General features: G+C 36.7%; 4 protein-coding genes and 1 long non-coding RNA gene across 5 annotated transcripts in view; 3 read left to right on the top strand and 2 right to left on the bottom strand.

Annotated features, from left to right (window-relative positions):
• Nucleotides 1-14306: 14306 nt before the first annotated feature.
• On the top strand, nucleotides 14307-16747 carry LOC120007329 (D-3-phosphoglycerate dehydrogenase 2, chloroplastic-like). Its single transcript, XM_038857528.1, has 4 exons — nucleotides 14307-14967; nucleotides 15052-15539; nucleotides 15627-15722; nucleotides 15808-16747. Exons 1-4 carry the CDS (start codon nucleotides 14307-14309, stop codon nucleotides 16477-16479), a joined length of 1917 nt encoding a protein of 638 aa, XP_038713456.1. The 3' UTR covers nucleotides 16480-16747.
• A 286-nt stretch (nucleotides 16748-17033) lies between these two features.
• On the bottom strand, nucleotides 17034-25725 carry LOC120007759 (glutamyl-tRNA reductase-binding protein, chloroplastic). The gene is made up of 5 exons (XM_038858183.1): nucleotides 25369-25725; nucleotides 25170-25250; nucleotides 18772-18876; nucleotides 18507-18656; nucleotides 17034-17619 (listed from the first exon to the last, which is right to left on the bottom strand). Exons 1-5 carry the CDS (start codon nucleotides 25684-25686, stop codon nucleotides 17380-17382), a joined length of 894 nt encoding a protein of 297 aa, XP_038714111.1. The 5' UTR covers nucleotides 25687-25725; the 3' UTR covers nucleotides 17034-17379.
• Nucleotides 25726-28020: 2295 nt separating this feature from the next.
• Nucleotides 28021-29711, top strand: LOC120007856. The gene is made up of 3 exons (XR_005470257.1): nucleotides 28021-28151; nucleotides 28327-29537; nucleotides 29616-29711. It is a non-coding gene; the product is annotated as an uncharacterized LOC120007856 (long non-coding RNA).
• A 17699-nt stretch (nucleotides 29712-47410) lies between these two features.
• Nucleotides 47411-48481, bottom strand: LOC120007330. The gene is made up of 2 exons (XM_038857529.1): nucleotides 47777-48481; nucleotides 47411-47695 (listed from the first exon to the last, which is right to left on the bottom strand). The coding sequence occupies exons 1-2, from the start codon at nucleotides 48479-48481 to the stop codon at nucleotides 47411-47413; spliced, it is 990 nt and encodes a 329-aa protein (XP_038713457.1).
• A 10254-nt stretch (nucleotides 48482-58735) lies between these two features.
• LOC120007453 (exocyst complex component EXO84B-like) overlaps nucleotides 58736-72089 on the top strand; it is a 13587-nt gene continuing 233 nt past the window's right edge. Inside the window, exons 1-7 of the mRNA XM_038857684.1 lie at nucleotides 58736-59108; nucleotides 59236-59333; nucleotides 63554-64610; nucleotides 65628-66143; nucleotides 67483-67671; nucleotides 70790-70926; nucleotides 71837-72089. The exon at nucleotides 71837-72089 is cut by the window's right edge and continues 233 nt beyond it. Coding sequence (XP_038713612.1) covers nucleotides 58962-59108; nucleotides 59236-59333; nucleotides 63554-64610; nucleotides 65628-66143; nucleotides 67483-67671; nucleotides 70790-70926; nucleotides 71837-71996 — 2304 coding nt within the window. The 5' untranslated portion in view covers nucleotides 58736-58961 and the 3' untranslated portion in view covers nucleotides 71997-72089. The remainder of the gene's footprint in view (nucleotides 59109-59235; nucleotides 59334-63553; nucleotides 64611-65627; nucleotides 66144-67482; nucleotides 67672-70789; nucleotides 70927-71836) is intronic.

Here is a 72089-nt window from a genome sequence, read left to right on the forward strand (position 1 = left end):
ATTAGTAGTGTGATTACTAAAAATAAAAATAAAATAAAATTATGCCAGACTTTGTCATGTAATAGGAATACAATTTCCATTAAAAAACAAAGGTAACCAATTGGGCCTTTACAGTAATTTTATTACAAGCCAAAGTCAAATTAAAAGGTACGTGAAGCAAATGGATTGAAGGTCCTAATTAACAAACAATGAAATTAAATATTTACCACTTTAATTCTTGTTTTCTCCCTACTTTATTATTTATTTATGTTGTTTATGTTTTCCATCAATTTTGAAGGCTGCAGAGGAGGAGGTTAGTTTGAGGGATACCAGTCATCAAGTTCCGATGAAGTGTATTTTGCGTTATTGGTTCAAAGAATTGCAATCCCATTCGGATGCGGATTATCAAAATTCACGATTTCATCTGTTGACGATGCATCGCCAAAGAATATTACTAGATTAATTCGCCAAATACATATCATAATCTTCTTTTATTTGTTGTACAAACTACATGTTCTTCGTTCTTTAACTTGTTACGAAAAAGAATCTCACATCAGTTGGGTGTAACTAAACTTATTGTGCGTATTAATTTCAATCACTGTGGTTAAAATTCAAGATCCTATCTCTAATCCAACAATCCAATGCGTGTCATCAAAAAATTACGGAGTACTTACTAATTATGGGCATAGTTAGTTTTTTTTTTTTTCCTTGAACAAATTGGTTTTCACTTATTGTAGGACAATAAAGGGTGCTTAAGCGATTAATACAAATTCAATTACCGAGAAGGGTGACTATAAAGTTTGTTCTTGTTCAAGAACAGTTAGTCAAACTAATGGAACTTGCGGAATAAATAAACAACAATCAAAACACACCAGAATAACGAGGAAAATAAAAAACCTCGAATTTATCAAGCTACCAACCTTGAAAATAATCCACTATGTGAATAAAGATTAAAAAATACCTAACTTAAGATACCTTAGTACATCAACTATTCAGTGTATGTTTTCTAAAACCCAGCAAGTACGATAGCTGGACAAACTCTGGCTGCAACCAAAGTATCAATGTTGAGAAGATATTGTCTAGTACACCACCAACAAGTAACACACTCCACCAAGAGTTACCTCATGTCATCTTCTTCTCCAACGATCACAAACTCATGAAACGAATAAACTCCAAAGCTTTGAAGGAAGTTGCCTTGTATTTTGAGCACGGACTTCGGTAATCTCAAGAGTCTTGGACGGTAAGAATATATATCTTCCCAGGAACTCTAATTGTCTAAGACTTCAAATCTCTCATGATTCTAGTTTCCTAAGTTGGAAATCAATCACCCAACCTAATTAAAAGGAGTTTCCTGAAACCCGAAACTAGAAAGTGTAAAATACAAGTATTCCTTCAAAACAAACCTAGACAGAGAGTTTTTAATAAAAGATAACTCTAAACTAGTCTTCGACAAAAGTTGCAAAAGCCCATGTAGTAAATAATCTAGATCTGTTGAGCTAGAATACTTGACCCGTATGAAATATGATCCAAACCTACATCAAGTTACTTGAAACTGTCTAGTAGAGTAGGCTATCTCAGGATACACCGCCGGACACAGTAAGCACATTCACACAAATATAACAAGCAGTGAATCCTCAACATCTGAGCACTCAACTTGTCACAATAAGAAGGGTTAATGTAATATCCTGATCCGATTATACACCGTTTATGGTATTTTGACACGTTGATCGAGGTGGAGTGAACCTCGGTAATCGTGAATCGGGATTTAGGGAGAATAAAAATTAAATCAAGATAAAACTATGAAAATATTTTTAATAAATGGGGGATTTAAAAAGAAAATTATTGGCTCAATAATTACTCGAATCGAATTTAAAATAAATTTTTGAAGTTAATTTGAACATTTTAGCTAGGGGTGTTTTTGAAAGATGGGTGTTTTTTAAAGTAAAATATTGTATAAAAGAAAAATTCAAGAAAATAAAAAAAATAAAAAAAATTGCGAAAAAACCCTCTTCTCTCACGATTTTCTCTCTCTCCCCTCTTTCTCTCTCTAAAACGGGTTAACCTGCAATTTCATGATTCCGGCGACGGTGACGGTCAAGGCTGGTATCAAAAGAAGCGTATGGACGAGACGAGTATAACCCAACTTGAATCACGTCGATCGAAGCTCCGGTGTGGGAGAAATCTGAGATTGAAGTTCCGGCCACCGTGAACTTTCTTTGGTCGATCCGGTCGATTCCGGCGACGGTTTGGCTTGATTCAGGTACCTATGAGTTCATTTCATCGAGCTATTCAATTTGGTATAAGATTTGGCAGGTTTGGGTGGCCGGATCGCCAGCGGTGACGTTGAATGGGTTTCGGCCGAGTTGACCGAGTCAGGCCGAGTTGACTCGGTTGTCCGGTTCTACCCGGTTTGACCCATTTGACCCGGTTTAACCCGATTTTGACCCATTTGACCCGGTTTAACCCGATTTTGACCCATTTCACCTGGTTTGACCCAGTTTTGACCCGGCTTGACCCGGTTTTGATCCATTTCACCCGGTTTGACCTGTTTTTGACCCATTTGATCCGGTTTACCCGTTGACCGTTGACCATAGTTGACCAAACGTATTTTAACTGTATTTTCGTATAATGTGTTTTTCGATGTAGACGGTGATCCCGGTTGAGATTTGAAGCAGGTTGACTTTCAGAGTTAGGGGTTTATTGGGGACGCGTGCGTGGTATTCGGTTTCCGATTTTCAGGTAGGAGTTTTCTATGTATCTTGCGTGTGATTCTAGAGTTCCGGTTTCACGAACTCTTATTATATTATGGTTCTGTTGGTTTCCGGGGGTGGAAATACGACCTGTTTGTATGATTTATACGTATTTTATGTTGATTATCATTGTTGGTACGTCTTTGGGAGTGGGATGATTAAAGGTGGTTGAGGTACACTGTGGGGCCCATATAGGAGCCCAATATATTGGATTATGATGGATTATACAATAAACTGGGTACGTACCTGTAGACCGTATGTGGTGAGGTGCATCACAGGGGACGCTCTCTGGTGTAGGCTATGCTGTCGGGATATCCGATCCTCATCCAGTTTCGGTGTGGACCTGGACTGGGAGACACCCTACGGGGATTAGGGTGGGTCTAGGGGTGGATTATGGATTACCGGAGACTGGTGTTTGTGGTTACGGTGCTGTATAGCCTTATCGGCTTCCATATTACTTGGTTGAATTGCCAATGATTGTATATTTATTGTGCTGCATATTATGCGTCATATTCCTGGATTTCTTATTTTTTTTGATATCGGTGTTCCCTTTCTATGCCCTACTGAGCTTCTTGGCTCACCCCTCTTCTTGTTTCCCTTTAAGGTGAGTTGGATTTAGGTGATGCTGGTCAGCAGCGGGACGCATGAGCTGGTGTGTAGCCTCGAGCTGTTTCTTCTGCAAGTTTTGAGGATTTTGGGTTTTGTATTTGTATATATGTTACTTATTTACTCAGTCTGTTCTCGGGTAGATAAGTCTTCTTATTTCCGCTGTTGTATAGATACTCCGATGTTTTCGATAGGTGTATATATGTGGTATTCTAGAGAGACTATGCCCATGTTATATTTCAGGAGTTGTTACTATTTTATATATTGATTTAGGTATATTGGATTAAGGGTTGGTTCGGGGGATGGGGTCCCCTGCCGGTCACGTTCTTATGGGTTTAGGTACACTTCGGTATACCTTAGGAGAGAGGGGCGTGACAGTTAAAAACCCCAACAGTGACATTTAGCATTTGTCTCATGTTGTGAACTTAGAATTGAAGTACTCAACTAGAGTTTTTGAGCCTAGCCATTTGTGAGTTATTATATATTTTCAACCTAAATGCAAAATTTCTTGAAATCATTTGCAAACCTTGTGTGAGTCACTTTTCTAAAAATATTTTCACCTTTTGCGTAAGGTTGAGTAAGAGCTTAAAATATTTTTTGTTGTCGTTACTTTTCTATGATATGAAAAAGGACTAAGGTAAGATGTATTTGTGTGAAAATTGAAAAAAAAATGAATCAGTAGAAAAAAGAAAAAAAATGAAAAGAAAAGGAAAATACAATAATTCTAGTCCTAGTGTTTTTAGAGTTGGAGAAGTGACATGTATATGTGGGATGCATTGAAGAGTGGTAACGAAATGATATTGTAGTTCACGTTTGAACTTAACCTTGCAACTTGTTATCTTGATCTAAATCTTTTTACCTTGTCGCTACGCCACGTTACAATATATTTGCCTAGTGATGAATTTGATTTGATGGTAAGCATGTGAGTTGATGAATGTTTAAGTTTCTCTTGTATGTGATTTCCTCCCACAAAGCTATGTCCATCCTAAATTGTCTTTCATGAACTTTGTTTTGAAATCAATTGTGTAAGTCATTCACTTAGCACAATCATTTCATGTTTATGTTGCAATATGGAGTTGTGATTTATGAACACTAAAATGGTTCATAACAAGGTTGTGCTTGGGCGAATTTGCTAAATAGGCTTATTTGATTGCACTTATATTTTTCATAGTATTAAAATATTTTTGATTATCTGTAAGGGGGTTAGGATTAGTCATCCAATGATTTTGCATGTGTTGACTAGTGAAGAATTGGGCGATTAAATTTAGGCCAATTGTCACATAGACCCTCTGTGGTTAGGGCGTTTTGACATGTACCCCCTCATTTTGAATTCGTAAGATTTGGACCCCCTGTGGTTTCATTATGTGTCATGCTAAGTCCCTCCATCCAATTGACTGTTAAGGACTAATGGCAATCAAAACGGTGTCGTTTTGATTTTTTTTTTTAATATTGGAGGACAAAACGACGTCATTTTGTAAAAAGGGGAAAAAAAAACCGACACCGTTTTCAAACTTAACAAAATCCTCCCTTAGACTTCGCGATGGTGTCTGTCTGTAAAACCTAATTTGTCTCCCAAAATCTCTTCAAGCCTCGCAAGCTCTTCCCTTGCAAACTCATTTACCTAGGTTGAGTTTTTCTCGTGTGGTTCTTGTTCGTTAAGGTTCTTCAATGGAGGTTAGTAAATGGTCAATCCCTTTTTGCTATTACTTTTCTGCGTAGTTGTTTTGTATCTGTATTGTGTTAGAACTTTGTGCTTGAGAATTTGTGATTTCTTGTCAGGTCTCATGATAATCATAGCATATGAATTATTGGTTGTCAATGCTTGGATTAGATGTAGCCAGTTTGGGTTTTGATTACATGAACTTTGAGTTCTCGATCTTTATTCCAACGAAAGTACCTGTTTGGCTTTTATAGGGGATTACTTTGTGGATAGAGATACTTGGCCTATATATTAGCCCTAATTGAGAACTCTTGTGTATCTCTGTTATGAATTATTTATTTTTACCATAACTACAATGCACGAGCAGCTTGATTATTAATTTGATCCACACTGGCTTGATTATTAATTTATTCATGAAAATTGTAGATGGAGAATGATGATCCAAATCTCATGGATGAGAGTGCAGATGATGACACTTCCAAATTTGAGGATGGTTTAGAGGAGGATGGGCCTGACTTGTTTATAGATGAGGTTAGTGAGGGTGAAGGTGACAGAACGAAATAGAAGGAGAAGGAGAATGATGATTGGATAAGAGATTTCATTGTGGGTACTGGTGATGGGAATGAGTCTGAGTATGCGGACTCGGACTATCTTGTCACTCTAGAGAATTCAAGTGATGAAGCTCCAAAGAAGCCCAAGTTTCCTCAATTCAATGCCAATGTGGATCTTCAGGGAGAAATTACATTGATGGTTGGACAAATTTTTGCTGATCATGTGCTGTTTAGAAAAGCACTAAAAGAATTCTCAATCCAACATGGTTTTGATTACATTTTCGTGAAGAATGATAAATGGAGGGTAACGACAATATGTGCTAGGCATTGTGGGTGGAGGATTCATGCATCACCAACTCAAGACAAAGCTACCTTCCAAATCAAGAGTTTTAATGCAGTACATAACTGTGGTAAGCATGGTGTTAGCTCTAGGGTTGATGCTAAGTGGTTGGCACATAAGTATTTGGACCATTTGAGGGATGCACCTGATTGGGATGTAGTTGCATTTAAGAAGCAAGTCCATAGAGACCACAACGTTGATGTTTCGAAAGGGATAGTGTTATAGGGCTAAGAGAATTGCCTATAATATCCTACAAGGCACACATGTTGAACAATATAGACAGCTCTGGGATTATTGTGTTGCTGTGTTGAAATGTAATTCAGGATCCACATTGGCACTCTCATGCCCTAACTCTATTTTTGAGAATTTGTTTGTGTGCTTGGAAGCATGCAAGAAGGGATTCAAGGCTGGTTGTAGACCTGTGATTTGTTTAGATGGCTGCCATCTAAAAACTAAGTATGGCAGGCATATGTTAGCTGTAGTGGGAAAGGATGCAAATGACAATATGTATCCAATTGCATATGCTGTGGTTCAGAGTGAGTGCAGAGCCTCTTGGACATGGTTCCTAACTCTTCTACAGGACGACATTGGCAGTGCACATGATAATGGTTGGATATTCATGTCTGATAGACAAAAGGTAACAACATCTTTCCTTTTATTTTGGTAGTGTACAGCTTATATTTACTATTTTGATCATTAATAGAAGGTATATGAACTGTCAGGGGTTGATTGAGACTTTTGAGCATGAATTCCCTGGTGTACATCACAGATTTTATGTGAGGCACATGTATGCCAATTTCAAAAGAAGAGATGGAATTTGAAGACATTGAAGGATTATTTTTTTACGGCTGCTAGTGCAACAACTCGGAGAAGATTCAGTTATTGGATGGAGGAGATCAAAAAGATTGACATCCAAGCTTTCCATTGGATAAACCAGATGATCCTATTCTATGGTCCAAGCATGCTTTTAATCCAAATGTCAAGTGTGACATCATAGTAAACAACATTGCTGAAACATTCAACAGCTGGATCCTGGAAGCTAGGGACAAACCCATCTTGACAATGATGGAGATGATTAGGAGGAAGCTAATGAAAAGGTTCCAGACTAAGAGAGATGGAATGAGTGAAAGCCAAATTCAAATCTGTCCAAGGATCCAGTTGAAGTTAGAGAAGGCCAAAAATTATGCATACAATTGTTGTGTTCAGTGGCCAATGATGGTAGGTTGGTTGTTGATATTGGGATGAGAAGATGTGGGTGTGGTAAATGGGACTTGATTGGTGTTCCATGCTCACATGCATGTGCTGTAATTTTTCACAAACAACACTATCCTGAAGACTATGTGCATGAGTACTTCAAAAGAAGAGCTTTTATGGCTGCCTATGAGCCAATGATATATCCTGTTCCTGGACCAGCAGAGTGGGATAGAACTACAAGAGATCCTATCCAACCACCAGTATTTAGACAACAACCAGGTAGGCCAAAGAAGGCAAGAAGGAGAGATGTTGATGAAGGACCAGCATCACAAGCTTATAAGGTTACTAGAAGAGGTGGGAAATTGAGATGTACCTGATAAGTGCCAAAAATGTACACTTTTAATAATGAATTATTAAGGCATTTGTTAGATAACTAAGGCTTAAAGTGAGTATTACACCATTAAAATGCAAATATCATTCTCACTCACTTTATATTTGTTTTTATATTTTCAGGCCCAATTCATACCAACCCATGTTCAACATTTGCTGGCACATTTCGTGAAGAGCCCATTTGCTTGTGTCCACTACCATCTTGACCCATTTCTTTGATTATCATTTGAAAGCCCATCACATGATTTGTCAAAACCATTACCATTTCCACCTATACATATATACACATATATGTATATCTCTCTTGACATCATTCCCTGCATCACCATCATTTTTATAGTACAAATTGGTCATGTGCAACACTATTTTTCAATGGTGGTGACATCCCTTCCTTTGACATATTTGGCCATTCAACATTTTTGGTTTGAAAATTCTCAATGGATGGATAGCTCCTAATTTCCTATAAATAGAGAGCTAGAGAAAGGAGGGAGAGGGGGGCAAGGAGAGGAAGGAATACAAAACAACATTAAAGGAGGGGAGAAAGAGGCAAGAGGAGGACAAAAACCAAGGAGTGAGTTCTTGAGTTTTATTTTCTCTTTTACAACAATTTTCTCACATATTCTTTCTAGAATTTTATGAGATCAATTGTTGGTTGTGTAAATCTAGTATGAGGAACTAATCCTCTTACTAGGGTGATGATGGATCCACTCTATTGTATCTAAATAAATTTGGTTTGATTAATTATTAGTTTATTTATGCTATGTCAAGTGTTAATTAGCTATTCTTTATTGATAATTAAATCTTGATGCTTAGCTACCATCTAGGTTTGATTACCATGATGCAAATTGAGGCAAATGCCCATGTCCAATTTGAGACCAGCTTCTTGCAATTAATACCGGAGTTACCTAGACATAAATGCCATATGCTAGGATCTTTGTGATCGCTACATAAGTTACCATAAATCCTAATGCATTCTTGATTGTCCTAGCCAATCCAAATGCCCATGGATGGTTGAAATTGGGAATAGACGTGGTAAGTCAAATGCCCATGACTATTACATAAATTAGGGGACTTGATCTTTGACATGCATGAATGAAATGATAATTGTCGGCTAAATAATTTAAATACAATAGAGTTGGTGAATTCGGATCCCTAGTGTTTGTTTATTTGCGTTAATCCTTATTTATTTTGTTTCCATTGATAATTACAAGAGTTGGAATTGCAGATATTTAATAGTCAGTCCCTGTGGGTACGACACTCGTATTTGCCACTTCTATACAACAATTGATTCGTGCACTTGCGAGTATAATTTGGGTTTGAAATCGCTATACTTTTAGCGGGTACTAAACTCCACATCAGTACCAATTGCAAGCAATTAGGTCATAATTCTAGGGGACGCAGGACACACATGAGAGCTGAACAACAAAGGAAAAGAACAGAAAGTGGTACTTCAACCACTACTACAACTACATCTAGAAGGAACAATAATGGAGCATCCACATCCTCTTCTAGGCTGCCTGTTACAGTGGACAGGCTACCTGTAAGTTGGATAACTCAAAAAACTTGTTTTCATTAATATCTGTATGGCCTATCTGTATATAGTGTTTAACATATTAACTTACATGTTTTAGGTGAGGAGAAGATCAAGAAGGAGAGCTTCCACATCTGTTGTACCAACCCAAGCATCACAATCATCTTCACAGGCATCAACAGTACCTCCAACAGCAACCCCACCAAGATCTTCAACAAGACCTCCAGTTGCAGGTTTTCAGCCCCCTAGACCTTGAACAACAGCTACAAAGACAGGTTTTAATCCACCAAAGGCTTCAAGAATATCCAAGAAGCAGTAGATTCAAATATATTTTAATTGCTTGATAGAGCAATATTAGCTACCTTGGATATGCTTTAGCACTTTTTGGTACAATATTTTGTATTATATTGGATGATGTTGGCACCCTAGGTGACAGAATCTTTTGTGGCACATGATCTGTTCTGGAAATGATGCTCTGTTTTTGAGACATATTTGATTATGATATGTTGTCTTCTTCTGCTTAACATGGTTTTGATTCTATTGCATGAAATTTTGTTTTTCCTTGGTACAAAACGACGTCGTTTTGTCCTCCAATATTAAAAAAAAAATTCAAAACGACACCGTTTTGATTGTCGTTAGTCCTTAACAGTCAATTGGATGGAGGGACTTGTCATGACACATAATGAAACCACAGGGGGTCCAAATCTTACGAATTCAAAATGAGGGGGTGCATGTCAAAACGGCCCTAACCACAACCACAGGGGGTCTGTGTAACAATTGGCCTTAACTTTATCTCTTACTTATGAGAACTCAAGAATCTTTAGTCGTGCTTTCAAAGTAAATGTGGATCCATTGGCAAGTGTTTGCGGGTATCGTTCTGATAAACCCTCACGAGATTAGAACTCATCCACCAGGATGACCTAGGGGTTTAAAGGCTTGTTGCTTGCACTAAATGCAACCATGATGCCTACGAAAGTGAGTTAGGTTTATTATCTTAGGTTTGATTTGTTTTAGTTATGTTTACATTGATAGGGACTAGCAATGTTGAAGTTGGGAGATGTGATTAGACCTTTAAATTGAGGTCTCAATCTCCCTTAATTAGGGTGTTCTAGTATCTAGTAATGTGTTTTAATTTTACTTTTCACTTACAAGTGTTTTCCATTAGTTTTGTAGGTAATTGGAGCAAAACAGAGTTATTCAAGCTTCACTAGTCAAACATCAGAGTGGTTGTCGGGACACCCCAATTTGGCCATCGAGATAGCAGCAAGCCGTCCGAACACTTGAGCCCGTTTGAGAATTTAAGACAAATTCAAATATGTCAAGACACCATTCCTAGGTGTTCAGATGCTTGCCCGACTCTGCACATCCGAGAACATATTTTTAATGATTTTTTGAGTTGTAATGGGGATGACTTTATAAGGGTAGATAGGTAGTTTAACATTAAAAAAAAGGTTAAAACCCTATTCTAAGGGTTGCATCTCATACATTCTCTTAGCCACCATAGTTGTAGGAATACTGTAGAGGTACTTTCTCTCTCTATATTTCTTTGATCTCTCTTGCTTTTGTCACTGATTTTGTGTAAACAATGGATTAAATGACAATAAATTTGATGTTTATCTCGAAGATCATGAGTGGGTGGTTCTATTTTCTAGTCTCTAATCCAAAAATGTATGTGATGTTCGATTGTTCAAGGTATGTTCATAGATCCGTAATTTCGGTTTCTCTCTTGTGATTTTGTGATAGTTATGCTTTGGGTATATGTAAACGAGTATGCTATGATTGTGATTTCTAAACTTGTAGTGTGAATTTAGTTCAATAACAAAGCTAAGCCTCAAGGGAAACCATTAAATCATAATATATGGTGTGTTATGTTCTAAACATTCATCGATAGTTTAAGAGTTTAATTTGGCATACTTGTATGGAGTCTCAAACACCCCATGCATGATTTCCTAAGTACTTGAGCTAATTCCATAATCATCAATTGAGTGACTTGATTATTGGTTATTGTGAAAATTATGGAATCAATATGGTAGAGTTATGTTAAATTGATCTTTGAGCGTGGAATTAGAGTGTTAGCGAAGGCAAGCTATGCTAGGAACATTATGCATATGATTAGGAGACTACCCTAAGCTTTCATCGTAGAATTGAATCCCGATGGCCTACATATTTGTATTGAAGTCTTTATGTTCAATCTCCACTGCACTTGAATGATGTTACGTGAGAATTGAGCATTCACCTGGAAGGATTAGATGCTAAAGTTGTTAATTCATTGTTTTCTCAAAATCACTTTTAGTTTGATCCTTATTCTCATGCTCACCGAGCTCTCAATCGCTTTTATTCTTCCGTATTTTATTTGTTATTCTTTTTGTTGTGCTCTTTAGTAAGTTTTGTTTGCATTCATTCACAAAAAAATTGTATTTGTTTTCCTGTGAATTCAACTCCGGACTCCCGAAATTACTACTTACCGACTACTTTACACTTGACGTAACTAGACATATTTTTTCTTAATTTGGTGTCGGTTAGTTACAAATATTCTATGGAAAGAAGTTGCAAGAAACTGGTCCTTCAAGAACAATCAAGGTTTTAATGTTGAGCCATTTCTCTCTCTTATAATTGGAGGAGTGCCAAGGAGAAAGTCAAGTGGTTACAAAAGAAAAAGAAAAGAAAACACAGGAGATTCATTAATTGGAGGAGTATCATTAATTCATTATCATAGATATGTACAATGCATGTTTTGCCGTCCAAATCCCAAAACACATGTATTAAATCACTGGTGGAGCAGTCACAAGGACAAAGTGAAGTGGTTACAAAAGAAAAAGAAAAAGAAAAAGAAAACACAGGAGATTCGGGTCGCACATGCTATAATTTCCTCGTTATATTTAATAATTAAGGAGGTAGCAATACTATCATGGTTTTTCAACTAGTTTTTAGGTATATTATTCAATCTTTATGTACAAATTATTGTGAGTTTCGTTAATTTGAAACTCTTTTTTTTTGGTTGTCTTTTTATCCCTCAATAATTGTGTGTTGTACCAACTCTATATTTGTTTTTAACAAACTTGTAATAGAAAAAGAGAGAGAAAGGACTACTAGTTGAAAAGTCCAGTTCATGATTTGGATGTCTTCGTGCTCTGTTTTTTTTTTTTTTTTTAATTCCAATGAGAATCTGTTAATCCACCTTGAAAATCGCGAGCCCTATACACATCACCTACACACATCATAGATATTATTCGTTTTGAGTTATGTAGGGCTGTTATTGGTACGGTTACCGTTACCAAACACTGAATACCGTTACCATACCAATTCTTTCGGTAACTCAAAAAATGTTACCGTTACCGTTACCGGAAGAGTCGGTATACCGATGGTCGGTATACCGATCGATCGGTAATTGTAAGTCGGTAATTGGTAAATTTACCAATTCTTAAACTTATTTAAAAAAGAGAAAGAAAAAAATGTATCAAGTAGCATTGTGCTTAATAGTCATTGTATGAAACTACAACACTTTCATCTTGCCTACAATACCAATAATAAAAATGATAGATTAATGAGAAGGATCATTGTGCTACATGTGAATAAGAGAAAATACCTATCAATCGGAGAAAAAAAGAAAGGAGAATTCACATAATATTATTCCAACAATCTATAACAAAAAATCTTTCATTTCATTAATTTCTAATATTTTTAGTATCCGAAGTGTTTTAAACTCCATAGCATGAAAGCTAGAAGAAACAAGATAAATAAAGATGAAAGACCATAATGGAAATGGAGAAGAAAAGCATATAATCAATACCAACAAAAGCATTTTGTTATGTAGCAAACGCTGCTTTAAAGTTAATGAAATTGCTACGAGTGATATATAAATGATAACCCTAAAAATAATCAATGGTCTAGATTAAATTAGATCAATCTAATGGTCATAATTAAATAAAACTAAAACTAAAAATAATATTAATATATATTTAATATATATGTCGGTAATCGGGAAATTTACCGGTTTTGAACTTTGCTTACCGTTACCGTTACCGAAATCATCGGTAAATTTACCGTACCGAACAATTGGTAACGGTATACCAATTTTCTGCTATTTTCGGTAACCAATTGATCGGTAATGGTATACCAATGGATAGTTTACCATACCAGTAGCAGCCCTAGAGTTATATGATTTCCGAAGATACATCGAACTCACACGGCTTTGTTTCTCCCTAACTAACAAGTGGATCAAAATCCAACTCACTTAATTAGAGAAAATGTCTCTTATGTGTGATGGGGACTTAGACAAACTTATATACCACATGGTTAGATATCACTCAACCGATATGGTATTTTAACAAGGTTTGAGTAAAAATGGTGATGCATTAGAACCTGTTATAGATCTGTAAAATAGAGTCCACGATTTTCTCCATTTAGAGAATGGAAAAGCGATTAGAGTCACAATAATAGAACAAAAACTCAAATAAACACACCAGGTGCGCAGGGAGCTTTTAGGCTGACATTAATTTGTTATTGGCTGATAACTAAATGAGTCCTATAAGTATGACAAACAATAAGCCAGCTGGATTGCAATCAATGCTGTACGGATGTAATAATATGCGAGATGATTATTTAACCATTCGAAAGCTTTTCATAAAAAAGAGAGAAATTTTGATATGGTGTCGAAATTATTTTATTAACAAATTACGTATAAAAAATACGGGGAATAATTTGATATATTACAACAATTTACATGGATTTGAATTAACGAGTTTCATAATTACAGGGGATAAATTGACCCTCAAAAGTTTTTTTGACATATTATCACAGGTCATGTAACTAATGAAAAAATATGACATCATCTAAAATAGACGGAAATGTAACGAAAAAGCTAACGGACTATATTTTAGAAGTTGAGGGGCTAAATTGATCTTAAACGAAGTTCATGAGGTAAATTGATCCATTCACGAAAGTTCAGAGCATTTCAAAATTTCTACTAATTAAAGACCAAAACCATTCAAAAGCATCCGTTAATGGAATTGACCCAGTTCACCTATATGAAGTAATTAATCTTGTATATATGTATTTACTGGGGGGACTAGAGAGTGATTTTTAATTATTGGTAGAGAAGTTCTTGGAGACTTTTGATCATACACCATCAATTTTATGTCCTCATTTGACCAAAACATGCACCTCAATTTTATCCTACAGTCATCCCTATTCTTAGATGGAACATATTTACAGCGCCCAATTCCACTATAAGACATTAGACATCCACCATTTTTTCAGAGACGATCACTCCCACAACACAAATCAATCAAAAAATTCCAAAAACATGGCCTCTTCTTCCTCTGCAAAAACCACCTTCACCACCACCACCACCACCACCACCACCACCACCAGAAGATCACCATCATCATCAACTGCAAGACCCTCTCTTCTTTCCTTCCTCCACAACACTACCCCTTCACTACCCATCACCTTAAAACTCTCCCATTCCCCTTCAAATCCACTACATTACAATTCTCCATATCACCATTCCTTAACCATGACCAATGCTGTCAAAACCATCGAATCGGCTTCAATATGTGCTCCAGATTCTGATAACCTCCCCTCCTTGAGACCCAATATCTTGGTCTCAGAGAAACTTGGAGAAGCAGGACTCCAAGTTCTGCGGAGATTTGGCAATGTAGACTGCTGTTATGATCTTTCACCTGAGCAACTCTGCGCTAAGATTGCATCGTGTGACGCGTTGATCGTGAGGAGTGGCACCAAGGTGACTAGGGAGGTGTTTGAGGCTGCTAAAGGAAGGCTAAAGGTTGTTGGAAGGGCTGGTGTTGGGATTGACAATGTGGATCTGCCTGCTGCTACTGAATTTGGTTGCCTTGTTGTTAATGCACCTACTGCTAATACTGTCGCAGCTGCGGAGCATGGGATCGCTCTGCTTACTGCCATGACACGAAATGTAGCGCAATCAGACGCATCCATGAAAGCAGGTATACATATACATTGTGTTAAGAGCAATATATAAAAGATTAAGATTCACCCTCCTAACAGCTTGAGCTTTTAATACCTTGCAGGAAAATGGGAAAGAAGCAAGTACGTTGGAGTTTCATTGGTAGGAAAGAAATTAGCAGTAATGGGATTCGGAAAAGTTGGATCGGAGGTGGCGAGGCGTGCGAAAGGCCTTGGTATGCAAGTAATAGCACATGATCCATATGCTCCAGTTGACAGAGCTCGCGCTGTCGGTGTGGATTTGGTCTCTTTCGATCAGGCCATTGGGACTGCTGATTTCATTTCTCTCCATATGCCTCTCACTCCTACCACTAACAAGATTTTCAATGACGAAACGTTTGCGAAGATGAAGAAGGGAGTTGGATTAATTAATGTTGCAAGAGGTGGAGTCATTGATGAGGATGCACTGGTAAGAGCTCTTGATGGTGGAGTAGTTGCTCAGGCAGCACTTGATGTGTTCACAGAGGAGCCTCCATCAAAGGATAGCAAATTAGTACAGCATAAGAATGTCACCGTCACTCCGCATCTGGGTGCAAGCACAAAGGAAGCACAGGCATGAATGACCATGGATTTGATTAATTTTCTTAATTTGATTATTAGTTCTTCTGCATCTCTTAATTTCGATCTGAATCATACCCAGGAAGGAGTAGCTATTGAAATTGCAGAGGCAGTGGTTGGAGCACTCCAAGGGGAACTTTCTGCAACTGCTGTCAATGCTCCCATGGTCCCTGCTGAGGTAAATTGACCACATCAAATTTTACGCACACATTGTGTTCGAAAAAATGTCTAAATTAAAAATTGTATGTTTTTTCTACAACCAGGTTCTGTCAGAATTGGCTCCTTATGTTGTACTAGCCGAGAAGCTCGGTAGGCTAGCTGTACAACTAGCGAGTGGAGGGAGTGGGATCAAATCCGTCAGAGTGGTTTACAAATCTGCTCGAGACCCAGATGACTTAGACACGAGAATTCTCCGAGCAATGATAACAAAAGGCATCATAGAACCAATATCTTCCTCATTCGTAAACATAGTAAATGCAGATTTCACAGCAAAACAGAAAGGACTCCGCATTGCAGAGGAACGTATAGTTGTCGACACATCCCCTGAGTTTCCCATTGATTCAATCCAAGTCCAAATATCGAACGTGGACTCCAAATTTGCATCCGCGGTGTCAGAGGACGGGTGGATAGCCATTGAAGGGGGAGTGAGATATGGGATACCACACTTGACTTGTGTAGGAAGCTTTAGTGTTGATGTGAGCTTGGAAGGTAACTTGATTTTGTGTAGGCAGGTCGATCAGCCTGGCATGATTGGTCAAGTTGGGAACATACTTGGAAAACATAACGTGAATGTGAGCTTTATGAGTGTTGGAAGAACTGTGCAAAGAAAACAGGCAATCATGGCAATTGGTGTGGATGAAGAACCAAACAAGGATACACTTAGTTGTATAGGCCATGTTCCTGCCATTGAAGAGTTTGTGTTTCTGAAGTTATAGACATTATTCACTGAGTGTGAAAGTGGGGAATAAATGTATAGCTGGATCTTTTATTTGTATGTATCTTCCAGCTATGTCCATAGGTATAGTGGGATTTTCTACAATTCCATGATTTTTTTTCTTTCTTGTTTTGGTTTTTCTTGTTATCATTGTTTTGGTAACTCTTTACTGTTGTAAGGAATTAAGGATTGATTCCTTTGGCCTTGTATATGGAATCAAGTACTTACAAGTTGTGTTTTCTTTTGTTGATAATAAGGGCGTTTGAGCTTTTGTGACTGGTTACTAGAGACCCTAGGAGTTAGGACCCAAAAGGACCCTGTTTGAGCTTTTTCATCCAAATGAGTTGTACAAATATACATAACTAACCAAACTCAAAAGAGAACCACTCGACCGAGTTGGATGGGGATGGGGATGAATCCTTACCGCTAGGGGACCTAAAGACAACTCTACTGTCTCCACATCAACACGACTTATCATGCACTTTTTTTTTTTTTTTTGAAAGAGACTTATCATGCACTTGAGGAGGGGGGCAATCCAAGTATCCGTGATTAACATGGACAAAGGTCATGCTTCCTCATTAAAATAAAAAAATAAAAACTGGAAAAGGGGTTACAACTTACAAGATAGTCGATATAGAAGAGTAAAATCATGTCAGATTCTATATAGTTGCAGAGACGAGGGAACTTGGCATCTAGGAGCATTTCCTCTATTATTCCCAAACCCTTTCCCTATCTCATAACCCGAACCCGTTTATTTTCCTCAAAAGTAAGAGTCCAAAGTAACTAGCATCATACTTCACGAGGACAGAGCTCAACCAGCACTACTTACCAGCCAGCCAAACACATGGAAAGAAAGCTCACTAAGAAATTCATGTCAAAAACCATCAAAATATCAGTTGCATTAGAGAACCCCTTGTGCGATGGGCTTCAATTGCTTGATCTTTTCAAAATCTGGGAAGTCATAGTGTTTTTCCCTCTCCCAAGCAAGTTGGGACATACAATTGAACGTAGACTTCACACCCTTTTCGTCTGTTACTTCTCCTGGGAAAGGAATCCGAACCTCGAAAACACCTTTCTGTGGAAAGCAGAGACGCATGTCAAAGCCTAACCGATCGACCCAGATCATCTTTGCTTCTGACACCTATCCAGAAAATAGAATTTTATGTGAACAATGAAAACATATTTCAAGATCTTTTTGTATGAATGACTAGTAGCTCGAAATTAGCATATATCTTCCAATAATATAGCAAAATACACAGTGTATTCCGCAATAATATCAGCATGTATACCATGATCTAAATGCAAGAGTGAGCATACGAAGGCATTAGCATCTTACATTTCGTCCAGAGGTCAGAAACATTCAGATAAATTTTGGACCAAAAATTTTATGTTATCCATGGATTTTGAACTTTAACACCACCTTCTACAACAAAGCAGTATCTGCTCCAGGGTGTTTCGAAAACCCGCTGCCTGACAGCCATGCAAGGTAATATTTACGATACTAATATATAATAACTACTTAACACCAAACTCTGAGAAATATTATTTGATGATCCATTGTTCCTTTGCCTCGAGGAGCTTATATGCCCCACTTAATAACTTGATAACAAATAAAACCTGATACGCAAGTGACACCCAAGCACCATAACTACAATCAAAACTGTACATAACTCTCATGCTCACATACACCTGATACAGTTCTTTGCAAATACAATAGTTTTCTTAGGTAGTAATCTTGTACACATATCCACTAATAGTATTTCCTGGGGAAAAAAAACAACAAAACAGTCTTCTGATCCTACAAGGTAGATTTACTACTATGGTACAAATGATAATATTACCATCAATTGATGTGAATTAGATGACCTTGCAAAATTACATATAAAAAATACAAAACCATGCATTAACAAGCACTGCTCAAGTAAAATAAAATTTTCATAATGATTTTGGGTCTCTGACCCCATCCTGTTGGATGAATCAATTGGAAAACCCATTAAAGAAAAAAAAAATATTGGGCTGTTTCCAAACCTGAAAGTCCATATCAACAAATATGTTGCTAAATCGGAGAACATCCTCCATCTTTTCAGCATTAATTTCATTGACGATCTTTTCGGCAAAGTCTCTTAGCGGATCTGGGCTTGCACGTCTATAATCTGAAGAAAGCACCCATGCACCATCCTGCAATAGTTTTGAGACATAAGTGGTAATGCTGTGTAAATATGAAGCAACACAAATTAGCAGGGCCAGCTAAAATAATCTACGATGCCAAAAAAAAAAAAAAAGGCCTCCACACCTCCATGATGTCTTCCTTCTGAAGTACCCGCTTTACAGCAATAAAATATATAAGGTCTTCATCAACATCCTCCCCAAACCTCTCTTTCCACACTGAGTGAAGCCGCTAAAAAAGATGGCACGTCAAAATAATATCATGAGTTACACAATCATATTACAGTAATACATACACAAACTGATAACACCATCTACTGCTTTCCATGGCCACCATTTAAACCAAGGACACACTAAACCTACTAGCTAAATAACATGTACAGGCATGCATGAGCTTCTTTAAAAGGCAAAGATGCAGCAGAATAATTAGTATGTACCCTGACACTGAGTACTGGACTAGATAAAAGCCTATTACGTACAAAAAATTATGAGCATTCAGTTGTTGAAGAAGAATATAAAACCAAACCCTTTATGTAGCAAGTAAATGCATGCACTTGCTTCTCTAGATTATCAGTCACGTACGATAAATCAGTTAGGACCATGATGCAATGTTGGACAGGAGCTGCATTCTCATGTAGCCAGCAGCTAAATCATGATTAACAACTGTTTTAGGATCATTGTAAGAGCAGGAAGAAAAAAAAAATCAAAAAACTTAGCAAGTAATTAGATATTTGGAATCTGCTCGGCATCAGTTGGATCATGAATAAGGATTTATCTTCGGAATTGATTGCTCCAATTGCTTGGAGTAGGCCGTGTAAAAATGAGGCTAAGGGGAAGACTTAGAATTCCTATGATCATATGCTGGCTAGTTTGGCTTTAGAGAAACAAGAGAATCTCCAAGGAGAAGGAGACTAAGTTGAATCGGTTCATGGATTATTGGCTATCTACAGTACAACTAAGTTTTGGTCATCTAGGAAAGGGAGAAACTTCTTCGAAATTGCTAACATTTGATGTAACATATGTAGCAGTGTCCTTCTGCTCTGTTTCACTTTGTTCTCCTTATATATGGGTTGCCCACTCGCCCCTTAATAAAATTATTGTTTTGCACTTAAAAATAAAAAATGAAAAAAAATCTACCCTAATTATATCTACAAAACACATAGAATTGCTGGAAATATAGGACAATAAGAATGAACTTCATAAAAAAAATGTAATTTATATCCAATAACATATTAAATTCCCAACTAATAGTACACACTACAAGTAAACCCCTCTTAGGTAAACAAAGAAATTAACTATAAAACTCATCATAGTAAATCCTTATCCTATTGACTCAAGACTTTCAGGATTTCTGCAGGGTCGTCAAACATCTGATATATTATAAGTGTCTAAAAGATGGAACCATCCTTGACCTAGCTTCACACCCTTCAACGAAAGGTCTCAGTTAAAGTTTCAGTTCATGCCCCGGTTACTTTATATTAATCCTTTTTAAAATCAAACAACTGACGAATACATTATAAGCAAAACCAAAAAGTATAGCATAGCCTTTAGTATATGAAAGAAGCATCAGGAAGAGAGGGAAAAGTAAAGAAAGCTAAAACAAAACTATAGCCTCAAGTGCTAAATGCAAAGTTTTCATACAAATTGAATTGGCTGAAGAGCTTGCATTATACACCAATAGCCAAGACTACGAAAAAAAAAACAGTTCTTGATCTTATGTCACACCATAAATTCCATAAAGCACAATGCAGCACAAATCATTTGATGAAATTTACTTCATTCTTGCCCACTTTATAGTAACCTCTGTACGTCTGTATAACTGTTCAGGGATTTAACAAGACGAATAGATAATACTTAAAACTTTAAGGCATTGTAAATCAATATAACAGCTCAGTACATTTAACTTTTTTTCCTTCTGAATATAAATTTTCATTGAGGTGCCAAACTGGTGCAAAGCAGAGAATACACAGTGCTACACTTATAGCCTCAAGAACATTGTTAGAAAGGAAGGTACAACAAGGTTTAAAGCAACTGCCGAATTCAAAATCCTACAATTCATCTTCCTCCAGATCATCCAAACTGTTCATGGAATTAACAAGATCAATAGTCTACCAATAAAGCTAAGGAACATGAAGCTATAGAACAATACAATCCGTAGTCTGTACCAATAAAGCTAAGGAACACGAAGCTACAGAACAATATAATAACAATCCACAGTTGCCACCTCCCCTACACATGCCCAACCAACTAGCCATACACCTTGCCTTTTCGATCGACTTCTCTACGGCTCAAAACACAGAGAATATTGTTTGACGAAAAACTAGGACAGGCCACTTAATGAGAACTAATAACTAATACAACTCTTGTGAGAGCCATTTCTCAGTGGCGAAACAGACCTCGGGCAAGCAAATAATTGCTTATGCGAGTACCATGTACGAGTATAACAGAAAAATGAAGGCAAGAGAAAGCCAACGGAGTTATCACGACATGGTCCCAGTTTCATTCAAAGTCAGAGGAGGCACTGATTTCTTGATGCCAAAAACAAAAGTTAGCCACTAATTTTATGAGTGTCATAGTTCATACTAATCCTTCCCAGCAAAAGTTTATCCACAAGAAAATTTCATGAACGAGTATAGAATATGGATAGATGCTGACTCAGAAGAGTGAGCATTATGGTTTGCCAAGTCACGAAACTAGGTTAATGTTTGTCAAAACAACAAGAAAACTTGTCTTCTAATTTCTAAACAGAGGGTTGCGTCTTTATATGATATTGAGGAAGAAAACTCTAGAAAAAGTTAACAAGAACTGCTGAAAGGTCAGTGGAGAATATAAGTGGAGAAGCCACTGATAAAAGGAACAAAAGTCCTAGGAGCACAAGGGGAAATTAGTTGTTTACTTTCTGTTCAATGGCCATAGAGAGCAGACTGCAGAGGCAAAGAGCTAGGGGTGCTAGCGGAAAACATTGTGTTTGATTGCTGTGGTAACAGTCATAGCCTCATAGGGAGCTGAAGGTCGCGAAAAAGTACATCTCAGAAAAGGAGCTTTTTTCCAAAGTAACACTGTCAGAGAAAATATGTCCCAATATAACACTGGGATGAAATTATTTCCCAATATAACACTACATGCCATACTAAATGGCATGTTTTTTGAAGTTTTTATACGATGGCGTGATACATTTTGCATTAGTCACGCCGTTGCTACTGGTGTGACTAATGTGACGCCACTTTTGGTGGCGGGATTATAAATTTTCTATTGATAACGCCACTCTTAGTGGCGTTACTAATATATAGAACTCTTGATGAGGATCACCTGAAGCAAGGGAAAGACTCAATCTTACAACTATTGGTTGAACACTTGCTCTCTTGTATACGATGTTGAAGCAAGGTCAGGTGATTCATTTGTGGATCTGGTTCTCCCTTTTGGCTCATCTGGTCAATGAGCCGCCTAAGCAATAGCAACAATGCTTCGCCAGAACAAGAAACCCAACTAAACCCAAATTAGACGAATAAACCATAATCTGAAGCAACCATAATCGACGTAAAGCACCATACACCTAACTTCTAACTCCTCCAACTACCACCAGAGTAGCGTGAGCCCCCATCACCACCATATCCTTGGCGTTGTCCACCTCCATAGCCGCCACCACTGCCACCTCCATAGCGTCCACCACCACCACCATAGCCGCCGCCACCATTGCGGTTGTATCCTCCCTCACGACGGCCTCCTCCTCCCTCATGACAGCCTCCTCTCACGATGGTTGATGATCGATTAGTCTCTCTTTTTTTCTTTAATTTTCAATTCCAAAATTTTCAACAAAAGTGTCATCACATGGAAGTAGAACACCACGTGTCAACATCACAAATATAAATATATAATATTGTTTGATGAAAGAGACTTGCATTAATTTTTTTTTTTAAAAAATTGTACATATTAGTAATGCCACTAAGGGTGGCGTTATTAGTAGGAAATTTATACTAGCCACGCCAACTAGTATGGCGTGACTAAGTTTTTTACACTATTCACGCCACCAGGGGTGGCGTGAATGCTCAAAAATATATCACGCCATCTATGATGGCATGATCATATAAAAATTACAAAAAACAAGCCATTTAGTATGGCGTGTAGTGTTGTTATATTGGGAAATAATTTCATCATAGTGTTATATTGGGCCATATTTTCTCTGACAGTCTTACTTTGGAAAAAAACCTCCTCAGAAAAGAGTACCTTTAACTTATTTTCATCGCTCTTGCTTTACAGGAAAAAAAAATCACTAGCATACCTTTATCGTTTTTATGCTACTGTAACAAAGCCGAAACGTGCTGCATCCAGTACTTTTATTTTTCTTTTTGGTTTTTTATTTCTCAAATTTGTTGTTGGAGCAAAAACTTGTTAGGTTTATATGTACATAGAACATAGAAGAAGAGAAGAAGATCTATAAAATATGCTCAACATGACATTCATTTTTGACATGTTTTGAAACCACACACACACAAAAGTCCAACATCAGAAAACTGTGAGAAGAGCGAGTGTGTTATAAGCAAATGGATTGGAACCCAACTCATGAGCCTTGAATTTTGGGTAAGATAGACCTCCAATCTATTTGTTGAATGTTCATGTTTTAGACCCAATCACTTTGGCTCTCCCAATATCTAATGTTCAAACATGGGTATGGGATCCCGGGTGAGGGGTTGATGTGTTTGTGGCCATATTTGAATGCGAGGGTTCTAGCAAACAAGCCCTATTGTGTGAGGGGAGTGTTGGAGACCACACCCACACAAAGAAATCCTACATTGAAAAGTTGTGAGAAACCAAAGTGGTTTATAATGCAATAATTGGGCCCCAGCTGATGAGTCATGGCTTTTGAGCAAATGTGGGCCACCATCTCTTACATTATAAACCCATGATGAAGACTCATTAACATGGGTTAAGCTCAAGATACAATATTCTAACATGGTATCAGATCTGAATTGTGAATTGTGGAGATGTTTGAGGTACAAAAGAGGCCCAAATGTATGACCTCCCAAAGGAGGTCATGTTTGGTACACGTTTGAGGCCCAATGTGGCCGTGTTTGAAAGTCTTCAACAAAGAAGCTCGTGTTTGGTTCACATTTAAAGCTTTTTATGACATAGAATGAGAAAGGCAATATGCATTCAGAGAAGCCGCAATATACAAAATAATGGAAAATCTATGGGGGTACCCCTTGGTCCCCCTTTTGATCAATGCCCTCTTTCAGCATTCAAAAAGAAAGAACCACGGAAAAAAAAACAAAAAAGAAAAGGAAGTGGCTATACAATTGCGGAAGGATATGCTAAGGAGTTCAATTAACTGGTGTTGCCTTGAAGTGCCTTTTTCTGCACAATCTTTTTTGAGGCTCCTTTTGAAGTTATTCAAAGTATAACTACAAGTTTTAACGCTATTTTGTAATTTCCATGCACTAAGGATGTTATTCCTCTTTTCGGAATATTGCTGAGTTTATTACCGATCGATTTATTTATCAAAATTTCTAGAAAACAAATAGGAAGAAATTTAGAGCAGCATAGTGATACAAATCTCACTAAATGCCCAAAAAAAATTTGGTAAGCATGAACTCTTCCGTCACCCAAAGTGCAAGGTGCAAAGGAAGCTAGCTTTTCCAGATATTTCAGTACATTCAAACATTTATATATTATAACCAAGGAATTTAAAACCAAGAGTTGATTTGGAGTTTCTCAACACAGTTATTTTCTACCATCTCAAACACAGATTGTTGGCCATCAACTTATAAATAAATTGTAAGTAATGAAAAAATACTCCTTTTGTCCCTGCATAATCTGCTTATATATTAGATTAGATTCCCCAAGTCATTCGTAAGTATCTTATGTCACCCCCCCCCCCCCCCCCCCACACACACACAAAAAAGGAAAAAAAAAAAAAAGTGACCTTTCTTCTGTGAATAATTCACTTTTTCTTTGGATGAAGAAAAAATTTCCTCGCATAGCTTTAATAATATTTATTCATTCTGCTTTGTTTCATATGTTTTCTGGTTAATTAATTGACATAAATCAGCAGTTATATAAATCCAAAATGATGCCTCGGTCTGATGTCAAGGGATTGAAGACGACATCAAATATGGCATTCCCTACATCATGCAACCCAAGAGCTCCATGAAATCATTCAGCTTTCATTCTATTCAAGATTGCAATTCAAAAAGTTCTTGACAAAAATTCTACAATAGAAAATCTTTCAAAAGGAGCTGTAATTTTCCATAAATCTCTATAAATTGAGATTAGTTGCTTGTGGCATGCCAATGCATAAATATGACTAACAAGACCATCTCTCACCTAGATTTCAAGATAAAAGCACTTGCATAATTTTGTTTAATAATTAATCAGAACTTAGCTTGTTTGTGCCCCTTTGGCCCAAAATATGTCCTAGAAAGTACAATTATGAGTTAAAACAAAATAGCTCCAACAGATAACACTCGAGTGTCCATAACAAGTAAGAATATAAAGTTCAATACCCATGAATTAGGCACAATTTCTTACCTTCAAATCCATTCTGTCATCTGGCTTGCCAAGATCGCCAAGAATCGTGCACTGGGTCCTCCTCAATCCACACTGCTCCAACTGATCTAACCAAAACAACCCATTTAACTCGCATTCTCTTAACAGGCACAATTGGGGACACACAATCACACAAAGAAAATACAATTAGATGATGCGACCAAAGCCCCAGAAGGTGAACCTGAACGTGGAGACTAGACTTGGAATCAACTGAGCTGGACTGATTCAAGCACAAAACGGGAGTCCCTTCCAGGTCGACTGCGAATCTCACACCAACACCTAGCGGCCAGTGATCTTGGGTGATGGTGGAGAGAGTGCCAACAGAGGACAACTCCATGATGGTCCGGGAGACCTCCGCAGGAAGCGGCTTCGAGAGAGAGCATCTGAGGGAGGTTTTGCGAAGCGTGCAGCTTTTAGGAGCTAAGAAATGGAAGCGATGAGGAGGAGGGGGAGGAGGAAGGAAGTGAGTGAGAGAGACAGAATCGGCTCGGAGATGCATTTCATTTCACACGCGAGGGTGAGATTGTTATGCGAGGCTATAAAGATAACGTCACCTCGTAGTGGATATAACAGAGAAAGGACTAGTTTGGTGAGACATTTTGAAAACAGTAGACTTATCAATATAATTGGTGGTAATAGAAATATTGGATAATTTTAGTAGTAGAAATATTGTTCCAATGTTATGTGGTGTTTGATTGAATTTTTGTTGGTAACATTTTTTTTGAGTAGCATATATTAAATGATAAATAGTTTATAATATCAATAAATTTATTTATAATAACACATGAAGTGAGGGTATAAATGGAAAAAAAAATTAATGGGGATAATATTGACTTTTGATGGTGAAATGCTACTAAAATGATTCATATAAGTAGCGTGTTAAAAATAACATAAAATGCTGAGTAAAAATATCTCGGATTACGTGTCAAAAAAACCCTAAATAAGTAGTATAAATGCTACAAAAAATAATCATCCAAACGAGGCCAAAGTTTCTTTTCAAAACATAGTTTTTAAAACTGACTCGTGTATCAGACCATCGAGGTTGAAGGGTCAAGGTTTTTGAGGTTCAACCGTTGCGATGAAAATATTGAATCGCAAATTTTTAATAAATAATAAAAAAATAAATATTTAGCTATATAGTATATAAATATATTTCGTTTAACATTTCCAAATATATAGTACATACATTATATAATATAGTATATGATATAATATAGTGGAGGGTCCCATTAAATATATCTATATCTATATATAAAGTAGAGGCTCTAACAATTGCTCTTATTTTTTCGACACCTGGCCTGCTAAAACTCTTTGTTTCTTCCCACGTGGACTCTCTACAATTCCTTTATTTCTTATTCAGACGCTCTTAGTTCTCTCCCTATTTCTCCAATACACTTTCTCTCCAAACGTCTCCTGCGATAATAAAAAGAAGCGAAAACAAACGGACGATCTCAAAGCCGTTTTTTGTTCTACGTCTACTGCTCCCTTCTCTATTTCCATCTCCCAATTAAACATGCCTGTTTCCATATCCCACAAAATCTACAATCGATTCTGTGGAGCTGTTGTTCCTTTGGTGTTTACGTGCTTAATTTTCATACAAAAGCTGCAACAGATTGATGCTCCATTTGTTGCTTCCTTGCTTGGTTTCCATACCCTACAAAATCTGCAATCGATTCCTCAGCGCGGAGTTTTTGTTCGTTTGGTGCTACCGTGCTAGGTTTCCATAGCCCACCGATTGCTGCTCTCGCGTTCTCTGCTTCCATATCCCTTTGGAAAATTCAAAACTGGCTCCCCGTAGTACTAGCCATGGCGTTGCTTTTCTCTTTGTTTCCCTTTAATCTGCATGAACAACAACAGGTAAGTGTATCATCTTTAATTGTTTTAGGATGTTACTGTTTTTGTGTGCTTCGTTTCTTTTACCATAGAGGCTCAGCTCCTTTACACGAATTGGTAGATGATATCCTTTGAAAGTGGAGGCCTTTTCTGCTGCATTAGTTTGTTGAATGTTGCTGCCTTTCCTATTATTTTATGGAACGGTTAAGAATAAAAGTGTTCCACCCTTTATTTGAGTTTTCATTGGTTGATGCTTGGAGTGTTTGGGGTTCTGCTACTCATCCATCCCTTATGTATTGATTGGGTGTTGTGCTTAATTTGTGATTTGGCTACAGATAAGGGATTACTAAAGAGCACGGAGGAAGAAATCTCAAGGCACCCATTACTGTGAGGATTTCAGTTTTTGTTTTTGTGTGTGGGTTTGGTTTATTGTATTATGGGGTGTATTGTGGTCAAGTATTATAGGTTTTTTAGTGAATACAGGTGGTGGTTGATTTTTTTTGTTAAACTCTGTGTTAGATTTTCATATCATACTTTATTTGACTTTGTGGAGTAGGATTTCAGCTACTAGGTGTGTGCATGTTTGGATATTATAAACATTTGTTTCCACTGTTTACCCAATCTGTTTGTTGCCCAATCTGTTTTTGGTCAGAAGCAAGGCTAACATATGCTGCAGCACAGGTTCGAAAAGAACCAGTTTTACAAGCCCCATCATGACTACTTCTCTAATACTGTAAGATATTCAACCTTGCCTCTTGTGTTGGTTTTCATTGGCTTGGACCTCAAGGTTGTCTTTTCTTTTCTTTTTTTTCCCATGTTGACAGCTTAACCTGAAGTGTAGTGCTCAGCAAATAACAAAAATGCTTATGTAAATGCAGGTAAAAAGTCACTTATCTACTTTGATTCTCTGTCTGCTATGAAAGTAGGGCATTCTGACTGAACAACCATTTGAAAGGTTGTGTCTCTTAGCTTCAAGGTATTGCTACGTGTTCTTATTGGGTTGTATTTTATGAATCATGTCTATTATGGATCATATATAAATTCTTTGAAGTAACATGCAAATGTTTTATATATTGACATTGATGTGCATCACGGTGATGGAGTTGAAGAAGCTTTTTATTTCACAGGCAGGTATGAAGTTGTGTCTCAACTAGGAATTTACTGGTATCTTTGTGAATTTTGTTTCGATCAAACTAGGTCTTTAATGATTGAGCATTATATATATATATATATATATGTATATTTATTTATGTATACGTATGTATGTATCATATATGTTTTGATTACATGCTCTATTTAATGTTAGTTATCCAAGAGAGCAACGGGACATCTTCCTACGTCGAGGTTGACATGTTCTGACCTTTAGTGAGATTATATTCTCCCAAACTGTCATCTCAAATACCATCATTAACCAATTGCTATGGTTTTATACAAGATGTACTGCAAAAATAAGCAGGAGCTCACCAAACATCAGAATTGCGCTTCTCCCTGAAAATTTCAAAACAGAAGAACCGCATAAAAGGAACTGAGAATAAGGACGGAGATCTAAGGAAGCAAGGCCGACAAATTGATAGCCTCAGTTGGATTGTCAGAAAAGCAAATGCAAGGTACAGCGAAGATACATGCTTAATTCTTTTTGTTGTGCTTTTATTAAAGAAGAGCAATGATTGTTGCTGCATACCGTAGGATGAAGAAAACCTTGATTCAATTGAGCAAAGGTATACGCCAGGGACCTGACACTAATTTAGTTCCTCTTTTATTCGGTTAGCAACCACCAACATCATCAAGGAAAAATGTTATATTCACTTCCTTTAACTGAAATGTTGATCACTCTCAACTGTGTAATGTGTTTTTCTACATCTAAAATTTATTTCTCTGTTCTTTCCATATATGTTTGATTATTTTTTAGGCATTTGATTCATGGGTTTTTGGTTGATACATTATTTACATGGATTTGTTTTAGCTATGTATAATTTAGTTATACTTCTCTCCCTCTATAATCTAGTGATATGCCATTACTTGCATAGTTCCCTGGTCTTTTACTTATCTGTGAAGTTTAATTTTTGTTGGGCCTTTAGTTGATCACCATAGACATGATACAAGAGCTTGGCACCAAATATGTCTTTTATGTCATTGACATAAACTACTTCCCTGGTAAGTATAATATTTGACATATTTGCTATTTTGATTGAATGAATACTCTTATTGTGGCCTTCAGTTTTTTGTTTGTGTGTGCTTGACCTGAGATTAATTGGTGCATTTCCTGATTTCCATTGCAACATTTTCTTCTAACACCCTAAACAAGATATACGCTTTGATCACTGCAACAAAGCATGAGATTTAATTTGGATATAGACTACTCCATTAAGAGGAGATTTCCCGATTCTTAAATTTTTGCAGGGCCAATGCTGTGGTCAAAGTCACTTCCATTTGCCACCAAACCTCAAACAAGGGATACTAGAGAAGGCTACCCCTTCTTGCTACTTGAAGGATAGGGTGTCACACTCTGAGCTTGAGGTGAGATGCCATTCTACTATTGTTTCTGTGTCATTCTCGATGTCTTAGCCATACTCTGGTGACTATTTTTTGTCCCAGGAATTTGCAGACATAAAGAACTCTCTCGGTTGGTATTCATTTTGTTAGGCAAGTGGTGAAGCAAAACGGTGTTGTTTCCTGAGTGGTTCTTATGTTGCGTGACCTGCAGATATGCGTGTAGTTGTTTCTATGTTTTCGTCTTTTTCCGTTTGTTGTGCCGTCTTCTTGATCAGTGTGTTCTCCATGTGTTTGTCATCTTCACCATTAAAGTTACAAATTGTGCTTTATCACCATTACTCTCTCAAGCATTCATCCACCACCTACATTTGGTTCTTCTCAGTTTTGCAATGCTGATTATCACCTAAAGGCACTCTGACATTTAGTTCAATGCTTCAATGGTGTCTTATGTACCTCTCTCTTCTTTGCAGTTCGTGGCCATTTAGGCCTCTATGTTGCTCTATGTCACGTGTAGCCAGCTGTTAATGTAGCTTTGTCCAACCTTAGTTTTTCATGAACCTTGATCTTTCAAAATATTTCAGCTTTTCCAATCTTTAGTTTCAATAATATTTCCAAATCAGTGAGATGGGATTGAAGGGATATTTTCAATGAGTCGAGAGTTTTGAAAGATATTTCAGTTCGTAAAACATGAATGATCAATATGTTTGTACCCATTCAATATGGACCAAAGGGTTGGAATCCGTGTATGTGTATATCATTATTAGTTGTTCAGGGAGATTATAAAAATCTATCTGCACCTCATCAGGAGATAAAACCTTCCTAACCATTCAAAGGAAACTTCAAAGGACGTTCAGGGACTGGGTTGGTGATGGATGGATTCATACAGAAGTGAAGTCAAATTTAATCTAGCATTTATCTTTTAATGTTGGCAATAGCACAAAATTGCCAATGTTAGCAATAAATAGCACAAAACTGCCTTTGTTCTCAGCTAAAACAAAAACAAATTCATTTCGGTATGGTGGTGGTACATTTGGAGTGTGTCAAGTAATCAGAATTTCCAAACATCAAGTCGTTGAAGAAACATTTCATTTCTATTAGTTTTATGAGGAAAGTAAAACATTTAATTTCTAATAGTTGTATGTATTTGGCTGACGGAAAAAAATTGCCATGACTTCTTATTACATACTGTGGATTATCTATTACTCCTATATTAGTTTAATATTCACAAACGTATTCTCTCTTTGTTATATGCTCGGCTCTCTCTCATTGATTTTTTTTTCATCGCGCGGGGTAGACGCTAGTTATATATTATACTAGAGACTCCAATAATATAGTATAAATTTCTAGAGAGTTCCCATTATCCCATTAAGTATATTATATTTTATAAAAAATAATATAGCATCTTAGATATTACAATAATACAATGGACTAATGGAGTTTCTAGTAGACTCGAGAGTGGAGAATCTCAAAGACGCTCTTCTTCGTCTCCACCTTTATGCGTGCCAGGATCTGCAGCTTCTAAATATTTGATCTGCTGCTTCGTCGCCTCGCCTTCTCTGTTACCCACACGCTTTTGCTTGCTCACCATCACCGATTTGCACCCACCATCATCGATCTTCACCCACACGTTGCTGCTTGCCCACCATCACCGATCTGCAGTCAGCACCCACTGCACCGATCTTCACACACTGATCTACACCCACCTGCACCAATCTTCACCCACCAGCACCATCGCCGATCTCACCCACCAAGCGAGTTTTTCATTAAAACGGTCTGGGTCACGGTTTTACGATTTTACGGTTTATTTCGCGGTTTGCTACGGTTCGATGTAAAAACCGTATTTTACAAGAAATAAACCGCGGAGGCCGTCGGTTTACGTGTTTTGCGGTCGAACCGGTGGGCCGGTCTGGGTTGAAAAACTATGTTTCAAACCCTATGTATCTGGCTCTGTTTGGTGCACAATTTTGTCATTAGCATATATGCTAGCATATATTGTAGATAATAAATGATTGTAATATATTGTAGTATAAATGGTTATTGAAATGTTGTTAGGTGTTTGGTTACACTTTTGCTGAAACAATATAAAGTCTTAATATTGTCTTGTAAATTACATGGAGGGGCATAACTATTTCAAACTATATAATAGTAATAAAAAAATCATAAAATAAGTTATAAACACTGCATAATTAATTAAAAATAATAAAAACTTTTTTTCATAAAAATTTTTTTTTAAAAAAATTGAAAAAATACCATAACTCATTCAACATTGCAATCTCGTGTGAATTGAGTATTGTGGCATATTGTGTAATTTTATGCCTTCATTAGGGTAGTTACATTAGCAAGGGAAGAAATTGTCTTGAAATGGTAGAAAATATCACAATTCCAAAAAGAATCATTTATTGTGTTTAAATTGCTTTGAAATTTGTACCACAAAATTGCTGTTTGTTTGTGTAATGCAATATATGGTTCAAATGCAATATATTGTGCACCAGAATTGTGCAACAAACGGAGCCTCTATCTTTTTTTACCAATTGAGGTGAGATAGTGTTCGATAAAAAAGCTGTGGTGTAATGAGATGAGTTATGCTCGTGAAAAATGTTTTACGTGTCATAAAAAATAATGTGGTGAGGTGAGATAATAAATTATGAAATTTATTCAATTTTAATTATAAATTGTAATAAATGATTTTGTGAAGTTAATTTTGTTAATTAATATTTGTTAAATGACGAGTTAAGTTTTTTTAAAAATAAGTTATTAATTTTGTTAATATCACTAATATATATTGTATATTAATACATCCTAATAATTAAATTAATTGTTTTGTATTTTATAACTAAGTAAAGTATACAAATAAATTTTATTTAATAAAAAAAATTTATAAATAAGATTCAACTATTATTTAAATTTAATGAAAAAAACTTTCTTCGTTTTCGAAATATGAAAGATACGCTTGGAGTAACAATGTAATTGGCGTTACGTGAGACGCATTTTCAGGAAAAACACGTATCCTCCTCTTCTCCTGGTATCGTGACTTTGCAAGGTTGAACAGCAACCTACAGGACCCGCAAACACCTAAAACCACTAAACGAAGCCCTCTGTCGCTACTCAGTGCATCTGAACAACTTCAAACGGACTGCCAAACGGACACATTGTAAATACAAAGAAATCAAATAGGTACCTCAAGGATGGGTCTAAATGCATACCCACATTTTACTTTGTAAAAGCCCTATTTTACCCGCTTTAAATTTTACTCTCTAGTCTCTACAAACTCCATCACATCATTGTCTTTACAGCCTAAAGAAAAAAGATATGCAGACGTATCTCATCATTGTCCCCTCATTGATACATTATTAAAGCAACCACAATGGTGATTTTTTGCTGGGGCATAGGTAATGTATGAGAATTTGTATTTTGCTGATGTGACTGTATTGAGGATGTGTTTTGCTGATGTGGTTGGGCCAACAAAATATAATGGTGTAAATTTGTTGGCTTTACTTTTTGTGTAAAAAAGATGGAATCCCATCACATCATTGCCTCCATGCTTGTCCCAACAAAAGGAGGCTAACAAAATGACATTGTTGTAACATCTTCATTTTTTCATGGCCCATCAAAATTCACTTTTTTCTCATCCATTCCCCTTTAGATTAACATTGTTGCAATTGCTCTTACAACTTTAGTTAAGACTTGCATAGTTGTTATTTTGTTTGCACTCACTTTAATGTCTAGACATTGATTCCATTATCATCCTGACATTGATTTGATTATTGTGATGCAACCCGTGGTGATATTTATTTCTATCTGGATTTAAAATGATACATAATATTGTGCTTTATCTGCTTGGCATTATATACAATAATTTGGGTTGTGTCACGCCCCGTTTTGGGTGAGGTCGTGAGATAGGAAAAACACACATACAAATTAGACAAATGTGGCTCAACTTTATAGAACAATGAGCGACAGCCTGCACAACAATAAACAATTGTCCTAAAGAGGACTCCAATGACATTAAGCCTCCAAGAACATAATTCAATACTACCATAGTAATTAAGACCTCAATGGTCCATCTCGCAGCGGAAACAAAACAATAGCTCAAGTCCGAGGTGATTGAGTCATACATGACATTCAACAATTTAAAACGTCTAACAATCCTAAATAAAGGTAAGGAAATAGACATCTAGTAAACACGAGCTACACCACATTGTCACGCCTCCGATAGTCGATCGTGAACATTTTTCTAACATGAGGAGGGAAAGTAAAACAAAGAAAAGAAAGGCATGAGCGAAAGGCCCAGTAGAGAAATAAAAATAGAACGAAAAACAACGAGGTATAGAAATACAATACCAGAAGGAACCGTACTAGATTCGGACCCCTATAAAGATTTACAACGCTCAAAGTGCCAAGAGATATGCATCAATGAATGTAATTTACAACATATATATACATTTAAAATATTATATATATTTAAAACAACAAGTGAAACAATTGAGGCACACCGAACGTCGAAGCACTCGTTGACCAAGTGTATACAAATACACGCAAGGTCACAATCACACAGAAGGGAGGATCCATTTAAGAAAAGTGTACTCACAAGCAACAAGGATATCCGGACATCTAAATCGATGGTGGGTTGTACACCCCACCCCGAACAATGTGATATAACAACATAACCAACAATTGCCCACAAAACTTGGCTTAATATATGTCACATTTACAATATACAAAACTTGACTCAATATATGCCACATTTACGATACAGTTCAAAACATTTACAAATGACATAAATTTTATATCATTACAAGAATTTACTTTAACAACAGCGTACAACTAGGTTGTACCCAAAATAGTTTACAATACAATTTTTTCTAAAATACCATCTTGCGGCCCAATAGACTTGGGATCCTCCTAGGAGTTGCACAATGTCCAGGCCGAAGCTCGGCGTCACTCCTAAACCCCTTATCCATTGAACTCCACAAGGGTGTAAAATATGCAAAAATATTGGGTTTGAATAAATTTACAATTTCCTCTTTAATGCATTAAAAGAATTTGATGCAAATAAACTATTTATGCAATATCTTTGTTACGAAAATTCATAGTAAAACATGATGGATGCAAGACGGTCTAAACCCACAACAATGGCTTATGACACAACAACATGTTCATGAAGGAAGACAAAGAATAATGGATTCCAATAAATATCCATGGACAACAATTCAACACAATTGTAGGAAAGAGGAAGTTTAAGAATTTAGGAGGCTCCTATGATAATTTAATACAAGACATTAAAAGAATTATCAAAGACGATAGAAATTTCCCTATCTCTTGTAAACACAAACTTTACAAGCTTAAGCAATAAGTGTCAAGTACTATCCAATGAGCCAACCTAATGAAAAATAACATGACTTAATTTATCAAGCCTAGCACTAATTTAACAAAACCCCAATTTGGGTCAAGAACCCTAGATCCAATCTTCACTAATCCTAACTGAAAATTCAATTACAAGATTATAGAAATCTTACCCAAGTTCCAGTGGAGAAAATAGAGAGATTTTTAGTGTTAAATCCTCCTTTGTTGCAACCCAACAAAGTTCAAGAGAGAGGTTCAAATCCCTTGCTTTAAGAAACAAAAGGAGACAAACTCAAGTTTAAGTGATTCTGTGGTGGTGGGTGGTGGCCGGGGTTGCTGCTCGGAAGTGGCTGAGCGGTTGGGTGATGAAGGACAAGAGAGGGCAAGACAAAAGGAGAAGAACAAAGATTTGAGACACTTTTCCATTTTAACGGACTCACAAAATACAGGGTATTACAGGTTGTGTTGTAATTCACTAGTAATATCAATTGCTATAATGATATAGAAAGCAAATACTACTAATGCAATATAGAAATACAAGAAAGAAATAAGAGAGATTTTGAGAGTGTTTTTCTTCTTCCCTTTGATTTGTTTTTATTCATTCCATTACACATGTATTTATGCTTGTAAACTTCACCTAAATCTCGCCTAATCAACCACCATATTAAATTATAGTTTAATACATGTTGAAAAATTTACAACATAATTAATAGAAATAGGTAATATCCCCTTATCCACAATAATGCTATGGTACTATGTTTTTAGCACCCCTCTTGGATGACCTTATGCAAAGAATATGCCTTGTTAAAACCTTACTAAGGAAAAACCTAGTGGGATAAAAACCTTAGTGAAGGAAAAAGAGTACGCCATTCTTGTATAGCAACCTGGTGAGACTAGTGAGAAGATTGCCTCGCCAAAACCTTGCCGAGGAAAACCTTTTGGGAAAAAAACCGTTGGTTGAAGGAAAAAGAGTACAATGCATACCACTGTCTTTACTCCCCTTGATTCAACAAAATCTTTGAGTCATCGCATACCAATGTTATAGACCAACTTCTTGAATATTGCAAGTGGCAATGTTTTCGTAAATAAATCTACCAGATTATCACAAGAACATATCTGTTGAATATCTATATCACCACTCTTCTGGAGTTCGTGTGTATAAAAGAATTTTGGAGAGATGTGTTTAGTCTTGTCTCCGTTTATGTATTCTCCTTGGAGTTGGGTTATACATGCAATGTTGTCTTCATATAAGATTGTTGGGATACTCTTAATTGATTGCAGTCCACACTTTTCTTGAATATGAGAAATCATTGATCTCAATCACATACATTCCCGACTAGATTTATGAATTGCCAGTATCTCATAATGATTAGAAGAAGTTGCTGTATTTTGTTTATTTCACTGATTTTCAAGAAATAAAAATACATAATCAGTTTGAGATTTTGCACTGTGAGTATCAAATAGATAGTCAGCATCTGCATATATAACTAACTGAGACTTGGGGATCAAATGGGTACAATAGACCCAAATTGGTTATACCCCTCAAATAATATAGAATATGCTTAACTCCATTTCAATGCCGTCGAGTAGGAGCAGAACTATATCTTGCAAGTAAATTGACGAAAATGCAATATCTGGTCTAGTACAATGGCTAGATACATCAACGATCCAATTGCACTCAAATATGGTACTTCTGGACCCAGTAGTGTCTCCCCTTATCTTGAGGTCGTAATGGATCATTCTTAACATCAAGTGAACAAACTATCATTGGAGATTTAGGCTCAAGATCCTCATTACTTCTGGTAATATTTGTAACAACTGCACTACAAATGCAAATACATTGTCGACAATAAACTCAAAATGATGCAAAGAATGACAAAGACAATATGTGTGATGCCCCGACCTAGAATGCGTTACTTTTGGTACTATCTTAATCAAACCACTAATTAATCCAATCATCAAACCATCAAAAATTTTGACAGCACCTTCCCGTATTACGGAAGATGCCAACCTGGAGTAAACACGGAGCAATATCACAAGGGAAATTTTATTTACACCACATAAAGTACTAACTTTACATCATTTTTTTTACCTTATAAGTTTACATCCATATTTGATAAATTTACACAAAATATTTAATGGATATCCTAGACTACCCTTAATTTATAAAATTATGATTAACAAAGTGTTAAGTTTACACACCTCATTAAAAGTGTTAAGTTTACACACCTCATCAATTGAACTAAAATTATATTCTGTATTTCAGTCAAGTATTTGGCAATGACTATTTCGTCAAACAATAACATATATAATCAAGCATCCAACGCAAGGAGCAATCCTGCATGCATAATCAATCGTTAGGACATGAAGTCCACAAATCCGATCCGCGAGTCCCGATCACATGGAGCACCCTCCCAACCATCCAACCAGCCATCGAATTGAGGTATCACACAACGTGTCTCAACCAAGAAAAACATGCACGCTCCTCCTGATCCGTAACCCTGGTACCGGAACTAAACTCATCTGCGAGGAGGGAATAAGGAAAGGAAAAGGGTGAGCCAAAAGGCCCAATAGGGAATAATAACGAATGAATAATCAATATTAAGACTAAAATATTATAGAAAAACACAAATGCAACAATATGATAACTAACATTATGTACACCCAAATTACAAGTAGATCACAACACCATACGAGATCCTAAATTGGCCCACCGGCATCCCTATACTCATTGGGACCTTGAACAGCCCAACGACATCATCGCATGGTGCCTCAAATACATGTGAAATCTTGACTCGACCCACTAGCATTCCCATACTCATAGGAACCCTGAACAGTCCATCAACATTCCACATTTCACATCAATCAAACCTAGGAGATGTATGGGTCCATACCCGACATCTATCGTGTAACTACAATGCATGTCCAACATGGTTATGCAATGAAGTATACATACAACCTACATATATACTACTACATGATGCATGTTCAAGAATAATTAATGCTCAATAAAAGACTGAACATATACGGTATGCAATATACTCAAGTCATATAACAAAGTAATCACAATAGGGTTGTTCTCCCTTAGGGACAATTAAGGTGAGAACGAACTCATAATGAACATTGGGAAAAGATAAATGTTCTTAATAGGAGGACATATTCAAAGAAAATAGCAAAACGGTGAAATTTCCCTACCTCGCACTCCAAAAATGAGTTATGTAAACTAATACTCAATCTTGAATTCTCCGACCTCAAATCAACCTATTATTCGATAAACCCATCCTCCAATCGATATACAACAACTTCAAGTTCATATATCTAACACAAATTAACCCAATAACTCAAGAAACCATTACCTTTTCTTACCCAAGGCTTTCCAAGTTCTTGAACTCACCTATTCAAGGTTGCTACTCCAATCAACAATAGAATCTAGAAACACAATCATAAACAAGTCTAAATCAACCTATTAAATCACTAATTTCATCTAATTCAAAGATTGTCCCCCAAACCCACAAAACCCATAAAACCCTAGAATCCAAAATGCCCCAATTTCTAAGTACTAGCTTTTAGATTTAGGAAACTTAGCAAGATTGTAGAAACAAATAAAATAAAGGGATTCAAGCTTCCTTTAGGTCTCAAATGATGTAAGAATTCGTGGATTTGAGTTTGGGTTCGAACCTTGAAAGATTAGGTCAAAGAGAGGAATTTAAGAATATGTAAGCTAGAGGGAAAAGTCATGAATCCAACTTGAAACAACTTGAAAGTGAATAACCTTACCTTGGTTGATGATCTTGGGTGATGGAAATGAGATTTTGAGAGAAAATGGGGTTAGAGTTCATTTAGGTAGCGTTAATTTTTTAGAAAAATCGCGAAATGGGTGTTTTAAAAAATTGAATCCACTCGTACAGGGCAAGTCCGATCGATCGGAACCGCTCCCGATCGATCGAAATTGGCCATTGTCCATATTTTCCAATGTCGATTTTCAGTCCATCGAAACTGGGCACCTGCACTACTTTTCACATATACTCAATTTTGAAAACCCTCCGTACACCCCCGATTCCCTCGGTATTAATTTCTAATGACTTTTACCCTGATATTAGACTTCAAACATGTCTACCTGGCTCAAATGGATATATATATATACTCAACACATGTTGGTCCTACATAATTTCTAAAAGAAAAAGAAGTTCGGGGTATTAAAATATGAAAATGAATCATGCCAAAATTACCATCCAATACGCATATATATAAGCATGCAAATATATATACAAAACACATATCCAACTTGTGCGGGTAGTGCCACAAATCATCCACAACCAATCGATAGCACATAGCAGTTTGGATTCCTCATTGGAGGCCATGGCTCTCAAATCCATTCACAACTATCAAGGTAGCACATGACAATCTGGATTCCTCATTGGAGGCCGTGGCGCTCAAACACCTCATACTATCAAATGGGTAATATATGAGGGGATAAATCCGAGACAGTATCAAATACCCCGTATAGTCAAATGAGTAATTGATAAGGGATAAATCCCAGACAGTGATCACGTCTCCTAATGGTGTGTAACAAGTACAACCATCGCATAAAACCAACCAACCACGTCAAAGGAGGTTGAACCCGCATATGAAGGATGTTGTCAAAGCTGAAGTTCTTAAGCTACTTGATGTGGGGGTAATTTATCTGATTTCAGATAGCAAGGGCGTCAGTCCAATTCATGTAGTCCCAAAGAAAAGTGGCATCACTGTGGTGAAGAATGAAAATAATGAGTTGATACCTACGGGAATGACCACGGGATGGAGAGTGTGTATTGATTATAGGAAGTTGAACAATGAAACACGAAAAGACCACTTTCCACTACCATTCATTGATCAGATGTTAGAGAGACTAGCTGGACATAGTCATTATTGCTTTCTTGATGACTATAGTGGATACAATCAGATTGCCATAGCACCTAAAGACCAGGAGAAGACCACGTTCACATGTCCATATGGCACTTTTGCATACCGAAGGATGTCGTTTGGGCTGTGCAACGCACTAGCTACATTCCAAAGGTGCACGATGAGTATTTTTTTTGATATGGTAGAGAAGTTTATTGAAATTTTCATGGATGATTTCAGTGTATTTGGAGCTGATTTTGATGAATGTCTTGAGCATCTTAGGTTGGTTTTAGAGAGGTGCAAAGAAACCAACCTTGTTTTGAATTGGGAAAAATGTCACTTCATGGTGCAAGAAGGAATTGTGTTGGGTCATTTGATTTCCAGCCGTGGAATTGAAGTGGACAAAGCCAAAATCGAAGTCATATCAAAGCTGCCTTATCCAACAACAGTGAAGGGTGTGAGGAGTTTTCTTGGTCATGCGGGATTCTACTGGAGATTTGTAAAGGATTTTTCCAAGATTTCTCGACCTTTGTGTGTATTGCTGACAAAGGGGGCAGACTTTGTATGGACAAATGAGTGTCAGACAGTGTTTGACAAGTTAAAAGAAGCACTCACTTCCGCCCCTATTATGCAAGTACCTGATTGGGAGCTGCCATTTGAGTTAATGTGTGATGCAAGCGATTATTCTTTGGGGGCTGTTTTGGGTCAGCATAAGGATAAGATGCCATATGCCATCTATTATGCTTCACGCACCATGAATGATGATCAGCTGAATTATTCGACAACGGAGAAAGAATTGTTGGCTATGATTTTTGCATTAGAAAAATTCAGGTCTTACCTCACAGGCTCCAAGGTTACTATGTACACAAATCGTGCAGCATTGAGATATTTAATGACAAAAAAAGATGCAAAGCCACGGTTAATACGTTGGATACTCTTGTTGCAAGAGTTTGATTTGGAAATTAAAGACAAAAAGGGAGTTGAAAATGTCATTGCCGATCATCTTTCTCGGCTGCTACCTGACAGCGAGCATGAAGAACTTCCTTTGGGTGACTCTTTTCCGGATGAGCAGCTCCTATCCATAAACACACTGCCATGGTATGCTGACATTGTGAATTATCTTGTTACTAACTCTTTTCCTACTGAGTTGTCTTATCAGGAAAGGAAAAGGATAAGTTCACAGGCATGAAATTACATATGGGATGACCCTTACCTCTTCAAAATATGCCCGGATCAAATTATTAGCAGATGTGTATCACAGTCTGAACAACAAGAAATTTTGAAGCATAGTCATGCTTACGCATGTGGAGGCCACTTTGGGCCTAAAAAGATTGCACTTAAGGTATTTCAAGCTGGATTTTATTGGCCTACTATTTTTAAAGATGCTTGGATTTTTTGTAAGAGTTGTGACAGATGCCAAAGGACCGATAACATCGCTGCCAGAGATCAAATGCCTTTAACAAATATTCAGGTCATTGAACTTTTTGATGTATGGGGAATTGACTTCATGGGTCCTTTTCCTAATTCTTTTGGATTTGAATATATTTTAGTTGGTGTTGATTATGTGTCCAAATGGGTCGAGGCTGTCCCCTCAAGAACTAATGATCATCGAGTGGTTGTGAAGTTTTTGTAGGACAATATTTTCTCTAATTTTGGGATGCCACGAGCTATCATTAGTGATGGTGGAGGTCACTTTAATAATTATGCATGTTCTGCTTTGATGAAGAAATACGGGATCACTCACCATGTGGGTACCCCATATCATCCTCAGACGAGTGGGCAGGTGGAGATAAGCAATAGAGAAATCAAGACAATTCTGGGGAAAACGGTGAATCTAAATAGAAAAGATTGGTCTCTACGCTTGAATGATGCATTATGGGCATACAGAACTACTTACAAAACACCCATAGGGATGTCTCCGTTCCGGTTGGTTTATGGGAAAGAGTGTCACCTGCCAGTTGAATTAGAGCATCGAGCTTATTGGGCTATTAAAAAGCTCAATTTTGACATGAAGGCAGCTGGAGATCGACGTCACTTGCAACTAAACGAGCTTGAAGAATTACGGCATGAAGCCTATGAGAATGCCAAGTTATATAAGGAGCGGGCCAAGAGGTACCATGACAAGAAGTTTGTGCGAAAAACTTTTTCTGTGGGACAGAAGATGCTGGTGTATAACTCTCGTTTGAAACTGTTTCCAGGAAAACTTAAATCAAAGTGGCATGGCCCGTATGTGATACAAGCCGTGTTTCCTCATGGTGCATTAGAATTAAAACATCAAGATTTTGATCAAACATTCAAGGTTAATGGCCATCGAGTGAAGCCTTATTGGGAGAATGTACAAGTTACTGTGGATGAAATGGTATACCTCCACTCTATTGATCTCTGACAGAGTCCAAGACTATGTCCGACTGAAGACAATAAATTTAGCACTTCATGGGAGGTAACCCATGTGAGAGAAGAGCGCAATTTTGACAACTTAAATTAGCTAAGTCTCTCTTCCTTTTCCATCACTTAATTTTGTTATTTATTTTCGTCATCACAAATTTTCTTTTTGTTTTTGTTTTCTTTTAAAATATTGAGGACAATGCCGATTTCAAGTTTGGGGGAGAGGGAATTTGCTTTTGCCGAAAATTTTTGAAATTGTTTTGAGAAAAGAATTGGCATACTTGTGTTAATTGTTATGAAGTGCTTTTGAGACTGATGGTGTGATTATTTGCATGATCTTTTGCAATGAATGTATGCTTAGTTTACATATTATTTGCAACATCAATTAGCTTGTGAGGAGCCTGCAGAAATTTTGTGTGCTATGAATTTCATGACTTTATATAGCTAGAACTTGCATTAGACCATCTGAAGTAAATACTATGTTTTTGTTCTTTGAAAGTGATGAATGCATTCTTTGTCAATTTTGGCCTACCTTGAACCTTACCTCTGTTCCCAGTCCTTTGAATGAATACTCTTCTTTTGCGGTACACCTTCCCATCTTTGTGATGTGTTATGCATGTGTCAATAGTCATAAAAATAGAATCCATCATGAGACTGTTGTTTGAGGTGTTTGGAAGGTGGTTGATAAAGTGAGGAGGAGTTTGAGTGTGGTGTTAAAGGGAGGCAGGTCTGAATATTGGGAGAAGTGTATAAACAGAGTTCTGGGGAATTTGCAACCTGTTTGTGACGTAAGTGCTACTGAAGCTTAGTTAAAAAGCGGTGACCCAAGTCCGTAGGTCAAAAAAAAAACACGTATACATAAATGTGTATCTACGGAGTAGGGTTTGGAAAACCCTTTTAACAGCAGCAAATACCAAATTACTTGCCTTTTTCACCCAAATTAGAAATTGGATTGGATTGTTTCTCTGTATTCTTGTAACAACTCTAAGTTTATCAATGGCTATGAGGAGTGCAAAGAGGAAGAAGGAGTTAGCGAGCAAGAAGAAGGGAAAGGTGGTTGAAAGTTCAGATGTCCCTACGGAAGAGGAAGAAGGTTTTGACCGATTCATCTCCCCTGAAGTTCAGATCGAGTGTGAGGAAGTGTGGTCGAAGAGGGTTTTGCATGTGGAACGCCATGTTGTGGTAGAGCACTTCCAGCGAGTTAACTGGTATTACAAATTGAAGGAAAGGGGATGGCTTGGCATCACCAGTGTTTCACGTGTGGCTATTCGACAATTGGTATATGAATTTTATGCAAATTTAACAGTCAATGATAACCATTGTGTGGCATATATCCATGGTAAGCAATTCTTTTTCAACCCAAGAAGGGTGTCATCTGTATTAAGCGTACCCGGACCATTGAAGAAACCTAGTTTCAAATTTAGGGATTTTGGAACCTCAAATGTTGATACTGTGTGGCTTGATTGCAGAATTGTGGTGGAAACTTTGACTGGGAATAGTAGTGATGAGCCGAACAAGAACGTTATTTTATATGTTGATTTGATGCAGCCTTATAGACTGTTAGCTTAAATTATGACCAGGAATGTGATACCTGTGACTCATCTCTCCATTGTCAGTGCAAAATCTTGCTATTTGATGTATGCAATAATCTGTGATATGGATTTTTGTATGGCCAGTACTATTTATGATCACATTGTCAAGGTTAAGTTGGACAACAAACCTGGTCAGGTAATGCCGTTTGGGGTGCTGATTACTACTTTATGTCTTGCTAAAATTATGGAAAAGGAGCTGGGCGATGTGCAGGGGAGAAGGAAAGCACATCTGATAGCAATTTTTGATCACTTAAAATAAGCAAACAAAAATCCCAAATTAAAATACTCGCAAGCGCACAAGACCGTAGTAGAATAAGTTATGCAAGAACGAGGTCGAACCACAAGGATTGGATAACAATACGATTAACTACTATACTAAACCTATCAAAAGAAATTATTATTGGAAGATAATTGATTTTAGATACCAAGTAACGAAATTAAAGTAACGAATTAAAGAAAACACAAACTTGTTGATTTTTTGTTGTGAAAGAAAATTTATGAAAGCACTAGGACAATGAATCCATCTTAATAATCCTCTCTAGTTGTTGATTACCTCACCTTTAATCCACTCAATCGATGTTGTTGGCGAATCCACTAAGGCGAGAATTACCTATGGTATATAGGCTAATTCGTTTATCTTAACATGCAATTTGGTTATGGTATCTAACTCAAATATGAACATGCAAGATGTCCTTACGTGTAAGAATTCATTAACATGCCATGTAAACCCTAGGAGTATGGTATCTACCCAAGGCGTTCCCAATTCCTAATCACAAGAAGTTGGTCCCAAACCCCGTATGGTATCTACGTGAGCTTGCATCAAATTACTTAATTGAAAACTTAGTTGGTGGCCAATCATCCAAGCAATCAAACAAGTATATAGCACGGTGATTAGAAATCTAACATCAAAAGAGAAATCAAAGGTAAGAACAATAAACAAACTAGAGAATTATATTAAGATTTCATCACGCCTTAGCAAAAGTGTTTAGTTACACATAATCATGAATGAAAACCACAAGAAAGGTTGGAGAACACCCTATAAAAGTCGGCTGAATATCTGAGTGTCTGATCCTCCGAAAAATCCCGTGAAGTCCTCCTTTTATAACCTCTTTCAAACCCTAGACTTCCTCTACAACAATTACTAAAACTCCAAGGAAATTTACCCTTGGTTTCCAAAACAATAAACCCAACAAAAAGGGTAGAGGTTGACTTCTTCTATGATTAGGAAACTGCACTGCTGGATGTCTTGGACGTTTTTCCCATGTTATGTCCTTCAGAAAAATCTCCAAAAATATGTAAATTGAAGCTTGATGTCTTAGCTTTCCAGGGCCATCTCACACGTCTCTAGAAAAATTATGTGGAATCTTATAGACCCATTTCTTCACAGATAGCGCAGTTTTACCGAGATCATATTTTAGGTCAACTTATCTTCAAATTCCGGATCAATTGGCTTCACCGAAAATTCCCAAAATATTCTCCAACATTCGTTAAGGTCTTAGCTTTATTCTCCAATTGACGGTTCTTCAAAATACTCAAAATAGACCATTTTCCATCAAAAACCATCCAGGTGCTCAAGAAAACTGAAAATGAGGAAAACAAAGTAATAAGTCCTTTTTAAAGCCAATCCTCTAACAAAAACCAAGTTTATAGAGTACTAAATTGAGAGAATATATGAGCTTATCAAATACCCCCGAACCTATTTTTTGCTAGTCCTCGAGCAAAAAAAATAAATCAAGCAACAAGCCTTTAAAGCCGTAGGTGTCCCTAGTGGACGAGTTATAGTCTCATGAGGGTTTACCAGAACGATACCCACAAACATTTATTTACACAAATCATCATAATGTCATCATCCAAAAGTAGCAACAAAAGAGAATTTAGAGTTGTATTGACACAAATTAGCTCAAGCATTCAAACTCCACAATTCACATCTTCAGCCACTTCAACCAAGTTCTCATGCCATCTACTCCATTAGTATTTCATTATGTATTTTGTGCATGAATCACACATGAATGTTTGACTTTCAATTGATCATAACACAAATATTGTAGTATCACAAGATTCATTGGAACCATCAAGTGAAATACCAAGGCATATTTTTCTTTTTCATTTTTTTTCAGATTTTTTTTTCATTTTTTTCTCATGACTTGTGCAATGCTAAATCTCATTAAGCTTTCTAATTGACCCATGTAACGAGCTTTCAACCAATGACTCCCAACCAGTTGGCTTAGGGCATTAGGTGTAGAGAAACCCCTACGAGTTTAATGACTCAAGTCAAAAAGGCTACGAGACTTCGCTTGTCATGCAATTATTCATCTCGGTCTCTCTACCTTTTTACGCGAAATTCACTGCTTGCTAGGCAAGAGGCCCGGTTACTCGGTAGAGAAAACCAAAGATAAACACACCATTATTTTGCATATAAATATTGATTTTTCTTTTCTTTTCTTTTTCTCCTTTTTTGTTTTTTGTTTTTTTCTTTTTCATGCCAAGGCATCTAACTCAACAAATTCCAACTCCTCTTAAAACACCGACAACATTCATGATTAATCTCAAATGGCATACCCCACAAACATGTGTAATGTGCAAGTGTAATTGTTAACTAAAAAGAGTAGATGAAACAAGACTCAGTTTAAAGAAACCTAGATAAGATTGTGTGTTCTTAACTCAAATTCTTCTATGTGATAACAAAACTAAATTACTTCATATGTACTTGCAAAAGAGATGACACACGACAATAAATTTTTTTTTCTCTTTTCTTCGAAAATTTTCATGATGTATCCCACCCCACACTTAAATTGTGCATTGTCCTCAATGCAATTAATCACAACAAAATCACAATCACACAATAAGAAGGGAAGGAAAAGACACAACCTGACATTGAGGTCTTTGGACAAGCTTCCCATTCAAGTCATCTTAGTTGAAAATGTTTAGCTTGAGCTAAATCTGTAGCTGTCTCAATGAATCATCAAGTGAAAGTTTCGTAGCTCGAGCTAATTGTACCCCTGTCCAATAGATCCACAGGAAACAAATTCGAAATATCAAGCTTTATATCTAAGCACTAAGTAAAGAAATAAAAAAAATAGAATGAAAAAGAGCTTGGGTTGCCTCCCAAGAAGCGCTTTATTTAACGTCTAGGCAAGACGTAGAGCAATGCATTCATTCAAGTAATGGACTTGGCAGCATCATAGCAAACTTCAAGATATGGTTTCAGACGATGTATGTCAACTTTAAACTCTTTGTCCCTCTGTAAGTTTTGACTATCAACAGCTCCATTGGGGTAGACTTGAGCAACTTGAAAAGGACAGTGCTTTCTTGAACGTAATTTCCATGGAAAGAGCTTGAGTGTAGAGTTGTTCAAAAGGATTTTTTGGCCCAGAGAGAACTCTTTCGGTCCAATTGGCATATCATGAGTGGACAGCAATTTAAGTTTCACTTTAGGAGCTTCTTGTATGGAGGGCAAAACTTGTCTCGTAGGTGGCCCCAAAAATTCAGTAGCTTGTCTCCATCTTAGTGATTAAGTTGGGGCAGAATTGAACATAACTACCTTGTCTAAAACATCATCACCAGCAGCTTGTATTAACTCTGAATGCGCTAGGCTGGTTTTTAGCTCATCATTGTCGACGTGAGAAATAAAATTGTTGTGTATAGGCTTCTCAATAATGTCCAGCCGATTACACTCCTCCATATCTGTTAGTCTCTTCATGGCTTCAAATACTTGAAACTCCGCGACTCTCCTTCAACATTCATGGTTAACAAGCCCTTCTTGACATCAATAATAGTGCCAGCGGTTGCCAAGAATGGACGACCCATGATGATGGAAACTTCTCGGCATTCTTCCATATCAAGTATAATAAAATCAGCCGAAAGTATGAAACTATCCACTTTCACCAACATATCTTCAATAATTCCAAGTGGAAATTTGATGGACCGATCCGCGAGTTGTAAGCTTATTGATGTTGGTTGCATCTCTCCAACACTTAGTTGCTGAAAAACAGATAAAGGCATTAAGTTAACACTAGCACCTAAATCAATCACAGCTTTTGCAAATCATAAATTGCCAATAACACAAGGGATTGTAAAACTCCATGGATCTTTCAACTTTGGTGGCAATTTATTGAGTAGAATAGCACTGCACTCTTCGTTTAGCATCACCCTCTCATGCTCCGCAAACTTCCTTTTATTAGTACAAACATCCTTGAGGAACTTGGCATATGATGGAATTTGTTTAATTACATCCAATAGCGAAATGTTGATGTGAACTTTCTTGAACAATTCCATGATATCCAGCATGTGTCTGTCTTTCTTTTGCTTCTGAAATTGTTGAGGAAAAGGTAGAGGAGGTATGTAAACTCTCTCCTTCAATGGGGCAACCGGTGGTGCACTAGGAGGAATTAATTGGTCACTTTCCTCTTGTGATGATGGAGGCACAATTGATGTATCTTTAACTCTCTCATCCCCCAAAATCACATCCTTATCTTCTCTGCCATATGACTTGCCGCTTCGTAGAGTTCTAATTGCCTTTGCATGCTTCATACCTCTTGGATTAACTTCGGTTTGACTCATCTCATTCACTACATTAGCTAGCTGTCCCAATTGTATACATAATTTCTGAATTGAAGCTTGCGTACCGTGCATGAATTGGGCAAACATATCCTCAAGACAAGGCTTCTTCGGTTCGATTGGTTGCTCAAACTGTGGAATCATTGAGGACTGTCCTAGCTGATTTATCCACGAAAAATTTGGGTGATCTCTCCAACCCGGATTGTACATGCTAGAGTAGGGATTGTAGCCAACTCTATTTTGTGAATATATTTGGGATGTAGTCTCCTCTTGCCATATGGGATTATGTGGACACATTTTAATAGTATGCATAGTGCTAGAACATAAGGCACAATCGTCTTTCTTTCCAGCTAGTAGCTTCAGCTCATGTCTCAATTTGCCACTTCTACTTCTAAAGCTGAAGTAGAATTAATCTCATAGAGACAAGCCATTGTATCTTTCTCAAAAGTTTCTTCTCTTTCTTCCCTTAGCCTTTTTTTTCCCTTATGCCACGAAGTTAAACTCAATCACAAGTTCAAATTTGATCAGCTCGTCTCCAAAAAAAAAAAGTCTATTCGCTATTTTAGCTCGAGCTACAGAATGTTGGCTTGAGCTAACACGCATTGATTCTGCAACCTGCACATAAAAATTGAACAAAATTAAAAGTAAGTAAAGCACAAATAATTAATCGAATTGAATAACACAATCCCCGACAACGGCGCCAAAAACTTGATAGCAATTTTTGATCACTTAAAATAAGCAAACAAAAATCCCAAATTAAAATACTCGCAAGCGCACAAGATCGTAGTAGAATAGGTTAAGCAAGAACGAGGTCGAACCACAAGGATTGGATAAACAATACGATTAACTACTATACTAAACCTATCAAAAGAAATTATTATTGGAAGATGATTGATTTTAGATACCAAGTAACGAAATTAAAGTAACGAATTAAAGAAAACACAAACTTGTTGATTTTTTGTTGTGAAAGCAAATTTATGAAAGCACTAGGACAATGAATCCATCTTAATAATCCTCTCTACTTGTTGATTACCTCACCTTTAATCCACTCAATCGATGTTGTTGGCGAATCCACTAAGGCGTGAATTACCTATGGTATCTAGGCTAATTCGTTTATCTTAACATGCAATTTGGTTATGGTATCTAACTCAAATATGAACATGCAAGATGTCTTTAAGTGCAAGAATTCATTAACATGCCATGTAAACCCTAGGAGTATGGTATCTACCCTAGGCGTTCGCAATTCCTAATCACAAGAAGTTGGTCCCAAACCCCGTATGGTATCTACGTGAGCTTGCATCAAATTACTTAATTGAAAACTTAGTTGGTGGTCAATCATCCAAGCAATCAAACAAGTATATAGCACGGTGATTAGAAATCTAACATCAAAAGAGAAATCAAAGGTAAGAACAATAAACAAACTAGAGAATCATATTAAGATTTTATCACGCCCTAGGAAAAGTGTTTAGTTACACATAATCATGAATGAAAACCACAAGAAAGGTTGGAGAACACCCTAGAAAAGTCGACTGAATATCTGAGTGTCTGATCCTCCAAAAAGTCCCATGAAGTCCTCCTTTTATAACCTCTTTCAAACCATAGACTTCGTCTACAACAATTACTAAAACTTCAAGGAAATTTACCCTTGGTTTCCAAAAAAATAAACCCAACAAAAAGGGAAGTGGTTGACTTCTTCTATGATTAGGAAACTGCACTGCTGGATGTCTTGGACGTTTTCCCCACGTTTTACCCTTCATAAAAATCTTCAAAAATATGTAAATTGAAGCTTGATGTCTTATATTTCCAGGGCTATGCCACACGTCGCTAGCAAAATTATGTGGAATCTTCTAGACCCACTTCTTCACGGATAGCGCAGTTTTACCGAGATCATAATTTAGGTCAACTTGTCTTCAAATTCTGGATCAATTGGCTTCACCGAAAATTCCCAAAATATTCTCCAACATTCTTCAAGGTCTTATCTTTATTCTCCAATTGACGGTTCTTCAAAATACTCAAAATAGACCGTTTTCCATCAAAAACCATCCAAGTGCTCAAGAAAACTGAAAATGAAGAAAACAAAGTAATAAATCCTTTTTAAAGCCAATCCTCTAACAAAAACTAAGTTTAGAGAGTACCAAATTGAGAGAATATATGAGCTTATCAACATCTGAACAGATTCTGGTTTGATATAAGTGAGGTGCAGCTAATTAGGCAGCAACAAAAAACTTTGGGTACAGCTGAGGAATCTCGGGTTCATAACACTGAAGAGGGGAATGATGGTGCAGGTTGAGGTAGCTTGGAAGAGAGGTTGGAAGTTGTTGAGGAGAGAGTGACTGATTTTGTTGTTGAGGTTGAGCAAGTTGGGATTTTGCAGGGGCAGGTGATAACCCGGTTGGAGCATCTTGAATCAACTGTTGAGTCACTTCAGAGGAGTATTGGAATGCATATGCATGAGACGAAGGAGGCTCAGCGGAGATTTGAAGCTCAACAAAGGGAGATGTTTGATTTGATTCGTGACGGGACCTTACCCTGATTTTATTTGGTTGATGTGCTGATGTTTTGGCTAGGCTTAGTAATATTTTGACTTGTTATTTTGGAGTAGGGGAAACTTTTGTTATTTTATTATGTTGGGATGGTTAGATGGAGTTAGGATTAGTCTTATGATGGATGCCTATTTTTGAGTCTATGATATATGGCATGATCATCACATGTTTTGTTTGAACCATACCTTTATCTAACTTATGTTATTTCTTGAAGCTTATCCTTGTTGCATTGAACTTAATTGTGATTGGATTGCGATGACTTTAGTTTGAATCCAATTTATATTTATTTTGTGCATTTTTTAGCCTTCCTTAGCCGAATTTTCTTGCTCCCAATAAAGTCCTTTTGATTCATTGTATGAGAATTTTAGTGTGAAGTAAGGTTGGTGGACATGCAAGCATATGGCTGCAGGTTATGAGTTCATAAGAGAGTAAACACTACCCTTATACACTTGAGTGGAAATTTTTTATATATATTATGTGTGTACCTTTGTGAGGGTGTGTGAAAATAAGTGTGTAAACTGGAGTAGTGGTGAGCAGATTTTAGGTTGTGCAATTTTCTACTGGATGTCAATGTTGCATTGAAATAATAAGAGGGTACTTGTAAGCCAATTCTTGATTAAAGTTTTTCAAATGATTATTAAAATGGTTTAAACTTGTTCTTGCTTGCTTGAGGACAAACAAGATTTAAGTTTGGGGGAATTTGTTAGGTGTAAAATACACCTATTTTTCTGGGCTTAAAGTTATTATTTTTCTATGTTGTTTAGTGCAAAATATTGTCCGTATTGGTATTTTTATGAACAGGTACTGCTGGAGGGGAAAGGTGACATTGAACAGAATTGGTAACCTATTGTGGCCGCAGAACGCAGGAATCAGTCTGCATGTCTAAGTGGCTGATGTGGCAAAGACAGTTGGGCCAGTTTAGGGCTTGTTAAAGACTATATAAGCAGTGTTATGCTGAGACAAATGACACTTTTTGCTGCACGGTTAAAGACCTAATATTAGAGAGAGTGTAAAGGCAAGAAGGAGGAGAAGAAACATCAAACTCGGCAGACTAATTTCTTCGGCAGATTTCAATTCTTCCATTGATTTGAACGTTGTTAATAAGTAGTTATATGGTTTTGATTATGATTATGTGTAGCTAAACTCTTTTAGCTAGGGTTTGGTAATTCTTATATCATAAACCTTGTGCACAGATTTGATTGTCAATTGGACCAAATTTAATTCTTTGTTCTCCGGATTAATTGTTTATGTCCTATTGTTATGCATGCTTGATCAACATCACAATTCTAGGAATTGTTAGTTAAACATATTCGGCTGACCATGACCCGGTATTTGACAAAGTAACAAGAACTTGCGTAAGATCCAAGTTTTGGGAACATAGGACATAATTGATTGGGTAATAGACCATTATCCTAGATTGTGCAACTGTCGATTTCCTAGTGCTTATGCTTGTCTTAGGAAACTCTTAGGATAGACCAACCAAGACTCCTTTGATAAGAAAAGATCTTGCAACTGGACCAAAGTCAGGATCGTTGTTTAGGGAAATTTAATTGACTGCAGCTGGACCAAGGCCTTTCAATTGACATTGTTAAACTTTTAAATTATGTGATTGCATATTAATTTGTGTGCATAGGTGGAGGTAGTTGACAATCCAAACCCAAGCTAGTGTTGGACCTATGGTCCTATATGTCTAATTTTGATGATATTAAATCATTTATAAATCATAATGAAACATTAAAGCAATATTTGATTTATATGAATTGAATTTAAATGACTATATATTTTTTAGATAGTGCTGGAAATTAAGTTTTGAAAACAAACATACATGGACTAAGTTAGAGCATCAATTTTTCAATTATCATATCTTAACCAACTTAGGTCCAAATGACTTGAAACTTGAATCACATATACATGAAGGTTTAATATATGTTCTAGGACTATAATCATGAGAAATTAAGTGCATCACATATATATTTGGTCATATGCTTAAATTCCGCCAAAACTAGGTTTTACCTAATTTTGTGCATATGTGTTCTTTGTGAACGTGGTGAACCAAATGAACTCCGATTTAAATGAAATTTCGTGTGCATCTTAGTTTCATCACTATGAACATATTTGATTTAGTAAAGTTCAAGAGAAAAGGCCATTTACACTGAGTTAGCAAAATGACATTGAATTTACACTTAGAATTTATCGGTTTCACTATTAGTGATCAAATTGCTTGGTTGAGTGACCAAACGATTTCCGATTGTTATGAAATTTTACATGGACATTATAATACATATAAAATGATTTATCATGCAGTAATATGAATTTTCTGGGTTGTTTTTCTAATATAATTAACCTATGCGCTCTATATGAAGCTCTTTGAGCTTACATGCAATTGGGGAGTTCTACCTCCTATTTCCTTGTAGGTTAATCATCATTGTGGTCTCATATGGCTCAGAATTCAGTATGTTCAAGAGTGGTCGAAGTCCAGTTTCTAAGAATGAGCTTGGAGCTCTAGGAAACTATGAAAAATCCTATATTTGCCAACTTTCCACTAAGGCACTTAATCAAGTTGAATGAATCAAACATTGAGGCTATTGGTTGTGGTCTTCATGGAGATACAACTCTTTTCAATCATATGAGACAAACCTTGTCCTCTCTATCATTAGTGATATATTCTTGTTTGACATTTTCACTCAAGACATGTGCTACCAAGAAAGTTAGGTTGGTGCAATCAAACAAGATCCTTGACATTTTCACTCAAGACATGTGCTACCAAGAAAGTTATGTTGGTGCAATCAAACAAGATCCTTGACTAAGGGATCACTTTTGAAGTCTTTGATTCAAAATGAAGGGACAAGATGGCATAGTACAATCTACATCCATGGCTGAGAATTAAAGAGAGTTTGAATGGTAAAGATTTGAAGACATACATTGATCAAATGGTTGTGCATAAGACAACTTTCTTGCTTGCAATTTTTGACTTAAAAAAAGGAGCATGTGCAACGTCTATATGCTCTATGGTGGAGATTTGTTTGCTCAAATCATCAATGACCAAGATTAGGAGCTGCAATGGATGGTAGAGATCAACTCTTGAAGTTTGATCCAATGGCTGCAAGCATAGGAGAGAATTGCCTTTAAAAGAGGATCTTCCCTTTCATACAACTTGGAGAAGCAAATTAAAAAAATTATCCTTGAGAGAAACCTCTTGCTATCAAGTTCATCAATCATCAAGCTTTCTTGCTATTTGCTACAACAATCTTCTCCAATACAAGCCTCTACAATCAAGGACTTCTCACTACTCTTGCTTTTGCAAAAGGGAAGTTCCTATATCCTTTAGGCTTTGTTTGCTTACAATCTAAACCTCTCTTGTTCTTAAAATCCTATCTTTGAGAGTGTTGCTGTAATCTTGAGAGTTCCACACCAAATACCTTTGAGGTAACCTGTGAGAACCTTGGTTGAAAATCCCATTGAAAAATTCCCTTTGTTAAGGGAAATTGTAAACATTGAAGTTTGAGGGAGTTCTTAGAAACCCTTGGTGTAAGGAGTTTTGTGGGTCTCTTAAAACCACACCTTAGTGGAGTTGGGAAAATCCTAGGTTGGTGAATCTAGGTAGTAGACGTAGGAGAAGGGTCTCCGAACTACTATAAATCGCTGTGTTGATTTCTTTGTTTACTTGTTTATATTTACTACTTGTTTCAAACTGCAGGATTTTCAAAACCCTAATCTGTCCGAGATTAGCAGACTGCCTTAAACTTTGAATTTTGATCTGAAATTTTGATATAGTGTTTATTAAGGTGTTGTGACATTGCATATAAAATTTCGTTGCATTTTGACATCATTTGATAGGTAAAATCTGAGTTGAAAAATCTGTGTGCAGTGTGTTGCTTGAAAATCTGTTTTGTGCAATTCTTGATTATTTGATATTTGGTCATTCACTATATTGTATCACATCTTGCATTGGATTGAATATTGATTAGGAAAATCATTAGAGTCCAAATTTGTGTGCTACTTGTTAATTGCCATTAATTTGTTTAAATTGAAAAAGGGATTCCAATTGGAATTTGGGGACACAATTCACCCCCCCTCTTGTGTTAAACTCGATCCGTCAGCTAGTTTTCATCCATTGATATTTAGATCAATTTTATTTAGTTAGTTAATATTAGAAGCACCTGATATTTATTTTACCCTATTGTTAGTAATTAGTTGGTAATTAATACAGTTCTCATGGATTCGACCCCATTTACTATTTTACTGTCAGTCGGCACGTACACTTGCGAGTGGGATAAACCTGTCGGTATTGAGTTGTAAGTATTCCTTGCAATAAAAAGTATCGATCACTAACCAAGCTTGCAACTCCAATCAACAATAGAATCTAGAGATACAATCATAAATACGTCTAAGTCAACTTATTTAATCACTAATTTCATCATATTCAAAGATTATCCTCAAACCTACAAAACCGATAAAACCCTAAGATTAATCTTCACCAAATCTAGCCCCAAAATTCAAATTCAAGGTTGTAGAGATCTTACCCAAGTGTAGATTCCTTCAATTGAACCTAAATAACAAGATTTTGTGTCAAACCCCAATTTCCAGCAACTAAAGAAAGTAAAAAAAGTTTGATTCAAATACCTTGATTTGGAGTTAAATGAGTGAACTAAAGGCTTAAATAAATGTTGGCCGAAAATGGTGGCTGGCCGTCGACCAGAACTGGTCGGAAAAGTGGTTGGTAGGAGGTGGCAGTTGCTGGTCGGTGGAGAGTAGAAGGAAGTGAGAGCAAAATAAAGAAAGAAGAAAGAAGAAAAGAAGAAAAGAGAGAAGGGGCGTGATTCCCCTCTCTTTTTTTTTTTTATTAAATGACTAATGTGTCCCTTAAATTTTCAAAATTATAGTTTTGCCCTTGTGCTTGAATTAACCATTTCTTTTAAATTTATTTAATTTAATTTAATTTAATTTTTATTTTTTTTAAGTATAGCCAATCTTTAATATTTTCGGGTCAGGGTATTACATATTATCATCTCCTATTGAATGTCGCTATTGTCATGATTTGAAGCATCATATTCAGCAATGCCCTGTACGGCCACCTCGCAATAATAAGTACCAGGTTTATATATATATATATATATGGAATTTTTCTTATGCGGACACCCGCAAGTTAATAACTTGCGCACTATGTTATTTTTTGAGCAAGTGGGGCCCAAAATCAATGGGCCCCACTTGTTGATTAACTTTTGAAAATACTTAAAAAGTTTAGTGCACAAGTTATTAAGTTGTAGACGTTCGCATTTAAGAATTTCTGTTTATATATAGGCCTTAGGGCTTAACAGCCGGGCTTCAAAGTAGGTTGGACCTTGAGTCCATTAATAAATGGGTTGAGCCCAAGCTAGGTCTATAATGGGCTGTCCAAGAGCCGTCTACGAGTAGTTTGACCCACTTTCATCCCTAGTTGTCCCACACTTTTTTTTTCATTATACTTGGAGGGAAACCTATAACTTATGGTGAAAGTCTCCTATCACTTGGACTTGCTAAACGTTTTTTGAATTTAATATATACGCGTCTACGTTTGGATTTACATGTTTAGTGATAGAAAACACCTTGATTGATTGTGGACCTAGGTAGAATTTGTAGCAAACTCCTTAGAGTTTTCTATTTAGTTTTCTTTATGCATTTGTTCATCACTACCACGAATTGATTTGTGAATATGTGTGGTTTTATGTGTATAAATGTTAATATCTATATAATGTAAAAGTGTTTAAATATGAAATATTCAAATTTGATGATATAGGGAACATGTCATGTCTAAGGAATCTGTTGGATGCATAGTGCAAAAATTGAATCCCTATACTACAAAATGGTCTTGTGGTACTGCAGAATAGGGATAGAGATGAAGAAACTGCTGCGAATGCTCTTTTTAGCTTTTATTAATTTTTCCTTGATAATTGAGCATACTATACCAAAAAACAAATAGAAATAAACAAAAAAAGATATAGGTAGATTATTTTGAGAGGCACCCTCCAAACTAGGATTTTCAGTCTAGAACGTTTTTCATACCCCTTCTTCTAGGATATAAGCCTACATAAAATAAAGATTAGTAACTAAATTGGAATTAGTAACAAATCAACCATTAATTTGAATTAACTGAAATTTGAAAATGATTGAAATAAAACTTTCAAATAGCACATAAATGATGTACGAGTAGTAACTTCAAAATATTATTGCAAAGTAAGATTTCGAAACGTTACCTTTAACTAAGCAAAATCATTTAACAACCACCTAAGAGCATCCATAGTGGGGAGAATGTAATCCAGTACTTCAAAACCATTCTCTCTTTTCTTCTCTCTCCTATGTGACACAATTTAATTGGGAGAGTGGGTCCCACAATGACTATTATTCATCAACACTCTATACTCATTTTCTCTATCATCTCTCTTCCTTTTCATCATCTCTCTCTTCCTTTTCATCATCTCTTTCTTCACTATTCATCAACTATATATATACTCCAACTCTCAAGTAACATTTTTCCACAACTAAATTTTCAAGTGTCATTTTTCACCCATTGTGTGCATGTAGCGCTATACTTATAAAAAAAAGTAACATTTCAAGTATTTGAAATACACTCTATTATACCATTGTGAACATCTAGCACTTAATTTATGAAGAAAATATCATCTCAAGTACTCCAAAATCCCATTGTGGATGCTCTAACTCTATAAAATAAAATGGAGATGGATAAAAAAAAAATAGAGGTGGTTTAAGCAAAACCGACTAACTTAACAACCCCTTACAAATTAAAATTGTAAAATTGAGATGGATAAAAAAGATGGGAACTATTTGCACCCCCGAGTTAACTAAGGACACCCCAAAATCGCAAAAAACACTCAATCTAATAATACCCCATTGACCCTACGTCCATCCCTTCTTTCTCTTTCTTCCCTTCGAAGTTTCCCCTTTTGGTACAAAACCACCATAGGCATGGCTGTAATATCAAAGCAAGGGCACTCATCACTGTCTTTTATAGAAACAGTGGAAGAAATTATGGGTATCTACAAAACACTACCTCCAAGACCCTCCATTGAAGAAGTTGAAGCGGCCATGTCAATTATCAAGACTGTCAATTCTGAAGAAGAGGCAAAGCTTGAGGAAATCTCTAAGCAAGAACCACCCAAAGATGTCCTAGAGGAGATGTTTTATGTGCTAAAAGAAGTGAAGAGGACTATGGTTTTGTTTCAAAGCTTCGAACAGAAAAAAGAGGCCCTTCACCTGGTTGAAATTGACAAATGCTTGAGACCTTTGATGGGTCGATACAAAGAATCTCTTTTTGGTTTCTGTTGATGCCCATCAGCCTATCTTCTATGGAGAACCTAGGGAGGAAAGTGCAAGCCTTGAGGGATGGGGTCGGCTTTGGAAGGTGAAGGTGGAGAGGAATTTGTCAGCAGCGGAGGATGGGTTGTAAGGTTAGGGTTTTTATTCTTATTATTTTTTTTTAATCTCAGCCGTTGATAAGATCCAACGGCTGATATTATGGGGTGTAGATGGGTAAATTTAGAAAAAAAACAGAAATTGAGGTGTATTCATAAATATTATGTTTTAGGCTGGGGTTCATATAGAATGGGGTGTGCTTAGTCAAGTGAGAGGTGTAAATAGTTCTCATCATAAAAAAAAAAAGCCTTGACGCTAGAGGTAGTGACATTTCACCATCAATTTCTATGTAAGTTCATTCTTTGCAGTCAATCAAAGTTAAAATAATCCTCCAATTTATTTTTAAAAGTTCGTAAGATTATAAACATAAGTAAATAACCGTCATTCTTGAATCAACTTTGACCTCCTCGTTTTTGGTTCTTCATTTTACCACTGTCAAAACCGTGCAATAAAAGTAAAAATGATACGGAGGACTCGCGTACTCGGTAATGAAATTGAGGGAGAGAGTGCCAACTCTCTTTCTCTGTACATGTTCTTATCAAGATCAACACGCTTCCTAATTCCTACCAACTCTGCTTTCTCCTCCTTCTTCTTTTTGATTCACTCAGATCTGCCTTCAATTCTCTCTAAAACCGTCATTGCCTTCTGGTTTTTCGGATTCTGATCCTATTTGATGTTCATTTCCTTAGACTGATTTTTGTTAATACAGAGAAATAAAGGCATTTCGATAAGCAATCATGGCTACAGCCAAGACGGCTCGCTCCAGGGGGACGCCGGTGAAGGAGAACGGCGTCGTCAAAATTGAGGAGGGTCTCAATGTGTTCAAGTCTGATAAGTTCGATGCAGATTCTTTTGTACAGTCCAAGTGCTCTCTCAACGAGAAGGTTCGCTTGCTTGATTGTAGTTTGCTACTGCATGTTTGCTGTTGATGTTTACGACTAATTGGTCAACCTGTGCTCCTGATTTCGCTGTGTTTAATTTTCTGGATTGTCATGGTGATGTTAATTGCAGGAAATAAGGCAGCTATGTTCGTCTCTTTCGGATTTGAAGAAAGCTTCGGCTGAAGAGATGCGTAGAAGTGTATACGCAAATTATACAGCCTTCATACGGTGAGTACTTGTGTAATTCTTCTGCGCATGATGCTTTTACTTTTGATCCTTGAAGATGGAAGTTTTACAAAGACAAGGTTGAAGGTTCTTAAAACGGTTGTAGATGCTATTATATGTTCCATAAGATGATTATGAGAATGTAGTTTCAGTTTTTGACTTGTCACATTTGAGCACGTACTTGTCAAATTGAGTTATTGCATACCTTATTTGAGTTTGGCAGGCAGCCTCAATCCTTGAGATATCATAACCATAATCATAGATTATGTATCTGCATACCTTTGATGATGATATCCTCCGATATTTTCCCTTGAGTTTTGACTCAGTATGTTTTTGGTCTTTCATTTTGGCTTCTATAGTAGGTGCAAGGTTATAAAACTTGTAAAGGCTACTGAATATGTAGACTGAAGGCCGTACCAACCCCTGTCTTTTGCTTTGTATAACTACTCAAAGGGATTAAGGAAATTATTATGATTTGTCAACTTCTATTCCTTCACATCTCTGATAATAAATTATAGATTCATTCATTAGAGTCATTCTTCTAGATGTTCTATCATTTTAAGGGTGAAGTGGTGAACCATGGTCCGTGAGCGTTGGTCCAGTGGTTGAGTTGCTTAATAGCAACCTGGGGGTAACAGATTTGGAGAGGAGAGTGCACTGGACATTATTCCCCCTTTTTCCATTATTCTAATCCCTATCTTCTGACTTTCCTTAAGATTGTTGATAATCATGATATCATTAGTGAAAATACATTGTGTGGAAACGAATTGTTATTTGAAATTATTTTCTTGTCCTGTCCCCCTTAAAGAGCATTGTAAATCATATCTCATACAAATTATCCTTGTTATGATTTTTTGTTCTTCATAGTTACTTTATTCTTGCTTTTGATCCGTGTAAAATTGATTAGAAGGGATACAATGATCAGCAGGTATTTTGTGTAAGAAGCATGGTGAACTGATATGCCATTTCTTCCATGTTGTTCGAATATATGTTCTTTTCCTTGTTCAGTTTAGGGAGATTGATGTCCAAAAACATTTGAGCTGTTACTGAGTTGTTGTTAAGGGGTGTGGTGTAGGGGACGGAATAAAATTACTGGAGGGAGCTTGTGGTTTGTGGATTTTGTTATTAGAAATGAATGATATAGCTTTTGAGGGAGTAAAGCATTTTATGGTGGAGGTTGGATCGAGAACTCCTCCTTTACACATGGATGCCCATTTTACTACAAGCAAGCTTCAAGGGATCTAAGACCTCTCATTCAAACATGACAAAAAAAGGACGAAACAACTACTGTAGATTAATTTTGAATTGATTTGGCTGGCAATGACTCTAGTCCTTCAAAAGCATTACCATCCCTCTGCCTACACTCTAGGAATTCAAGATATCCAAAGAGATAAGGGTTAATGAATCAACAGATTATTCATTGTTATACCAACTTGTTTGCACATGTAGAACCATTTACTAGAAAATTTTCTTATAAATAATAGGATCACATGTTAATTATACTTAGTGTTCTGTTGTTCTTTACTTCTCTTTCCTTTTTCTTTTGGGTGTTGATGGCATTCAAGGTAGAAGGATTGTTGAATTGGTGTGGATCACTTCACATTCAATGCGACTTGAACTCCTTGGTTTTTGTTAAATTTTTAGGCAGTTACTATTTCAATAGGGCTTTATGTCTTATTCTTGATAAGAAGATACGAGTTTTAAAGTGATAGATATAGGACGATTTCGAGAAGTACAATGGCGTAAAGTTAAAAACTAGACTTTTTTTAGTTGGGATTATTTGGGTTGAAATCATCAAATGGACTTTGTTGTCTTCAAATCCTAAACGACAAGAGAATCACAGAAAATGGTATTGAACACAGCGGACATAAGAATGAGTGCTAAGAAATAATACACTACACGAATGAAAAAGACATCGGTGAAGTTGCTTTTCTTCTTTTAAACCACTAACAGAAGCAGTTCGAAGTGATGCTTGCTGAGCTGTGTGAAATTGAAGTAATATAAGGGCTGGTTTGGTACCTTCAGTGCTTATTGGAGAATGCTTGATATGTTACTTCTTGTGAGTGTCTGAAGAAAAGGTGTTTGGTGTTTGTAAACAGAAGATTACTTTTGAAAGCAATAAGCTGTCTGCTAAAGGCATATTTATTTGAAGCACCAAAATGAAATGTAAATTCGTACGACATTCGGAATAACTATAAAACTTGAAGGGTATGAGAATATGAGATCAGATGCAATAAGCAGAAATTCGATCTTGAATGGAACCCCATCTTCTATTTAAAGATCCTAATAATAAGCAGAAGCAGTTTTCCATAAGCTGTTTTTGAAAAGTTTATGAAACACCAGTTTTTATAAAATTAAGCAGAAGCAACTGCAAAATAGCAAGCATGTGAGACTAAGGTCACTAAGTGCCGTCAAACTCAGTCTCAGCATAAAGGGATTCATCCTATGAAATCTGCTGGCTGGTTATTTATTCACTTCTTGTCGAACATATCACCAAGAAAATTACTCTGAAAACGTATGGAATGTTTAAGCAACCTGCTTGGCACTTCCAGCTATTATTGTGTTGTCTTTATTGGCTACTCATGACGTGAAATATGAGGTTTTCGTGTTGCTATCTTTTCGTAAGACAAATCGAAAGTAGATGAATTGCCTTTATTGGCTCATTCCAGATTCTTTTCTTCAGTAAAGTTTTTTCTGGTAAAACTTGAATGGTGCTCATTTTGCTCCATCGTTAGAATGACATAAATGGGAATCATTCGTCTTCTTTGAAGGGTTGCTTTTTGTCCCAGGGAGATGCAATTTATCAATGAAGAAGTTTAAAATTGACCACAGCCCACAGGGAGGAAGATATTATAGGTTTCAATGCTACTGAGTTTTAGTGGTTTTAGAATCTTTGCAAGCAGCCGTTTTTTTTTTCCCCATTAAATAATACTGAGTTTTAGTGGTTTTAAACCTTATAGATTCCCTATATTATAATTACCCCATCCCTTCTTGAATTCTTTACCATATACTCTAGCTTTCGATTATTTATTACATTTTTTTTACTGCATCAGTACCTAAAGTACATTACCACTCCAATCAACTGTTAAATTTTAAGAAACAACAGACAAAAGAGCTCCATAAATGCATTGATGCAGGAAAATATCAATGCATTCACTCTGAATCATGGATTCTCTGGTAGTTGAACCTTAGAACTATATGATGACGGAACCTGAACTATCTGGATAATGCTAAGGCTGCCTCCTATTCTCACAACCTGGAGTTAAAAAATAAAAGGGGGCTCCTGGGATCATGACATAGCGCAGCCGCAGACAACTGAAGCTGCAAAGAATGACCATTTCATGCTATAAACCACTACATACTGCAAACTCTCCAGCGGCCCAGGAATCCCACACTCAGATGAGTAAACCTAAAAATTTTGTGAATTTTAATTGAAAATGCTGCATTCTAACTGCACATGCTGAGCGTGTGGATTCTACTTGATGTCGATGGCCAATAGTGAAGGAACACATGTAGCTAGTTCTGATGAGTATCTTTGGTACTCTATCCTATTGGCTCATTTTGATTTCACCAGCGAGTCAGATAAGTGCATACTGCAAAAATTTGAATGGGTTGTTGATGTTCTCCAGATGAGTTGCCTATGAGCTGGTCTTTGACACTGATATATGGCCGTTGAATGGTTCTGTTATTCCAATACCATATTGTATCTGTTTAATTGAGAGAAGTGACGAAGGCTGAGCAGGCCACGAAGTAGAGCAGTCTAACAGCGGTCTATGAGGGTTTGTGGTTACCCTCATTATATTAATTTATGATCACCTAAAAAGTCATTCATGCCCTTTAACATCTACTTTACTAGTTCAACTATAAATTTTAATTCATTGAATTTCCTTGTTCTTATTTTGGCATCTTCTGCTTAAAGTCACATAATAATGTACGTGATGCCTTTTAGCAACCACGAAAGCTATGAGTACTTGTTTTAAGTATCTTCTTTTAGAACTTTTTTTGGTTCACTAAATCATCCATCATCACGAGTAAGGAGACGTTATGAGGCTCCATCCTGTCTTATTAACATACCTCCATTTGTATCTTATAGCATGTTTAGAGCTTTTCCTAGTGGGGATTGGGGTGTTGAATTTCTGATACTACTGTCATCTTTTTTAGATTAGAATTTACTCATTTTATAGTGTTTTGGATTTTGAAGAAGCTATAGTTCTTATTTGCAGCACATCAAAAGAGATATCAGATCTAGAAGGGGAACTTTTTTCCATCAGAAACCTGTTATCTACTCAGGCCACTTTGATTCATGGTCTAGCGGAGGGAGTTCACCTAGATTCATTTTCTGTGAAAGTTTCTGAAGGCTCTACTACAAATAGTTTAGTAAGTTTTGAAGATAGAGAACTTTCAGATCTGGAGAAGTGGTCAATTGAGTTTCCTGATCTCCTTGATATTTTGTTAGCTGAGAAGAGGGTGGATGAAGCTCTTGCTACCCTTGATGAAGGAGAACGTGTGGCTTCTGTAGGGAAGGAAATGAAAACAATAAGCTCTTCTGTGCTTAAGTTTTTAGAGACTGCTATAGTGGAACGCCGGCAAAGGTTAGCTGATCAGCTTGCTGAAGCTGCTTGTCAACCTTCTACTCGTGGTGTTGAACTTCGTGCTGCTATATCTGCTCTTAAAAAGCTTGGAGATGGTCCTCGTGCTCATAATTTGCTTCTCAATGCACATCTCCAAAGATATCAGTATAACATGCAAAGCCTTCGTCCATCAAGCACCTCATATGGAGGAGCATATACAGCTGCCCTCTCGCAGCTTGTTTTCTCTGCAATTGCTCAAGCTGCCAGTGATGCATTAGCTATTTTTGGTAATGAGCCAGCTTTTACTTCTGAGCTTGTGATGTGGGCTACAAGGCAAACTGAAGATTTTGCCCTTCTTGTTAAAAGACATGCATTAGCCTCTTCAGCGGCTGCTGGAGGTTTAAGAGCTGCAGCAGAGTGTGTACAGATAGCTTTAGGTCATTGTTCTTTGTTGGAAGCTCGTGGATTGACGCTATGTCCTGTGCTCTTGAAACTCTTCAGGCCTAGCGTTGAACAAGCGCTTGATGCCAATCTTAAACGTATTGAGGAGAGCACCGCTGCTTTGGCTGCTGCTGATGATTGGGTACTCACTTACCCTCCTGCTGTAAGTCGCCACGGTGGGAGGTCTTTGGGTACAACTACTGGTAGTGCAACAGCATTTCAACATAAACTTACAAGCAGTGCTCATCGATTCAATCTGATGGTCCAGGTATATAATTATTCCCCCATGTTTACTAAAATACATTCGAGCGATTTTTCTATTTCCCTTTCGACACATAAATAAAAATAGGTGTGCTATTGTATGTACATGTGTGGCGCCACAAGCAATTTCTTAGAACTTTAACAGTCAGCAGCCAAATAAAGATGAGGGTACATGAGGTTAATTCTTTTGCAATTAACCACGAATCCAGTGGTAGAATAGCTCTTTTCCTGCGTGCTTTTCAATGTAGGATATCTTCCGAGTTCAGGAAAATATTGTCTTACAGAGTTAGTAATAGTTGTTTTTATATTCTCTGAGTCACTAATAGGTACATATACCTTCATATGTTCGCAGGTATGTATGTGTATACATGTATATTTATGACTTAAGTAAATTATTTTCCTTGTCAGTCGTTCTTTTATCCTCACAAGCCGAAGTGCACTCTTGTCTAATATTGTTCACTTTTTGATGGTCATGCCTTTATCCCGAACAATATGGGAACGGCTAGTAATTTATCAGAGAAAATTACTTGGAATCCACAATGTGCGTTCTCTTTCACCCTAAATACCTATCTGAAGTACATTCTTGGCTAACCCTGTATATTCCATGTTCTTCCTTATTACTTCAATCCTAGTCTTTTGCGGTTTCCCTATAGGTTTCTTGCTCTAAAATATCTATTTTACACTTTCCAAGGTTAAAGCATAGTCTTTTTCTGGCTGAAATAATATTGTATCCTTGTGTTTCTTTTTTTTGAAGACTCTATGATTCTTACTCAGCATACTTTCACAAAGCTCTTTTGGCCAATTGGGTACAGCTTTCCTCTGATGATCCTCTAGGGATCAATTACCAATGGGTTTTACTTTTGGGAAATTTCTTAATTTTAGCCTATCCAACCGTTGAACAATTATTGTGTGACCATTTTTGATTCTAGTTTGATGTTGATTAATTTTTGCTCTGGCTATGGTTATGTTCAATTTGGTATACTCTTAAAAAGTGTGTTGATGCATATTCTCCTTGCTTTTGTAGGACTTCTTTGAGGATGTAGGGCCACTTTTAAGCATGCAGTTGGGAGGTCAAACTTTGGAAGGTTTGTTCCAAGTGTTTAACTCATATGTCAACTTGCTCATAAAAGCATTACCAGGCTCTATGGAAGAAGAAGCAAATTTTGAAGGTTCTAGAAATAAAATTGTGCGGATGGCTGAGTTTGAAGCGCAACAGATTGCATTACTGGCAAATGCATCTTTGTTAGCAGATGAACTACTACCACGTGCAGCCATGAAGCTCTCTCCTGTAAATCAGGCTAACTACAAGGATGACCTCCGTAGAAGGCCTCTAGATAGGCAAAACCGTCATCCTGAGCAACGAGAATGGAGGCGGCGGCTTGTGAGCTCTGTTGACCGATTAAAAGATACATTTTGTCGACAGCATGCCCTAGATCTCATTTTTACTGAAGACGGTGATAGCCATCTTACGGCAGATATGTATATCAACTTGGACGGTAATGGTGATGAGTTGGAAGGGCTTCCGTCTCCAATATTTCAGGTACTTTATTTTCTTATTTAGATTTTGTTTTAGAATTCTGTTAACGGTTCCCTTCATAACCCCTATTTCACAAGTTACAAGTCCTCAACATCTTCTGGGTCTCCGATGTAAATTGGTGTACATTGTTCCTAGTCCGCTAAAGTTTATGGGTAATCTTAAACAAAAGTTCCTTTCAAGTAGGAAATAGACCACAATAAACTTCTTGGAAGCAGGAGCACGACGTATGACATAAGGCAATTGTAAAATAGTTGCTCTTTGGATTTCTAGGAAGCATGGGTTGGTTCATTGTTTTGAAGTAAACAATATACTATTATTTATAGTTGCTAAAAATATACGATACCTGATACTTGTCAGCAAGGAACATATCAACTGCATACGCCTATTGTATTGAAATAGAAGAGAAAAACTTAAGATGCAGACATTCATTCTGCATGATACAATAGAAAGCATTAATATGCTGACGATGCATCTAGCGCTGGTTTGATGCTCTTTTCTAACTCAAACAAATACTTACTATTAAAATGGCGAAAGATTAGTCTTTAAACCTTAAATCAACTGACTTTTTTGTCACAGTTTTACCTTTGGATTGACAGGCGATGCCTTTGAAATATAATATTGATATATCCATTCCCCACTACAGAAATATCAACATAGTTATGCTCTTACGAGGTATTTAAAAATTTTGACTTATTTTCTCTACCATATAACAAGCATATGATACACCATGGTAAGAGACAATAAACACACACACACACACATATATATAAAGAGAATATCGATGCGCTTTATAATACACTATTTGAGAACTATGTTAATGTTGTCGAGGAAGACATTTTGAGATAAGAATTTGTAATCCTTGTTACTTTTATATGAAAGCAATGAACTATAAATATGGAGAGCAAGTGATGATGCTGGGAGAATTTCATGCGTAATGCATACATAATTTCACAATAATATCTGCATACTGCATTTGTTAGTCTCTATTTTCTTATTACCTACAGATTGTTCCTGAACTGTCCCAAATGATGTGTTAGAAATTCTTGCAGCTTTTGAATTATAAATTATGTGCTTTATGACATCATGGTTTAGAAGGATAGAAGTGTGGTGCTCTATTTTGGATTTGCAAGAGAATAATCTGTCTTAAATGACTAGTGGCGAGCAGATTTTGGAAAAAAATGCTGGTTAAGGGTAAAAAGGTCTATATGTTGGTTGGAAGAATAGCGGTTACTGGGACTCTGTTACTTCAGCCTTTGTTGGGTAATTTGGAATTCTTATAGTTTTGAATATCATTTGGCATTTCTGAATGTTGTTTTTTTTCCTTCTTATTTTGTCAATTCAGGAACTTTATATGAAACTGCACAGGATGGCCTCTATAGCAGCTGAGATGTTCATAGGAAGAGAAAGATTCGCCACATTGCTATTGATGAGGCTTACAGAAACCGTCATCCTATGGCTTTCGGAGGATCAAAGCTTTTGGGATGATATTGAGGAAGGGCCAAAGCCTTTAGGGCCCTTGGGTCTACAACAGGTAAACTCTTGATGTTATCTTTGGTGTGTTTGTGTGATGCGGGAGCTAAAGAGGTCTCAAAAGAGTAAATTCAAAGATTTACGCAATGTAGATCCATGGCATCTTATAGGGTCTTTTGTAGCTAATATTTAGTCTAGTTTTATGTTTTCATAAGTTAGTTTATTATTAGGTCTATTTTAACTAAGTTTGTTTTAGTTTTCAGAGTAAGGGCCATCTATGTTGGAATTTCGAATTTTATACTAATAAGTATTTCTATTAGTCTTTCCTTAGGTTATTTTCGTAAGTCAAGTCATTGGTATAAATGGAGTCTTACTAGTTTACTTTTTAGGAATTTTAGTATTGTTAAAAGGATATTTTTCTAGAATTGGGGTTACTAAAAGTCTATATATAGGGATGTAATCTCTCAAGAGTAATGGTGGTGATGATGAATGAATACTATTGAGATTACTTTCGAGCATGTGACTTGCTTTTTGATTGTGTGATGCAATGATCCTTTGGTATGATGCCAAGGGACCCTAGGTGTGATGCTTAGGTTATCTATCGTTTATTTTCTTCATTTCTTCTGTTTCCCTACAATTTCAGATTTGATTCTACTGTTTTTAAGCCCTATTTTTGAGTTCTTTCAAGCCCTAATCATAAAAAGTCCTTGATTTAACTCTAATTGCATAAAGTCCTCGCAATACCCCCTTAAAACGGGGGTAGCTAAAGCTGTACTACATCAATTGTTGTCGTCTATGGGAAGGGTCTACGGTGTTTTGTAGAAAGATCTGTAATAATGGTCAATTGGAAAGATCCTTGAAAAAGTTTATGTGGGAAAGGTCTATCGGAAATGTCCTTCTGAAAATGATTGTGACAAAGATCGTTAGGAAGGGTCAATCAGAAAGATCCTTGAAAAAGTCCAATGGGAAGGGTATGTTGTTTGGTGTTTCCTTGAGTGAAAAGGAAGGTCTTGTTGGATGGTTGAAGAGTAACTTTGTCGACATGCAATTCTTCTCGAAAATTTCATAAGACAAATTTGTTGCCATGGAGTTTGAATATTGAGATTTGATGATTTGGAAGAGGATGATGTCGATACATCACTAATATCTGTTCTTAGACAAATTCAGAGGGCATCTAATACGGAGAATGACGATTGGAGACATGCTTCCATATTCCAAAATTTGGTTCGTTGTGGTGATCAAGCGAAGAAACTTATTATTGATGGAGAGAGTTGCATGAACGTCGTATCAGCGTCTACCGTTGAGCGTCTCAAGCTTTCAAAGGAGCTACAATACATCCTCATCCATATAAAGCAGCTTGGATTGATGGTACCAAAATTGAGGTAACTGGGCATTACTAAATATTAATAATTCAAATATGGGGTGGTATTATCCAATGAATGGTACACATATTCTTTTGGGTCGTCCTTGGTTATACCATCGTGATGTGTCTCATCATGGAGAGAATACCCATCACTTTACTTTTGGTGGTAAGGAGATAATTTTGAAGCCGATAACTATACAATATATGGTACAAAACGCAGAAACGATCAAAGAAACTTGATGAAATTGGGGGGAAATCTGTTGATTCTTGTAGCAATGCAAATGATCAAGGATCTACGTCGTCAACGGTTGAATCTAGTATGATGCAACAAGAACCAGAAAATCCCGCAGCAAATCAGTTACCTATTACATCATGTGCTCAACCTAATCCACTTCTTGTTCAAGGTGATAAAGGAGAGTGTTCAAGTGGAAAGGAAACTGACTTTGAGCAGGTAAAGGTAAAAAACCATAAGATCATAGCAACAACAGTACAAGCAGCATCTATATGGCGAAGTACCAATCCTGAGAAAGCTCCAAATTTGCTTGACAAGGAGAATTTTCTTCACAAAAACAAGGCTGGCGAGGAAACATTCAGTTAGAGTAGAATTTTTTGGAAAATAAACTACTGGATAACCTTGTATCATCCTAAACAAGCTCGAACCAGATCCCAAAATCAATCCTAGAGGGTTGAAAGATGAGATTTTGAAGAACGAAGTGGTCAAAGCAGAATTTTTTGCTATGTTAGAACCTTATTTTGAACAAGTTAAAAGTGATGGGTGTGAATTCGGGGCTGCAAACATTGAAGTAGGGAATTTTGGTCCAATATTTTCTGATGCCACTGAAACTCAGTTTGTCTTGCCTACACAAGTTCAAATCATTGAATATGTCATTCTAAAAACTTTTAATGATGTGCAAGAGGAGGAACTTTTTTTGTTATCATTCCTAACTCACTCAAGAGCTCAAAGTGGGTTCACTGCAAGGTGACAATGATGATATTCAAGAAGTTGCTGTTGTTACTTCGGCACTTCCAAACTTGAGGTTGAGTTTTTTCCAACCAAGGGAGAATGATGCGGGTGCTAAAGAGGTCTCAAAAGAGTAAATTCAACGATCTACGCAATGTAGATCCATGACATCTTATAGGGTCTTTTCTAGCTAATATTTAGTGTAATTTTGTGTTTTCATAAGTTAGTTTATTATTGGGTTTATTTTAACTAAGTTTCTTTTTTCATAGGAAGGTTATTGTCGGAATTTCCTTGTATGTTGGAATTTCAAATTTTATGCTAATAAGTAGTTCTATTAGTCTTTCATTAGGTTATTTTCCTAAGTCAATGACATAGTTATAATTGGAGTCTTATTAGTTTACTTTTTAGGAATTCTAGTATTGTTAGAAGGAAATTTTCCTAGAATTAGGAGTACTAAGTGTCTATATATATGGATGTAATCTCTCAAGAATAATGATGATGATGATGAATGATTAATATTGAGATTACTTTCAAGCATGTGACTTGCTTTTCGATTGTGTGTTGTAATCATCCTTTGGTGTGGTACCGAGGAACCCTTGGTGATGCATCGATTATCTGTCTTTTATTTTCTTCTTTCTATTTTCCCTACGATTTCAGATCTGATTGTACAATTTTAAGCCTTACTTTTGATTTCTTTCATACCCTAATCATCCAAAAGGACCAAACCCTTGATTTGACCCTAATTGCGTAAAATCCTTCACAAGAACCCCTTAAAACGAGATTATTGAAAGCTGTTCAACGTCAGTGTGTGTTATTGGGCTGCTATATTGAATTAGTTACTTGGACAATTTGCAGTTCTACTTGGATATGAAGTTCGTCATGTGCTTTGCTTCGCAAGGTCGCTACTTATCAAGAAATTTGCAGAGAGTTGTGAATGAGATCATTTCTAAAGCCATGGAAGCATTTGCAGCTACAGGGATGGATCCAAATAGGTAAGTCATGTTGGTCTCATATGTGTTGTTTTAATTTGTTTCCATCAACGGGATCCCTTGCAAGACCATATAAGCATGCATACTGTAACAGAACCACCTTATCACAAGTTAATGTGGGGATATGTAGATATTTATTTGATGCTTTTCCCTGCAAGCCTGCATTACTCAAGGAGGGATAATTATGAATTTATTTTGGATACTTTATGACCGCCTTATATAAATAGCTCTAGTCCAAAAACAAGGCGCGGCACAATGTCAGGTTTTGGCCACTTTGAACTGTTACACGAGCACCCTGCTCGGTGGCTGAAACCTTAACATCCCTAAGGCCCCTTGAGGCATTGCACTTAGCACCAGAAGTTTGTTTTTTGCAGTAGGAATTGAAAGGAAAAAGTGAAATTGAGACTGATGACGCTGAACATGTTCGGGTAAGGGTGTTGGTTGGATATTAGGATGTGCTTGACTCCTGACTGTGTGTTCATTATACTAAATATGCATGGACATGCATGCATAAACAGAAATTTATTTTCTAAATTTGTAAAGTGACCTAGTTCTTCCAATTCTCATTCTTTGGAGACAAAGAAGAAAAAATGGTTCTACAGTTTAATATTGTATTTGTGGAGACATATTGGGAGAATCCATTTTCTACTGTACTCGAGACTTTATAATTGATTATATCTGATTGGGATTGGTAAAAATTTTTAAAATCATTTTGACTTGTAACATGAAAGATTAAATGTTTCTGAAGATGGTTGCACTTAAGTTAGGTTGGACCTCACTGCCTCGTCAGTGGTTGAGCAATCTTCTCTTTATATTTTCTTTGTTGCAACTTAGAACTATTTGTTGTTTCTGATAAGTAAAAAACCACTACGACTGGTTTTTCTGTGGCTTAGATTTTACCTTTCTGTAACAGTGTATTGCCAGAAGATGATTGGTTTAATGAAATTTGTCAAGAAGCAATGGAAAGACTGGGCGGGAAGAAAGCTATAAATGGGGATCGGGACCTTAACAGCCCGACTGCCTCCGTCTCAGCACAATCAGTTTCATCCGTCAGATCTCTTGGAAGTTCCTAACCAATATTTTCTTCTCTTTGTAGACTAAGACAGCGAACAGACACATGACTCTGCTACCAGGTTCTTGTATTCATGTTAGAGTTCCCCAACCGT

Source organism: Tripterygium wilfordii, chromosome 10 (genome assembly GCF_013401445.1).
Source record: "Tripterygium wilfordii isolate XIE 37 chromosome 10, ASM1340144v1, whole genome shotgun sequence".
NCBI lineage: Eukaryota > Viridiplantae > Streptophyta > Magnoliopsida > Celastrales > Celastraceae > Tripterygium > Tripterygium wilfordii.

What these genes read in the sequence shown, in the direction of transcription:
- LOC120007329 (XM_038857528.1), top strand. Translation starts at nt 14,307, where the DNA reads ATGGCCTCTTCTTCCTCTGCAAAAACCACCTTCACCACCACCACCACC. An exon ending in CAAGCACAAAGGAAGCACAG is followed by an intron (nt 15,540 to 15,626) that starts GCATGAATGACC and finishes AATCATACCCAG; the next exon opens with GAAGGAGTAGCTATTGAAAT. An exon ending in CTCCCATGGTCCCTGCTGAG is followed by an intron (nt 15,723 to 15,807) that starts GTAAATTGACCA and finishes TTCTACAACCAG; the next exon opens with GTTCTGTCAGAATTGGCTCC.
- LOC120007759 (XM_038858183.1), bottom strand. Translation starts at nt 25,686, where the DNA reads ATGCATCTCCGAGCCGATTCTGTCTCTCTCACTCACTTCCTTCCTCCT. An exon ending in ATGACAGAATGGATTTGAAG is followed by an intron (nt 18,877 to 25,169) that starts GTAAGAAATTGT and finishes CATCTTTTTTAG; the next exon opens with CGGCTTCACTCAGTGTGGAA. An exon ending in AGAAGGAAGACATCATGGAG is followed by an intron (nt 18,657 to 18,771) that starts GTGTGGAGGCCT and finishes AAACTATTGCAG; the next exon opens with GATGGTGCATGGGTGCTTTC.
- LOC120007330 (XM_038857529.1), bottom strand. Translation starts at nt 48,481, where the DNA reads ATGTACAATCCGGGTTGGAGAGATCACCCAAATTTTTCGTGGATAAAT. An exon ending in GGAGTTTTACAATCCCTTGT is followed by an intron (nt 47,696 to 47,776) that starts GTTATTGGCAAT and finishes TCTGTTTTTCAG; the next exon opens with CAACTAAGTGTTGGAGAGAT.